Source organism: Lutjanus erythropterus, chromosome 13, assembly GCF_056507025.1.
Source record: "Lutjanus erythropterus isolate fLutEry1 chromosome 13, fLutEry1.hap2, whole genome shotgun sequence".
Lineage (NCBI taxonomy): Eukaryota > Metazoa > Chordata > Actinopteri > Lutjaniformes > Lutjanidae > Lutjanus > Lutjanus erythropterus.
The window spans coordinates 26,928,444-26,980,062 of NC_139329.1; the positions used below are offsets into that span (position 1 = coordinate 26,928,444).

At 39.5% G+C, this 51,619-nt stretch overlaps 1 protein-coding gene and 1 long non-coding RNA gene across 2 annotated transcripts; one reads left to right on the forward strand and one right to left on the reverse strand.

Moving 5' to 3' along the window:
• Window positions 1-1,733: 1,733 nt before the first annotated feature.
• rgma (repulsive guidance molecule BMP co-receptor a) lies at window positions 1,734-16,546 on the reverse strand. The gene is made up of 4 exons (XM_084733886.1): window positions 16,007-16,546; window positions 10,739-10,854; window positions 7,713-8,230; window positions 1,734-4,201 (listed from the first exon to the last, which is right to left on the reverse strand). The coding sequence occupies exons 1-4, from the start codon at window positions 16,018-16,020 to the stop codon at window positions 3,515-3,517; spliced, it is 1,335 nt and encodes a 444-aa protein (XP_084590012.1). The 5' UTR covers window positions 16,021-16,546; the 3' UTR covers window positions 1,734-3,514.
• LOC146316742 (uncharacterized) lies at window positions 10,820-46,305 on the forward strand. The gene is made up of 3 exons (XR_014771742.1): window positions 10,820-11,233; window positions 41,655-41,709; window positions 46,219-46,305. It is a non-coding gene; the product is annotated as an uncharacterized LOC146316742 (long non-coding RNA).
• The last annotated feature ends 5,314 nt before the right edge of the window (window positions 46,306-51,619 follow it).

The following is a 51,619-nucleotide window of genomic DNA, read 5'->3' on the forward strand; positions in this document are numbered from 1 at the left end:
GACAGAAAGTAGTTCCTACATTAAACTGCTTACAACAAGGTCTATTGAGTTTTTAAATTATTTATTTATTTATTTATCTGTGCTTTGATCAACACAAGCAGAGTGCCATCTGGTTTCATTATATTTGAAGAAGGCAGGCATCTCCATGACCAATATATTCAAAACTTTTTGTGTGAATTGTGCCTTTAATTCATTAAAAATGTTAAGAAGGCTCTTATTCATACAGTTAATTAAAAGTGCCATTCATAAATGTCCCTAAGTGAGAAGTCCTTTGTCAGCAGCGATCGGGACAGGCATCAGCTTTACTCTCTACCCTCAAACTAGAGTCTTAGATCCCTTTGAAATTTTAAAATTTTTAGTATCTGATGTTTTTTATGATTCTTGTAACAGTTTTCATGAACTCCTTGTTGTTTCTGTTTGCCAGTTGTGTCTTTGTCAATGTTTCTTGCTCTTGAAAATATTTCTTATTTGCAGTGAGACTGAATGATTAAATAGATTAAATCAAAACAATTTAGAAATCATTAAAAAAAATATTATCTGAGCTGTTTAATACTGGAACTGATATTTGTGAAAGACAATAACAAAACGAACAGAGGTTTAACTCAACTTTTCCAAACATAGCCTATACAGTGACCCCTGAGTTCTCCCTTATAGAAAAACAAAAACAAATGTGTGTGAAAAACACGTTTCCACAGCTGGTTCTCACTGACACTATGTCCCTCCTTAAAGATGTTTATAACATCTCAAACTATATGTTTGAAACTGCCAACATAATTGTAGGGGAATTGTCTTATATATACATTTTCCTCTTACATGCTACAATTTACTGAAGCATATATAATCTTAATCATGACAAAGTATACACAGAGCCGTAAAGACGACACCTTTAGGAGCCAGCCTGCCATTGGCTGATTCAGTGCTTGAACAAGGACACTGTGGTTAGACATGACTGTAGTCACAACATTTGTCTGTTATAGAATCAAACTTCTACGATGTAAAAGTCACTTCTAACTAAAATGTCAAGTATTTTTGCCTCTCAAGCTCAGGATCATTCTTGAGACGTCTCACCACAAAACATCTGCTGATGTTCATCACCACATCTGTACAGCAGGGGGCAGTCAAACACTGCAAACTGTGGTGACAAAACAAGGTGCGTTTCAAAAAAAAAAAAAAAAAAGCTCTCACAGCAACAGCAAATGAGACGAGGGGACTCATCGTTAACAAGACATTTTCTTTTATTCAATAAATAATTTACATTATAAACAGCTGGCGTGTGGCACAACATTTGCTTTACATACAAACACAGTTTGATCTTTCTGGCATTTCCCATTCAGCTATTTTTTATTTCCAATCTTTTGAACCAGTACAAGTCTGACAGAATTTCAAACCTAATAAGAGCTAAATGAAAAAAAAGAAAACATAAAGTGCTTTAAACTCAAAAACATGAACACCCCACAACACAATCCTACATTCCCTTTCTAGATAAGGTGAGCTGGATTTAGTGTGTTTACACCGGTATAGGATGAAGTAACCATTTTATTAGTGAGTATAGTGTAATAGTGAAGAAGTTTTTGTTGTGTGGTGTTCATGTTTTTGCAAAAAAATAAAAAAAAAATCCCTTTTCAAACAAAAAAAGGTTCACATTCACCAAAACATCTGATGTACAAAAACTGGAGTGATAAATTCAAAACACAACTGGTAATATACAAATTTAAACTCACAAAACATATGTACAATCTCACATTTAAACGTGTAGAACCATATACTGCAAAACTCACAATACAAATTACATCTATTAACACAAGATTCAACATTACAATCATTTGTTTGTATGATTTTTTTTTCTCTTGTTGTTGCACCAATACATGTTCCAAATAGCAGTAGTAAGGCCTGCCGAATACTTCAGTGTAAAGGATAAATGACGGTAAAACTGTGCCCGAGCAGTAACAGTATCTACAGGGATGACTTACACATTACCAGATACTGCAGCCTGGAAACCTCTTGTAGCGAGGATCGTGAAACACAAGAAAAGCAAAGGTGAGACTGCAAAAAAACAGAAACAAACGCTGCTTTTATAGTGTGTCGCTGTTAATTTTTCTGCTAATTCACCCACGAACACGAGTTATATACAGTTAAGACTCCCCCTAATGTAAGTTGTTCAAGACTGAAAGATGAAGATTCAGTTGTTGGGGAAATGTTGGCACAAGGGCTTGTTCTTTGGCAATGACTTAAGCCATGAAATCTTGTCTACAGACATATGCTTATCATTTACGCACGACGCCACAGTCAGGTCAGCACACTCGTAGCCTATAAAATGCTAAAACTGACTAGAGGTGACGTGTTTAGAGCTAGTACTAACAGCATCTACACCACTGCTGCTGGAGGCTTGAAATGGAGAGTTAAAATGCACAAAATGCCATCAAAGAGGTGCTGCAGTTTGATTGGTTGATCTAAATTCTGTAAACACTTTGAGTGCCCTTAACCAAGGTTGTTCTTTTGCTTTCTTGTTAGCTACATTCACATTACAGACTTAAAAAACACAAACACTGTCTGATCAACATGTCAGCTCGAACAATGGAAGAGAAAGGCTGAAAATGACATACAGATGAAAAAGAGATTATTTTTATCGCTTCCCTTTGTGGATTCGCTACTTGGCTGATAAGAGTTCATTTTAACAGACTGCACAGCGCCTCGTCTTTTCCGTTTCTGAAATTTTGGGTGCAACATAAAGACATGGGAAAAGATTTCTCCCACTGGAGGTTTATTATCTCATTTCTGGGAACTCCTGCACCCACAAACACACAAAATTAACCACAGACGCTGAATTCTGCACACATATTGTACTCTACACACACACACACACACACACACGCACACACACAACCTAACAATATGACCCATTAATCTCCACAGCAGACAACTGGAGACGCTGCTCTGACATCCTTTTGGCTGAGTGCTTCCTCCAAAAAGGCTCAGGCTTTTCCAAAGCTGGAAACTAATCAAACATAGAGCTGCTTCTGGCCTTAGGTTAACAAAAGCCCCTGTCAGGTCCTCTCGCTTCGCCACATGAGCCACGGAGAGCTTCACTGGCTTGGCACCAATGAGGGGGATCAGGGGAGGGGAGGATCAGCAAACTCCTCTTTCTGCAAAAGATCATCTTGTCCGGCTTCCCATAGGCATGCAGCCCTGGTGAGAATGTGGGATTTAATCCCAGGTGGATATCCTGAGCTGTGGAGTCGCTGGGCTCTCTCACCGCTGCTCTCTTCAAAGACCGGTCCCATGAAGCAGCTAAATACATGTGATGAGAGGTGGTGAAACTCGCCTTGTCATTAGACTAAAGTCAAGACACGACAATACGACCAAAATGAGACTTGGGGCTGGGATGACCCTACTGGCAAGCCACCGGTCACATCATGGGACCAGAGCAGAGGACAGCAGCCAATGTACGACACAGCGATGGTACTCTAACACTCACTGACAGATACAACATGAGGATACTGTTGTAATAAAGGAACTATAGATGAACTGTGCAACACTCAATCCACAATAAAATTGCAAGGAGGTTGAGGAGGAAGAGTGAAAGTAAACCGTTGCCCCTCTGTGCTGCGCTGCCTGGAATAGCATCCTTTTCAAAAATGTGGTATCTCTTGCTGTTTGAGTGGAGCATTTTTACATCCTCAAAGGCGTAGTAGGCTGCCATGGTGAAGTTTATGTCTCCAGAGGAGAGGAGATCAAACACGCAGGACTGAAAGTAAAGGTCCTCTACCGGGAGACGCTCTTTGCACTTGGCCTTGGCAGACTGGTAGGTAAAGCTGCCGCTCCTGCTCCTGCCTGCGCCGTCGGCCGCTCGAGCCCTGAAGTTCCTGAAGTCGATGCGCTGGTTGGCGGGGCAGCCGTGAAGACACAGGTACAAGTCCTGGTTGTCGCCTTCCTCCACAGAGTTCACAACTTCCTCCGGCATCCGCACGGCGAAGGTCAGGTAGCGGCCGACCTGCCGGACCACTATGGTTGTTCCGATGTACCTTGCCTGAATCTCCACGTGCTGCCCGGGAACCTTCTCCACCACGCGCAGAGTGTTTGCTCCATGCCGATCCCCTCCGTTCTTAGAGCCGTCTGCAAATGCAGCCGGCAGCTCATCTGTCTCTGCGTGGTACATCTTCTGGTCCACACATTCCTGGAAATTCTTAAAGATGATTGTCAGCTGCAGGAAGACAGAAAAAACAAGCGAAATCTCATTAATGTTCAGCAGAAACGATCATGTGTACCTTTAAATGAACAATGTAAGTTCTGCCACTAGGAGCAGGGCCCAAAATTTATAACTTCTGTCTAAACTGAACTTCTTTTTTTCATTTTGACATTTTGTGGGCCGAGGGAAAATTCAGAATTGATATGTTTAGTTATACAGGTTCCTGGGCAAATGTCAAAACAACACAGGTACGCAAGTAAATGACCATAAATGACTGAATGAGCTAGCAGTCATTTACATTTGCGTGTTTTCCTAAAAGTTATAGCAACTAGCTAACAAAGGCTACCAGGAAACGCACCATTACACCAAAAAATAAGTATATTTCTGCATTTGACTATTTTGGAAAAATTGTGATATTCCAAATACACAATTCAACAAAATATATAACATATGTCCAATGTTTTTGGTACAGCGGAGTGTGAGGTGGTGTTGCTTTGTTTTGCGTTTGTACTCCACACTACATTGTGTGGTCTAGAGTAATAAAACAAAACTGAAACTGTTGAAGCCAGAATCGCAAATTGAGCTAACTGAAACAAGCAGCTCATAGTTTATTTCCACAGATGAGAGAAAATATATGCCTCTAACTATGAGCACACATCACTTTATGTTCACCATATTAAATAAAATGGACATGTTTGTTAAGATAAAATACCTCGATAGTGGCGCGTTAACAGGAATTTCTATTATGTGTTAGCATTAAGCTAAGAGACTAAGCACTAGTTAATTATATAAAGAAAAAAATCAATTCAGCAATCTAAATCTATGTTTGAAATGTTACATATTATAGCTTTAAGACTCTCACAAATGCAAGCGTGCGGTCATGAGTGGCTGTATGTTTCTGGTCACATACAGAATCCTTGTAAACTGCAGTAAACGATTTTAAAAAGGGAAGTGCTCATACTTTTGCATTAAGAACAAGTTAGTGCAATATGTGCCATCTACCCCACCACCCCACTTAAGTGTCACATTTCAGCACTGGCTCAACATGGGGGAGGCCAAGGTAAACGCCCTCAAAAAACATGAGTCTCGGCCATGTAAAATCAGGCCTCAGTTTGCAGACACAAAGACGATCCATTCATAGCGCTGAAAAACCTGCCTGTGAACCCCAGAACTATGCTCCAGGGAGTGGCGTCGGGCCAGGACAGAGCGATATACTCTGCAGCTAATTAAGTGAGACTGGTCAGGACTCTGCAAGCTTGGTTTCATCAGGACACCAATGAGCCATTGTCAGAGCGGCGATACCAGGACAGCCTAGGGACTCTGATGTCTGCTGGCTTGGGACAGAAGACAGGGGGAGCCTACAGAATACTCTATTAGCTCGACAATTCATCTGTTGCACCAGTTCTGTCTCAATTCCCCCTCCCGTCGGCTAACATTTCCCACCTACATTAACTTCTGTTTTTGTCCTGCTTTATTTCTTAAGCCTTTAATGAAAACAAACACAAAAAAAGAAATGCCTCTATTATCCCTGCCTCAGAATGAAGATGGAAATAACCAGACAGTTTTATTTGCTCGAGCGAGAGCAATGTACCAAACACAGAGCTCTGCTAATGCAGATCTTTTACCAGAGGGGCCTTGTTTGCACAGGTGGCATTGGCTGCTGCCTTGTTTTCCCTTTGTCCAGAATCAAGATCTTAAAAAAACTGTCTCATTTGCTTCCAAGAACAGCAACATAAAAATGTCATTACTTTAAAAGCTAAAAAAAAAACCCACAAATGCTTAATAGAGTATCATTAAGAAACCTTGATTGCAGTAAATTATACTTTCTACCAATGTGATTAAGGACAAAGTCCTCTTATACCTCAGTCTAAATACTTCAGTTATGATACTTTACTAAATTTGGACCAACTCTACATGAATTTGCCAAATACAAATGCTCCAGCTTCTTTGTTTTTGACCTCAACTTCTACTGAAAGACATCAAATCTACCCAATGTACCCTTACACAAAACAGCAACCAGGAGGAATGCACTGTTGATAAATCTATGAAATAAGATATCTTATAATATAAAGGCAATATCTACAGTTTTTTTTTATTTAATATGCTCAGTATGTGGACTACACTCTAAGTAGGCCAAACATCAGCCAGAGCTGTCCACTGTGAAAAGTGAAAATGGAGCCTCATGTTAACATCTGACGCAGCACTGCTGTTATAACACTAACATATCATTTATAAAGCTTATCAAGATCTTTGCAAGTGAGCTGGGTTTGGCTTCTCTATCTGTTATTATGGAACTCATCCAAACACTAACCAGAGTCCACAGTTTGACAGAAGCAGCCCCACAGCAGCTCTCACAATCAGACCACATGAAAGAAGAGACGCACACACAGAAATAAATGAACAGCGAGATGTTCTGATGCAGCATTGACATTTAGGTAACATCAATAGAGCAAGAGGTAACTAATAATTATCTTAATTACGGATTCATTTGTTGATAATTGTACTAATTGTTCAGTCTGTAAAATGAAATTCTTGCCCTACAGTTGCTTTCTTTTGTTTGATCAGCGATTAAGTGATTATTATCTAAATAGTTTTCTGTTGACCGTGGTGCTAAAACAATCAGCCAATCAACTGACTAGAAGTTATTTGTCAAGGTTTTTGGTAATTAATCGTTTAAGTTGTATTTTAAGTAAAAATGCTAAATTTAATTGTTTCTGCATCTCAAACGTGAGCATTTGCTGCTTTTCTTTGTTTTATCTGACAGGAAATTGTAGGGCTGCAACTAATGATTATTTTAATTGTTGATAATTATTTTCTTGATTGGTTGTTTGGTTTATAAAATATCAGAAAATGGTGAAAATGTCAATTACAGTTTCTCAAAATGCATGATGACGACCACAAATATATATATTTAGTCTACTGTCACAGAAGAGTAAAGACACCAGAAAATATTCACAATTAAGGAGCTGGAATCAGAGAATTTTGACTAAAAAATTACTTGATTAATCAATTATCAAGATAGTTGGCTATTAATTTAATAGTTGAAAACTAATAGATTTATTGATTAATTGCTGCAGCTCTAAAATTTTGCACAATGTCTCGCCTTTCAGTTGCTTTTTGTCTGATCAATCATGAACTGTTTAGGCCTATAATCTGAATAATTTGCCACCACTGCATCTGAAATCATATATTATCCACTACCCAAAAATGTGTAAGTACAGTTCACCATACTTTGTGTACATAAACAGCAGAATGTGTGTGTGTTTGTGTGTATATATATGTATGTATATGTAATATGCCGAGCCAAGTGGAATCTCACATTTAGCATGATAGACATTACGCTGCAGCTGCCTTGGTTGCTATCCGCCTTTGTCTGTTATGTTGCTGCTACTGCATTGCATTGTGGGACATTAATGCTACTGTAGCGTCCAAAGCTTGCAGACTGTAGTATTTCCCCCGGAAATACTGTGTACACACACACAGTGTATATTAACATGCATACGTGATGAACGGAAAGGATCCTCACCTTGCTTGTGGCGGTGGCCAAAGAACCTGGCACTACAGGAGTGTTGGTCACCTGGACAGACAGGTATTTGTTGTGGATGAGCGGCCAGGCTCCTTCCACTTTACACGTCTGGAAGTCGTCACCAAAGGTTCGGAGGTGCGGGTCTCCAAAGAAGCCACAGTGGGTGTAGTTAGGCGGCGCTGTGTTGCGTGGAAGACTGCGCTCATAGTGGCACACTTCCGGGCCATCGGAGCGTTCCTGACTGTCGGGCAGGAGCGGTGGGGGTGGAGGCGGAAGCGGGGTGCGGGCGCGCGGTTGGGATGTCGGCCCCTCCCTGGAGCAGTTGTGTTGGGTCATTAGATCCTCTATGCCATGCTGGGCAGAGTGGTACGCCAGGTCACCCCTGCAGGTACGTGCAGTCCGGCGTACACAGCTGTTGTATGCTCGCAGCGCCGTGCAAAACTCCTCCTCCGGTCCAGAGTTCGAGGTGGAGGCCCAAAATTCAGAGTTACACTTGAGGATCTTGCACTGCAGACTCACTGTCAGGGAGAAACAGGATACGGTTTAAACAAAAGGAGCAAACCAGAGGCTGCCACGTCATTTAGAAACATGATACTGACACAGATAAAACGATGATTACACTTTGGCTCTTACTGATGATCGTTTAAAACCACAGATTTGCACAATATTGACTCTAAAACAAGAATAATCAAGAACTTTTCCAACTAATCATGAATGCCAACTAATGTCTAATCCAGCCATTGTTGTTATGCTGAAGTGCCAAATGTAGTTCACTTTTCTTCATAAACCAAATTATATGTATTTTAATAATAAAGCAGGAAGTCATATCTTCTGCTACATACTTGGTATTCTCTATTATGAAGTTGGTATTTGGTCAACATTTTAAAAAGCACTCTTGTGTGTTGCTGCTGTGTTCTGTTTAAGTGCCACGAAAAAATGGCAAGTAACACCCATATCAATAAAAATAAACACATTTTTATGTGTGGTATATTGTATTTTTGGGCAAATAGTGAAGAAAACCTCATCAGGAAAAGCAAAACGCTGGTCTAAACATCCCTCAGGTCAACCTGGATATAACAGAATGTCACTGTTTATTCAAGAGAAGTTAACTTCCATTTCACACCCAGTGGCTTTTGGTTTATGTACAAGTAAAAATACCATTCGGGATCCTAATCTACACCTTTGATGATAATAAACGCTGCTTGGCCGTAGATTGTTGTCTGCGGCTTTATTGCCACATCCGGCAAACTCTTTACACAAATGTTCTTCAAACATTTCTCAGGATGCCCTGTTGCGACACTGTGTTTGACTAGTATTACCTTTGACTAATAAAGCATTTATTTGAATGGGCTGTGAGAAGTTTCACCCAGTGTCTCGAGCGGGTGGGAAGTCATATCAACACTTTGAAGTCACACTTTAAACAATATCCCTCCTGAAAGCTTCACCAAAAGCTCTCTCCAACCAACCAACCCCCACATCACCTCTCTGTTTACCACCCGTTTGACAGATGGCAATAAACTAATCTTGATCTCGGCTATCAGTGCATTATCACCTTGTTGTTGGACGGTAAGTGACTTAAGAGGGAAACCGATAAGGGCTTGGCAAACGTGCAAGGTGAGCTGAATGAGGTGTCCCCGCTGCAAAAAGTGACCCGCTGCAATCATCCTACTGTCAAATAGCAAGGATTTTGCCAGTTCAAATGCAAAAATGTGGGTTTCTTATACAGTATTACACTGCTATTGTTGTGCTACATTTTATGGGAATGCTGTTCACTGGAACTTTTGAAAAATATTCTCAAATATAGCTGTTTGATAGGATTTAAACCACTCTTAAAAATGCACATTAAAAACAATCTCTACACCAAAAAAAGTTATCTGAATTTCAAGGCAGTGGGCAAAACTTTTGCCTTATGGCTGCTGAATTAGAGCTACAATGATTAATCGATTAGTTGTCAACTATTAAATTAATTGCCCACTAATTTATTTATTTATTTATTTTTTTTTATGACAAAATAGTTCAATTTCTCTGATTCTAGCTTCTTAAATGTGAATATTTCCAGATTTCTTTGGTCCTTTGTGTTGTGGACTAAACAGGACATCTTAAGTTCTGGCAAACACAGATTGACATTTTTCACAACTTTATAACATGTTATAGACCAAACAACTAATCGATTGAGAAAATTTCTTGTCAGATTGACCGACAATGAAAATAACTGTTAGCTGCAAACTTATAGTTGGGCTTTTTGGCTGATGAGCAAAGCAAATCTACCAGCAACTTATTTTACCAGCATTTGTCTGGTGAGTGTGCCAACTTCGTGGCCTGTTTCAAGGTCAGCAATTAAAACATTTCAACATACAACTCCTTACTTAATCAATAACTAAGCTTCAGGTTTAAGTCTTCAAAACTGGACTATTGGGAGCTAATGTGAAATACTAAGGCATGCCCCATCCCCCAAACAAAACATGTGTTGAGGGGCTGCAGTGGCTCCATAAGGACCTCTCACTTCGTTTTGTCTTTTCTCTAAAAACATAAAACAAACTAAAACCAGTCAAATTCGGTGCTGTAATGGCGAGGTCGTTCAGTTTCAAGCCTGTTGTAATATTTTCCAAACCGTCAACCTTTTCCAGACGTCTGCGCGTCAGCACGTAGCCTTAAATCTCTGTAAGCCAGGACAATTGGATCATTTCTGAATTGAGTTTGGTGGGATTCAAACTGATTTGTAACGGCACTTTATAAATATTTAACTAGTTTTATTAAAAAAATTAAAAAATACGGACTTCAGCAAAAAAAAATAGTTGTACAAGTAATTCGAGTTCAACTATAATATCACTAAAATGTTTCGGCTAATAAATAAAGACTGAACCTGGCAACTTTGTTGGCCAAGGTGATGAAGAAGTTGCTGAAGACTCGCACCGTTGTGATGATTTATCAAGTCCAACATGCTCACGTTACGTTAACCGCGTTGGTATAAAACATGGCAGCTGTTTTAACACTTATTTGAAAAGTTAAAAAAGTTGCAACCTTACCGGCGGGGAAGAGTGAGAGAAACACGGCGAGGACTCTGCACACGTCAAGCGCCGAGGGTCTTCCTCTTTTCCCCATAACCATCCATCCAGCTCGGGGTCGCACTTCACTCCTCTCCCTGGTCAAACCGGATTAAGGAAGGACAGAGAGGAAGAGTTAGAGCCGCCGAGTCCCCGTCGGGAAAACACATAAAAGTTCCATAAAAGAGGTTTGAAGTCGGTCCCGTCTTTTCATCACTATATGGGAAGAAGAAGTTATTATTTTGTTGCCTTCCTCGGTGCAACAGTAAGTGCGGAATAAACGGCAGAAAGCAGCCAGGAAATCTCTCTTCCTTTTAGGGAGTGTCGAGAAGGTGCAGCCCCTGAGGCCCGGCGGACACGCTCAACCAATCACAGCTGCCCGTCCTGCCCTTAAACCCCCCTCACAAAGCTTCAAATTACTCCTCAATGTGCAGAGTTGTTCGACGAAGAGCGAAGTCTTCACGACCCCACAATGCGGTGAGTTAGCCCACAACGCCATGAAAGAAAGGTCACAACAGTAACCTGACTGTGGAGGGAAAAAACCTGAGGAGGAAAACGGTGTCATACCTCCACAGAGAGTGTGTGAGTAGATCAATGCGGAGGAAAGTGGGGGGAAAACCAACAATATAAACAAACACCGGGTTTATCCTCAAGAGAGCTGCAAACGATCTGCTTTTCTCCTGCACATCACCACTCGCCACTAGGGCCGCACAATTAACTGCAATGGACAAATGCAATAAGGCACAAACAACCAAATGGCATTTTTTTTTTTTGACAAAGGAAAAATGTATGAGAAAACAGTATTATTATGAGGTGCTGTAATGCTGCAGAGATGCCTTGGCCTAAAAAGCATGTTTTCCAGATTAAAAACTCATTTGCTTGGTAGACCTAAATAAATATCACATAATCATTTTAATAGTTTTAGCAATTTCAGTCAAAAGAATCACATGGTTTAACCTACTTTGTAATAGTGCACATTAGGGATGGGTACTGAGAACTGGTTAAGGTACTAAACCAAACTAGACTAATGCCGGTTCCTAGTATCGAAATATCAATAAAGTCCTGGACAAGTACTTCCTTCTGTATTGATGTAACATTACATAAACAGTAGACAGAGCTGAACATTCAAAAATGTGGCTCACTTTACAAAATTGAATGAAAATGCAGCTAAATGCAATAGCTCTACAATTTAACTTACCTTACCTTAATTTAACTAACTTAGTACTACTACAATTTAACTTATTTCTGCCAAAAGTAAAAGTAAAATAACTGTTGAATCTTATACTATGACTGCAACTGATGATTGTGTTCATCATTGATTGATCTGTCGATTCTTTTCTCGGTTAATCGATTAGTTGTTTTGTCCATAAAATGTCAGAAAATGGTGAAAATTTTTGATCAATGTTTCTCAAAGTCTAAGATGACATCTACAAGTGCCTTGTTCTGCCCACAGACAAAATTCACATTTAATAACCTGGATCAAAGAATTTTGACTTTTTTTTTTCCCTCAAAAAATAAAATAAATAAATAAAATTGTGGCTACAGGCCAAGCTAAGCTTTTCTATATTAGTACAAAGTCAAGCAGCCGAACAAATCCACATAACTTTAATTTTATATTCCAGAGGAGGCCCCAAATTTGTTTGGACTGGATGTTGGATAAATGTGTACAAAATGATGCACAAGACATAAAGAATATTTCTATTTAATGAAATTATGCAGCCATAAAAACAAGTCTTGGGTTTAAATATTTCCCCCTACGGCTGCAATGAACGATCACTTTCATTGACGATTAAACTGTCGATTACTTTCATGATTAATCGTTCAGTCTATAAAATGTTAAAAGAAAAAAAAGTCTGTGAGAAAAGATCATCAGTGTCCCAGAGCCAAAAGCCTTCAAATTTCCTCATTTGTCCAACCAGCAGTCCAAACCAAAACACTCTTCATTTACTGTCATAAATTACAAAGAAACACAGCATTTAAGAAGCTGGGACCAGCAAATGTTTGACATTCTTACTTGAAAAATGTTGATTACTGAAATGATTAATCAATTGTCAAAATAGTTAGCAACTAATTTTCTTTCCATCAACTAATTGATTAATCGACTTAATATTTCAGCTCTGTTTCACTCAGTGTGATGTAGAATTAGAACAAGCTGTTACAGAATAAAGGGCTGCATCAAACAGTTATTTTCTTGATTACTTGTTTTGTTTATAAAATGTCAGAACATAGTAAATATTCCATATCACAGTTTGATCCAGTTGGTTCTTTTATTCAACCAACAGTCCAGAACCTGAAGATTTCTGCTTTGATGTCATAAATGACAGAGAAAAGCATCAAATCCCATGTCTGACATGGTGTAAGTAGCAAATATTTGGTGCTTGTCCTTAAAAAATGTCTTAAATGATTAGCCAGTTATCAAAGTAATTATGAAATAGTTGAAAATTTTCTGTTGATTGAGAAATTGACTAATCACCTATAGTTTCACTGCCGTTAGACATACTGTCAGCTAGGAGAAAAGGGCGGATTTTTAAGGGTTATGAGGGAATTTAACCACCAAAACATAACCTATCAATTCAAAGTGAATATCACAGGGTGCAAGTGCAAGCAAAGAAAGCACACAGAATCAATATTTAAAAACCCACTTTGTGTAATGTGCCTGTAATTATATGACCATGAACTCATCTTCAGGATGTTAAATGACCAAAATTCCCAGGAGAAACACTGAGAACATGAGCTGGGTGTTCTCAATGACACCTATAGCGCTGGACGGAAGTATTGATCAGAAAATAACAAACCATGAGCTCATTAAACACGAGGCCTCGCTTTAGGGTAAACCACCCAACAATACATGAAGTAATCAAAGTCAAAACCAAAGTACATGCTCACTGGTTAAAGAGAAAAGGAGCACAAGTAGTGCTTCGACTTTTGAGTCGTAAGTGCATTTTCCTGAGAATACTTGTATGCTTGCGCAAAACCAAGAACATAGAACATTAGAAGAGCAGACAGTCACCTCTAAAAGACATAATAGCACCTACTGGTGTCTTTTAAACCAAAATGCATCCAGACAGATGGCTGCTTACTCAGGTTATGGCTGGCTGTACAGTATTTTTCCATAGCAGGGTGCACGTCTTTGTGATTGCTGTCCCTCTCGTGGATGATGGATATGTTCGTGTACAATGAGGTCTGAGCCTACACATGTTTTCAACAAGGGTGGCCCTGTGCAGACTCATTTCCAGCTCTAATATACCAGGCATTCACATGTGAAATGAATGACTGCAGCTGAAAGGTATAAGCGGCTCAGCGACACGTTTGGGTGAACTGTGTAACATTTTTGGATTTTTGGCAGCGTCATTGAGGATATGAAGGCAAAACTGTCCCATGACACATAAGGGCTTTGATACAGATATATTTTTTTTTTTTACTGTGACTGATGTCGACTGTTGGTTAGACAAATCCCAGAATCCTTGTTTCTGTGCATCACATATGAGAAATAGATGGTGCAGATTAAAATCCTCACCTGTTGCAGTGACTTTGCAGAAAGGTGCAACATGTTTGTGCATTATTTACTATCAAGATGTTAATTGACAACAATGCCAGTCAATTAACTAGTGACTGCAGTCTTGACTGACAAAGAAATCTATAGCTGATTACTCATTTTTGATGAAAAATATGCTACTAGTTATTAAAGGATTGAAAGGTAGCCAAATTTCTGGCATCACAATCATCCCAAATGCCAGATGTTGTTTTGTTCACCGACCAATGACATTCAGTTTACTCTCGTAAAGGGAGCAGAGAAACAAGAAAATATTCAGATTTGTGAGGCTGAAAACAGAGAATTTGGACTTGTTTTTTTTATTTCAAAAATTGTCTCACAATATGTAATGTTTCAAAATAGCTGTCGATTAATTTAATAATTGATTAATCGCTGCAGTTCTGATTAAGAGACACTGGTGTGTGAGTGTATTCATCTGCAACATAACGGTGATACTGTAAAAACTGATTGTTTTACATTTTCTGCATATGAAATAATTAGTTTCTAATTAGTGTGTAAACGATTAGTCAATAATTTGTAGACATGGCCCTGAGCTCAGCTTAGCCTTTTACCATTTTCTGACATTTTATAGAGTTGACAATTAATCCATAGTGACAATGATCATTAGCTGCTAATCACAAAGGCTCATTTTATCAGTTTGACTGCACCACCAATCAAAATTAGATTACAGGATCTCTTCAGCTGCCTCTTCTCATCAAGCTTTTCAGCTGTATTTTGGCTTTTAGATAACAGATAAAATAGATAGTTTGATTGGTTTTAATTGAATGAGTTTTGTGTTTTCATGTCATGAAATTACAAATCATCTATTAAGTTTGAAATATCGGGCAGATCACTTGCTGTGACAGGTAAAGATGACATAATACAGTAATAAAACATCTCCATAAATGCACTCGGTCTAATCCAATCACGTTTTATGGTGTGCCACTTTAAACCTCTGATATCACCTGTCCAACCTGTCACAAAAGGACTTACAGCAGTCACAGTTTTGACATTCTCACATCCCACAGTAAATATGCTATAATTCAAATAGCGCAATTGTTCAGCCTCTGCGTGTGCGCTGTCACATCGTGTGCGCCAGCCTGCATTTCTCCTGCGCGTCCTGTCAGGGGACTGATCCTCTTTTCCAACAGATGGCGCCTGTTATGAGCTCTGATATGAAACCTCAAATCATGACACAAACGCACATGGCATTATGAGGACAACCAAACCTGTCATTAAACGTGAGCTTTATGGACAGCTCGGTTATTGGTCTAATTACAGCTGTCATGCAATTAGGATTTTTTTAAAAAGCTGGAAATGCAGCCAGCGGGCGCGTTTGTCCTGTTGCACCGACTCTGGAGAGGATCATCCTTTTTACTCCATGTATGTCAGATATAAGTGCCTCAGCGGTGTAATAAAAGCTGACAATAGAATGAATAAAATATCGCCGCACGGTGTTGCTGTCTAATTCAATATTCAAAAAGGCACCAGCCAAGTGGATAGAGTTTTTATGATCAATTGCATTTGTAAATGTCCGGATCAAGTTGTTAATATTGCAGAAATCCAGCAGCACAGATGGTTGAAAAACAGGCACACAGAGATACAATTTGAAACCCCAGAGAGCGAAGCGCAAACTGACAAGCCCCCCTGTATGAAATAAACTCTGATAATGTGGGTTAAAATTCAGAATAAGTCTCCAACTAAACAGAGGAACCGACCTTGGCGACTGCATGAGCTCTCCGCGACTCTGGAGTCCTGCAGGAACCCGAACAGGAGCAAGAGGAAGCAGACTCCTTAAAAAATTCTCCCCCCCTTTCTTTTTTTTTAGAAGAACTCGTCCTGTGTTGTCTCAGTAATCCCAAAATCAAACGCACCCAGCGGCTTTCTGTGCCTAAAACCCGCCGATGTGTACATGATGTCCACCGATCTGCTTCTTCTCAGGGAAATCAAAGTGCTTTTTTCTTGTGAGTTCATTTAAACAAGCCGCTTCTTCTCGCACCCGGAGGAGATTGAGGGGGGGACTCAGATCTCTTCAGCCATTGCCTAACTCATTTAACTATCTAGTCGATCGGGAAGGAGACATTATGATAGATTAAGTCCAGTAATTGCCCTCATCCGCGCGGTGAATCCAAATTGTTAGTTATGGTCGACGTCGCGGAGGAAAAAAAAAAGCCCTGAGGGTAAAGCTGCTGCTGCTGCCGCTGCTGCTGCTCTGAACGGCCCGATCCGCTGTCTGGATGTTGTGAAATGGCTAGTTAGAAAGTGTGAGAGAGACAATGATCGGCTCTGCATGACGCCGCTGGGAGCCCCACATCTCAGCTGTGATTGTGAACCCCCTCTTCTGTGTTTTTTTTCCCCCCAACTTCTCTCAGACGCTTTGGGAGACAGGAATCCTCCGATTAGGTCGCAGCTGCATTGAAAAACACGCCAAAAAACACGAGCTGTGCAGTGGTATTTTCTGTTAAAACAAGTGAAACTAAACACATGCATTGTCATATGTCAGTCTCATGATAGTTAGTGAGGATATCAGCCCTATTTTAATAGATAAGAGTTGTCCTTTCTGCAGGATCTGGGTATATTTCTGCACAGCAGAAATAAGAGTTTAAACCTCCATGCACACATTACTTTATTTCAGAATATGGACTGTGATTTATGCAGGCTTTGGGTAGCTTTTTGGATCTTAAGAGTTTAAACCTTCATACACACATTACTTTTATTAATTTGTGAGATGGATTTCTAACCCACACCTCACCAGATAACAGTCCTTCATCTTTGCAAATCACAGCGTGCCCTATTTTCTGCCTCATTTCAGAAGATAGACTGTCATTTCTGCAGAATTTCGATACGTTTCTGCACCCAACAGATACCTCCATTGTCAAATCTACACCCCTACTTGATACCCTCTAAAATCATCTTTTTAAATCACAGGTTGGAAAAATACAAATCCATAATATGGCCTATCTGTTCTGCAGGATTTGGATAGGTTTCATTACCTTTGACAACAGAAATAAGAGTTTAAACCTCCAGATACACATTGTTTTATGAATTTGTGACACTGATTTCCAACAAATAGCTCCATTTTCAGAACCGCACCCTCACGAGATAACCTTAAGCAGTCCCTCGTATTTGCAAATCACAGGTTAGAAAAAGACAAATCCATAATAATCAGGATTTAATGGAGGATCAGATGGACAAACACTTTGCAGCCCGGGAGGGAGGGAGGAGGGGTGGGGTGGGGTGGTATGCTCAAAGGCAGAGAGAGCACTGCATGGAGGCTGCACCTGTGTTTTAGGATCAGACTGCATGCAGGAAAATACCACCACAAACCTCCACCTCCCCCAACCCTCCACCCCCACCCCCTTTCCTCTTCAGCTTTTTTGAGCCTCCACTCCTGCCTTTAACTGGTTCTCTCTGCTCCAGCCCCCCTCTCCCACCCCAACAAAATCTGGAAACTCCACCACACCGGGGAGGGCAGGGACTCACAGTGTCTAACTGAAGCAGCACAATTACCAGTTCAGTGTTCTTACTGTGTGGTAATTTGCCTGCACAGTCCAGCAGAAATACAGAGCCGATACAGTTAAAACCTTTTGTAACGAGCCTGCGATTTCACCTTCTATTAAGGCTGATGCAGAAGTTATTTGCATGCGGCTGCTGGACCAGCGCTGTCACATTACATCACCCCTTTGTGCATCCAGCAAGAAACTGACCCCTGTAATCCACTCGTTTACAATCACAGCTCAGACCTGCCCTCCCCAGATGGCCACTGAGAGGCAGCATATTTTACATTGATGTAACATAAGAACATGAAAGAGTGACACCCCAGTGTGAAAAGAATGGTTTTAGAGGTGCCGGATGCCGGCCCCATCTCAAACACAGCTGGTGCACGCGCTGCCTTGCTGAGATATTATGGCCAGTTAACACAACAGATCTGCTTTACATATCATTGGATTAATAAAACACTTTGATTTTTTTTTTTTTTGTTTGTCGCCGTTCAGTTTCTGCTTCATTTTACAGAACAAATCAGTGATAGCCAGTCATGTAACTACTGTATTATAGGGCCAAATGAAAGACGCATTCAATAATGCCTACCCTCGGGGCTCTCTGTGATTTCCTTTAGTAGCCTGTGATTTAGTCCATTATAAAAAATCTGTTAAGCTCAGCTTGCCTCACCAAATAAATCACAAGCTGTATAGAGATAGAAACTGATGAAAAAAGCTGCCAGAGAGCAGTAAATTCCTGCGAGACCAATGTAAAAAAGATTACAAGCTACTTGATCCTGGCACAGACATTTATTTTTCAAACCTTGTGATATAGGAAGTGTATACCCAGAAAGGAGTAGCTTACTGATTGACTCAAACTCTCCTGACACACAGCGCTATAGGAAATGTGTGCAAGATAAATCAAAAACCACATACTGTAATGCAGGAGAGACATTCAAATTAGAGCCCAACCAATATGGGATCTTTGAGACTGATTTCAGTTTTCTGGGGGGTAAAATCTACAGACTACTGATATGGTGGCATTTCTAATAAAAATCTGGAATTCTAATACAGACTGTTTCTGTGTGGACTGTGTACGATTTTGCACCAGTATGACTATACAAGGGTAACCAGAAGGCAGTTTTCTTGAACAAATAACTTTGTCAAAAAATATTTAAATAAAATTTTATATAAGTTAAAATTATTCACTTCTAGAAATTAACACAGAAATTAGAGAAATAAACATAAATAACTAAATAAATGTCAGTGCTGTTCAGTATCAGCCAATATATTTTTTTTATTTTAAGGATATAAAAACATATTTTTCTTTTGGCCTTAAGTGCTGTTTATCCATCTAGATTGTTTTGGTGTGAGTTGCGGAGTTTTGGAGATATCGGCCATAGAGATGTCTGCCTTTTCTCGGATATAACAGATGGAACTCAGCTTGTGGTGCTCAGAGCGCCAAGAGAATAAAAAATAAATTAAAAATATACATTTGAAAAATTCAACACCAGTGTCTCTTTTGAGACATTATGGAGTTACTCAAGATATTCCACAGACCTTGTTGTGAGCAGTTGGATGTAAGAACTTCTTTCTTTCTACCAGAAAGTAGATTCTACCGCAAGACAATGGTTCTGCTTATGGTTGGGCAGTGTCTACAGAACTGGCATGGCAACAGTGAAACATCGTGATGGACAATGATATCGTTGCTGGGTTTAAAATAATCTTTTTCTCAGCACCACATGTACGTAACTTAGTTGTGTTTAAAAAGAAAATCATAAACACAACATGGAGATGTAGTGCAGTGAGCAGCAGCAACAGCTTCTTTTTATTTTCTCTGCCACATGACAAAATTTGAACTTAAGCAACAAATCTATGGCAACTCTGAAGGGACACACAACCTCAAACACAGAAGGCTTTTAAATCAAGAATGTCACGATCGACTCAGTGGACGATGACCATTGCAACTGACATTTCCATCTTCTCAACCCTAATTCTGGAAGATTCTACTGTAAAAAGAGAATAGTTCCTACATGAAACTCCTCACTGCAGGGTCTGTGGATTATCTTGAGTAATTAGGTCATGATTTCCATTGCTGTTAAGTATTTGACATATATTTTTTTGGCACTTTCAGCACCCTAAGAGAGGACCGACTAGCTCGATTATATTCAAGAGAAGGCAGACATCTCTGTGACCAAAACAATCTAGATGGATGAACTGCACTACAGGTAAGAGGAAAAAAATTGTGTTCATTTTTGGGTGAACTGTCCCTTTAATCATGCCAGTCACTTCAGGGCGGGCTGTAAGACAAGAAGCGGAGCTTCTCGGAATTTAGACCTTCAAGGGAGTTCATCTTGTCCTCATTGTGCTAAATATAAGTCACCCCAAGCATTTTCTGTATTATATGTTATGTAAAAAAAAAAGTTCTCTTATCTTTGAATATCAGTAACATATACACAGACACAGATATGGATGTGATAATGTTCTATTAGGCCCCTATCGGCCGATAATGTAGGCTAACATATATATCGGCCTGGCTGTAATTCAAATCTCGCTTCATTTTCTGGTACTTTCTTCAGATCATCACATGCTGTACTTTCCCAGTGGAGGGTCAAAAGTTCACTGTTGTCTTCTTGTTGAAGGACGCACGCATTCAGATGCTGATGAAAAAGCTCATCATTTTGTTTATCAAACTGCAGCCAACTTCAGTACTTGTCTGTTGTTATTCTCGATCACATTTTAATCCTTAATCAAGATCATTTCAGGTGAATGATTACGCACGACTTGATTTTTATTTCCTCTGGACACATGCATTCATGAGAAGCGCCCGTCAGCAGCTGACCACATGTTGGGAGTGGACATTATTATGAAAGATGTGCAGGAAACTAGTCAGCGCTTGCAGAATTTCTGACTCAGACATGGATTAGTAAACATAGTATGCTCTTACTGACCTTCCAGTTGCCTTTTGAACTCCTGCAGCATAACAATTAGCTTGTCTCAGTGTCTGTACCTCTCTGACGTGTCACACTGCATCGTGTCTCAGGCACTTCACACAGATTTGACAGGAGCTGTTTGAAATGTACAGGCACATCCTCCTGTGATCATTGTGTCACCTGAAAGAAATATGTCATTTTTTTCTATAAATTGTACACCATTAAAAAAAAAAACTCTTATTATGTGTAAATGATTAAAAAAACATAAACTAAACCTGTAATAGAGCTGAAGAGTTTAGCTGATAAATTGATAATGGCAGTCATTTTCTGTAATTCCATCTTCTCAGTTGAGAGGATTTGTGGCTTGTCTTTGCCTTATGGGCCTTATAGGTTTTGGACTTCTGGTCGCACAAAACAAGATATTTGTTACAGTGGACTTTAAGAAGTTCAAATTGGACATTCTCCACAATTTTTAATAATTATAGGCCAAAAAATTCAATCCATTAATTGAGAAAATAATTGTTAGTTGCAGCCGTGATCTGAAATAATAACAAGTGATTGCATTTGAAATGGAACAAACCTCGACATAAATTAGTTTTCTTCAGAATTATAAGAACAAAACAAGTTGTTTAGCTTTAAAGGGATATTTCACACTTTTAAGAAATCTATTGTGTTGTTTAATTTTAGAGATTATTTTCTTAACAATGCTGCCAGATTAATGAGGTGAAACTATTTTTAGATTTAAAATACAGCAGGAAAGGCTTTAATATATTCTCAGCATATATGCACTTAATTGTATCATATAGCTTATGTACTGCTTTGAATAAAATTTATTAGAGAAACTGTCATGTTGACATAAAACAGGATTGCTAGCAAGTGTAGCTAATGCTAATGTCTGTCTGCTGTTGTCTGAAATGATGCAGGCCTTTTAGTGTATTCTCCGCACATCATAGTAGCTGAGCTCAGTGTGAAATAATACCCATTTATATATAAGTCACACAGACACTATATATTCATATATCCCTCAGGGTTGACTATTGTGATGCTGACATGGTGTTTTGAACTGAAACACGTCTTGTAGACCTCGCTGAGTGTATCTAACGTGACTGAAGAGCAGTGTTTAGTGTTAAAATGACCTTCTGTTACTGCCGTAGGTTTCTCTTCTTCTAAAGGCTGTTAAATGAGGAAAATGTCGCCCAGTTAACCAGTGAGAGTACATTTATATTCAGTGATTCACACAAATAGACTAAGATGTATGTTGCATGTACATGATAGGCAGTTAAAAGGAGGGGGTGGTTCATTCTGCAGCACTGTCTTTGGTAATAAGGTGTGAGCATGAATGCAAAAAATTCTATTAAGAGGTGATATGTGGGGCTCAGACACAGTGTGGAATTATAGTCAGTAACAATATGAATGCAGGAAGCTTGCAAATTGGCCCGTTCGTGCACACAGAGGAATGGGCTTGAATGTGCAAAGCCTCATTACAGAATCTCCTCTCTCATTTTAAGCAGAAGAGGTGAGATTCTTCTTTTTTCCCCCCCAGTTTTTCTTTCTTTCTAAAGCCAGACGGCAATCCGGCGAGAATTATGCACACTGTTTAATTCCAGACATGGACAGAAGTAGACAGAGTGTGTACAGACTGAGAGACAAATAATTAGCTCCACCACTAAACAGAACAGACCTCAATGGAAGACACAACGCATCAAGCCAAATTTTAGGGAGACACATTAGTGAATGAATAACTGTTTTAGACCATGAATGATCATCGCAATTTTGCACCTGACAGGGTTTAAAACACACATGTTGGTGAGCAGCCATGACTCCATTAGCATGCAAGATGCCATAAATGCATGCAAGAAGACTGCGGCTTATCTCAATAAAACAGCTGCCTTTTTAATTTCCTGCCTCTGAAATTCTGTGCAAAAAAGTGAAAGACTATCTAAATATTCAGTTTATGAATATAAAATTAGATAAGGTTTTTCTCCACACGTGTGTGAAATGTCTTTCCAGCATTTTAATTTACAGTAATTCACAACTAATCAGTCTTAGAAATAACAGGTCTTTTTTGGCTTTATGCCTTTGTTTGTCTGTCCTGTCAGAAAAACAATCATTTCATATTTTGATTTGCATTTTGCACAGAGGATGGAATTAGGTGCATCCATTTTGAGTCTAAATAAACTAAAACTAAATCCTGAAATTGTGTGAATCACATTTATTCCTCAGACTGCATGGATGAAAATAGAGGTAATAAAGGTAGAATCATTAGGAAAATGTTGCATATTATGCCTTTAATCTAACACATTTATATTAGGCAAGGTGAGTTTATTTATAAGGCACAGCCAGAAACAATTCAAAGTGCTTTACATAAGCCACACTCTCACCACTGTGCTAGCAAATATTGCATCTCTGTGCTGCAAAGATTCAACACAAGACAACTCTTTCTCTCTGCGAATATCCTCCCAAAAGAACCAATATTTTCCCTCCATCTAAACTCTGGTTATCCATCCTTGACCTGTGTAAATGCAGAGTGATGGAACACTCACAGCCATACAGACAAAATGTCGACTTTTATCAAGGTGACTGCTGCCAATGTTTGGTTGTTGGAAAAGAAGCAACAAGCCTGAATTCTTCACAGCTCTTATGTCTTGGCTGCTTTTGCTTGGTTGTTGAACTTTACTAGTGTTCTGCAGTGTTGTCCTGTATGCACAGCTGCAGAGGCTACGTCCAGCCCTTCCTTTTGTCCCATCTTGCCACAATGGCTGCAGCGAAAAGCTCGAGTTTTTGCAGGTGCAAGCAAATTATCCACAGCACAAAATCACTTTGCAGCTTTCATGGTCTGCCGATAGTGAGAAACAGGAATCAGGCTGATTCTTTAAGCAGCTTGGGGGAATCTGATGCATGTTTGCTGTTGCCTCCTACAAACAAACACATATGAATCAAGCCACATTTTGCTTTTAGAAAACATCACAAGACTGAAATCCAATAAGATGCAATCTAAAATTAATTCCTAACCAGTCTAGCCATTAAATCTTCCACATTATGGCACAGTTGGCTCACAAGTTTTTCATTGTTCCCCCTCTAGCTCTCTCTCTTTATTACTTTGACCACACACATTGACTTTAAAGTTCCCCAGCCAGGGTAGCTGCTCCTACAAATCCCACAACTCGCTCCATTTCACATTTTAATACTCCTAATTTCTTTCAAATTGTCATTATTTCAAGCAAATATGAGCCATTATTGGATGTTTGGAAGTTTGGGGTCATTCCTTCGAGTATCTGTGCAATAAAGTAGATTTCATTTGCAATATAAATTGGCAGCCCTATTTAAGTTTGAAGCCATTATCACGGGTCAGTTGCTCGATAAAATTTTAGAGCAATCCGTCCAACAGCAGTAATTTTATCCTTAGTCGGTGAAGGGAAATGAATTTGCGATTCTAGGGCAGTAGAAGAAGATAATTTCCATGCTGAAATATTTATAGTCTCCTTAAAACTGTTGAAGAGTGGAATTCAGTGGCGGCTGAACGAACAGATTAGTTTGAAACTCATTAAGATGTATGCTATCACCTCAGCCGGCCAAAAGACGAGCTATTTCCCATTAGATGCTCCCAAACATTTGGAAAAGCTTCCCGCATTGTTACTGAAGACAGCAGGGCCTCAGCCACTATATGTCATCCATGTTCATATCCCCATGCTGCCTTGTAGTCCACTCCATCTTTGTGAAGTGTGCTGTTGTTCATTAATGAGCTGTGTGGAAATGTCAGCGCTTTGGGTTCAGATTAATTGAAGAGAACCACGGACATCTAATTACAGGAAAAAGACTTACAGATATCCCCAGCCCTCTGAGACAGTAGACCTTTCCCCTGGGCCAAATGATGCTGTTATTGATCGTTATATGTAAAATGATACTGTAATTTCTCTGTCTCGCCTGTTGCAATAGAAGCAGGTTAATTGGATCAGACCCTAAAAGGGAAAAAATGGAAAAACACTGGTGCTGAACAAGCTATAAAGGTTTGATTCGTTATGCCTTAGCTCGAGGATTGTGCTTAATATGCAATGAGGTTAATTAACAGCGAGTGAGTGGGGTTTTTGGAGCTCCACAGTCTTGGCCCTGCCCTCGTAGCTCATGGAGGTGACGGTGTCTTTCTTGTGTTTGGTCAGGTGTTTGCTGAACAGTGGAATGACGACGGAGGCTGTTGATGTTTTACTGACGGCTCTTTTCGTGGCAGGCGCCTCACACAGCGTGACTCTCCTGAAAAGTTGTGAAACAGGAGGAGACTCGGGGCCCCCCCTCAGAAAAAAAAAAATACCAACGCCAGAGCCAAAATAACATCAGTGAGTCATAGTTGCCTTCAGGCCACGTTGACTTTATCTCCTCTGTCTCAACACGCAGGCTGGTCCTCTCACCAGTAACTTTAATTAAAGCTGGAGTAGGAGTCGCCACATATTTAAACTTATTGTAATATATCTGTAAAACTGTTTGATTTCAAAAGTCTTCCACTTCTTTTGAGATCTATGGCCAGTTTGCCCAGATTGTTTAGAGTTATAAGTCATGATTTATGTGTCTCTTAAAAGTAAATTCAGATAAGCTGCCACAAATGTGTAATACAGATGAAAGTATATTGGCAAATGATTTGCAACCACTCCTTGTTGATTTTGTAGTGAAACGTGAATGGTGGTTTTCATGACTAATATAGGAAAAGTCTGGTTCAGTCTTTGTGCCTCTACTTGCCCACATATTGTCTACATTTCCTCTCATTTGTGCCAATCAAAGCAAGGGAGAAACATAACTTCAATGATATGACAAATGACATATTAGCTAAAATAGGTTACCGTTTATGAGGAGCTATCACGTGTCCTGACAGACCTTTACTGTAACTGTCGGGGCATGTAAATCATCTCAACCTTTGGCTGCAAACAGAAAGAAGAAAGCAGAAGAATCTCAATGAAAAGCCCTTTAATACCTGCTTTAAATCAGTTGTTCAGAAGAGGGTGATATACTGTAGAAAGAGCAACACTGGTATAGATATGCACTATCAAACAAAAAAAAAGCTCTGTGCAGTTTTTAAATAGCATGCACTGTTCATGACCTGTGCAACCACTGAGATACAGAGCTGCCAAATTAGCTTTGAGGGTAGAAAAGAGTCCAAAAAGGCATGTAGGCACAGTAACTGAGAATATCCATGACAGGAAACTGTGATATCACAGGCCTTGCACCATCAGTTAAAGGCGCACACTGCTTGAACATAGCAGCCCAGAGATATTAAATGGTGTTTATGTCACTAGTAGGAAAAACATGTCCAATTAAACGGTTGTTTTTTTAAAAGATCAAGTGCACAGATTCCAAAGGCCTGATCAAGGAAGTAGAATTCTCCCTGAAGTCGCAGTTGACAGGTCTTTGCCAGTGGGTGAGCCAAAGGCTGTGCTGCTGCTGCCTCTTGTTAGTTGACTAGAAGCACCCAGCCGTCCACTTAGCACATGGCTATTATGTCCAGCACCCTGATAGGAGCTGGAGCTGCCACTTCAGCTTTACTGAAGGTGTGAGGAGCCAGGGAGAGCCTGAAAATTACTTCTTTGTACTTCTGAGCTGCCCATTTGGAGGCAGGCAAGTTGTTTTCTGTGCACTAGCCGAACAAGAACATGAAAACAAGCATCCTTTTCATTTCCGAATGTGGTTGAATAGCTTAGTTTTAGGAGTCAGTAGTGAGACTAGGGAGATGTTGCATTAATAATCTGAGCTGGAGATATAATTTGTGTGCTTTTGAGGGTGGTGAGGGTTTCCTTGGCGCAAACTAGCAGCAGAGAGGTGAGGGAGACCTCAAGTTCCTGAGTTGGTGGCATATTGGACTACATTCCTGCGAAGGAGGAAAATACACGGCCTCCCTGCTTCCCCTGAATATCAAACCACACCTGGATGAGCTGAAGGGCCAGTCCAAGTATAACTGGTTTCCACAGCCTCAGGGCCCTGTTCACTCCGACAGTAACTCTGTAGTGGAAAACGCTGGCTTCTTCATTCATTTTAATGAGACCACTGGGTTGACACAACGGGGGTTCATGTTGAAGAAGCCCTAGGCAAGAAAACACAAGATGGGACAGCTAAAAAGTTGATTCTGGCTCAACTTTTTTTGTAGAGGAGGGCAGAGTCATCGTATACTGACCTGTCAAATACCAGAAAGCCAAAACTCATGACCTCATGGTGAAATTTTTGGCCTATAAACCCCTCTGCAATGTCTTAGCTTTTTGATAAACTTTTAATGTTGACTCGTGGGTCTGCATTTCAGTTCCAACACCAGTGCAGCACCTTGAGTTGTTTTGCTGTGGTGAAAGTCTCATTACAGATAAAGTGAGCATTCGACCTCAGTCATCTGAAATAAATGGTTGTCAACAGCAGCCTGCAGACCTCGTCTGAAGAGTGACTTTTAATGCTGCACTCACACAGTCGGCACTTTAAGACCAGGAAAATGGTCTCCCCAGTGCCAACCTTCTTTTTCTCTGTTACATAATTGCAGCAAGTCATTTCACAAGTAAAACCAGATGCAAACAAAGAATATTAAGCTCCTTCTTTCAAATCAGCTCAATTGGTTGTGATAATGTTGGGTGTTATTTAGAGGTAACTGTGTGTAAAAGAGAGTTTACAGCCATGTTGCCAGGGTTTGTTGGCATTTCTGTAGTTTCTTCCTCCAAGTGGGAGATGTAGTAGGGACTGTAGTTTATTGCTTTTGTTCCTGTTGCAGGAATTACAACTTGGAGGCTGATGTGAATGGTTCCTCCCTCTTGGACGCTTGTGAGTCAGGACAATTTAGCATGAATGCAGCAGAAACCTATTAAAATAGGCTGTCCGAGTCTCTCTGGAGAATGGTGATTTTGGTCATGGCCAGGCAGTCGGTCCAGGTGAAAAGTTAGAAGCTGTAGCCATCCTGTGCTGGACAAACATCAAACATTATCATATCTAGGTCGCTTCTGTGTCTAGCTAGTGTTGGTGTGTGAGACATGCCTTTAGATAGGAGCTATTTGTTGGATGGTCTAATGGTAACTGTTTCTAACCAGATTTTGAGTAATCGGCAAATTGCGATTATTAGGAGTTGGTTCTGGAGAAGAAGAAGTAATGCAGTACTTCAAAATGCGCGTAAATAATGCCTGCATCCAACAGTTTCAACTTTCTTTAGAACGATAATCCATCAAGCAATCCCCAGTTAAGATAACAAGCGGCCAGATGTGTGGAAATATGAAAGTAAGCAGGTTTCGAACTTTGAACTATTTCAAGCTTTCTTTTTTCACACAACTGCAACACAATGAATGCCTTGGAGGAGACGGTCTGAAAGTGTACGTGCCCCACCTGGAGAGAGCATTCAACCTCAAATCATCTCCTGACCGAAACTAATGGTTGCCACACAAGATGTCAGCAGCCCACGCACCACATCTAAGGCATCTTAAGATTTAGCTGTTCGTGGTTGTGCTCAGGGGAGAGCCTGGCCTGGACAAACACACATTAGCTTTACTAGCTAGTTCACCTAACCTGCCAAATTTAGCTAACTGCTTTTGACCTTAACAGCAGCAGGTGCAGCTCACATGTTTGGACTGCAGAACAATCAAAGTGCAGCGGAGTCTGTAGGAGATGTTTTTAGCTCATGGACATCGAATGTGGGATTGGGCATGTTGTAAGTCTGCTGAATGTGAGAGCTCATGTGTAAGAGACTTCAGGGAGTGCTAAAGCCCAAATTTGTTGTATCTGACTAAAAAGGAACTACAGTTTTCTGCTTCATCCGCAGTGGAAAGAGGGGGAACAAGTCTTTTCACAAAGTAAAATGACTCCTTTGTCTCTGCACAGAGGATGCATAGTGTTTTGGGCGACTTTTCCAGATGGCTGACACATGCTCATTTGCTTTCCAGCTGCTATCAGTCTCTTTTTCACAGTAAGGTGATCTGCACTCATGATCCCAGCTGTATCTCTGCAGCAAATTCCAGGGTATCAGCAGTCAAACGCTCAGCGTCTCTCGTCTGAGACACAAGTTTACCCCATTTGTAAAACACTATACAAATGGGGCGGAGATGAGACAAAATGCAAAGATAGATTTCATTTGATTTTGTTATTTTTATTCATTTATTCATTGGTTTATTTGATAAAGACATTACACTTTCATAAGAATTACTTTGAATGTGCCAGAGTTAGCTAAGAGGCTGTTTTTATCTGTACTGCCTGGAGAGATGGTACAAAATCAACCTAAAAAACAGAATGTAAGATTAATATTACAAAGTTATTTGTTATTTACCATTAATAAGCAAAAGAAGAGAAAATATTAATGTTAATGGAAGCATCATCTAGGACACCCTTATACTATGTTGCACTGTATATTGTAAGTACTATTTAATATGTGCAACACAGACTCATAAAACAACACATGCAAAGGAAATAAATGAGGGCTGTAATGTTAATAGAAACTGACACATTAAAACAACAATTAAAGACATGCGTGCAGGCACATGAGGGAAGAGTCACAGTAGTAAAATACCTATGGATTACTGGTAGTACTATTCAAAAAAACAGCATAATTTTCTGTTTAGACTGTGTGGGCGTGGCAGATTATTTTTTGATCTCTCAGGAATCCCAACATGGAAGCTGAGTATAGCTGCTACAGATGGGGACAGCAGCAAAACATATTTCAGCCACCTGAAAAAACAGACAATGTAAAAGAAAATTAACAACAGTTCAAGTGTACTTTATATTTGGAACATTTTCACTGCTTTACTTTGCCCTCAGAAAGATTTTCTGACAGGGAACTGAAGCTGCCATCTATGGTCTCTTCAAAGCTACCAAGACTCCTTTTACAAAATCAGTAACTCGCAGGGGACGGGAGTCGCTAAGGTACCGCTACCTTGATCGGTTAGTTTGTTTGTGTTGTTGTGTGACTTGTGTGACTAACATTAATTGCTGTGGATTGAGGCAGTGGTAATCCAGCAAGCCTGTGTCCTGCGAGGAAAAATTACAAATTATAAAATTATAAATATATGTGCATATATAAATATATACAATTAATTTCTGCAAGGTAAAATGACTACTTTTCTCAACACAGTCTTGAGTGATAGACTTAGAGGCAGACTGAGCCAGCGGGGGCAGAGAAGCTTTGCAAGACTCATTTGAGTGGGACAACTCAGCAACTGACGTGGATTTCTTATGACTGGTTTGTGCAATTAATTGCGTAATTGTCATAAGAAATGTACAAGCTCAACCACTCCCAATTCAAACCCAACACAGGAAAGTGAACAAAAATTTGAATTAAAACTGAATTCTAGTACTTTTAGATGCTTACTATTATATACAGTGGACCTTAAATTATATGATTAGGCAGCTTTTATGTATTTGAGTTTTCTGGGGCTTTAAATATAGCCCACTTCAGACTGTGTTTATGACACATTTGTGTTACCATCAGTATGTGGAGCGCTGGAAAGAACTCGGTCAAAGCAGCCTACGCAGAGGAAATCTGACATCACTCTGCCATTTTAGATAAGAAACTCAATTTCTGTCAGATCCCAGAGCCAAGAATTCTGCCGCGTGAAACCCAGAGAATCTGCCTGTACTTGTCCTCTGTTGCATTTTAAGAGTATTGATTGATGGTATTGACTGCTTTTCCAAGTAGATTTAAAGCAGTCATACTAAGAGTTTTCCATCAGTGATTTCTAAAAATCTTAGGCCTACATGCAATTATGCACAGCCACAGCACGTGTATTATTTTTCTAACCTTGGTATTTTAATTCCTCCTGCTTTCCTCTTTCTTCTGCATGTGCATTCACATACCTTTCCCACAATATTTTTCTATTCATTTAGAGTCCTTCTTTTTGCACCTGCGAATCTTCTGTCACAATGCAGCAGGCTGACAAAGAACTGAAGCCCTGGTTTCACAGAGGCAACTGTCAGACAGTATAGTTTTAACACAATGGGAAGGAAGAAAAAAAACTCTTCTAAGGCATCCAATTGGAACCACACAGGCAAAAGCAGGCAGAGAAGACTTAGACAGACACAGAAAGCATGAAGTGTATATGAAAAGGGAGCTGGAGGATCCAGAGATGAGCATAGACAGGCCTCACAGCAATCTACAGTGCTGCTGACATCCATGCAGCTGGATTCCTGCTTTTATCAACACCAACTGAAAGCAAAGCAAATACATCGGAGAGAAAGGTTTATTTGGCATCGACATTAAAAATCATCCATTATATTGACAGCCATGCATGCAGTGGCAACGTCAGTCTTTATTCTTGCTTAGTCAGTGCTTTCATTCAGTGTTTAACTCTTTTTTTGCTCAAGCTTTTCTTGCAAGCACACATCAGAGATTGAAATACAGTCAAGCAGAGAGTGATGCATCCTTCATTAAACTGTGAGAACAATTGCAAACAGTTTATTTAGTGAACAAATAAAGGCTTTGAGAAAGCAAAGCCGCCATTTAGTTCCAAAAGATGATTGGATTATGGACAAAGAAGGTTTAGTCTAACAGTTTAACCCATTTCTACAGTATATTTCTTACTATTTCACCATGTTTCAGAGGCCATTAATCCCTTCCTGCTGCTCCCAGTCTGGCGCTCTGAACCTCTGAAATACTGTAAGAGTGCAACACTAATTGGACTTGATGGCTCGTGCTGTTCTTTAGTTAAAAAACAGTTAGAAACAACTGGACGTCCTTTGTGCTGTGCTGCGAGCTCAGCAATAAAACCCTTAATTTGTCAGGCTAGTTAACTTATTTTCTGACACTCCACTTTGTTTGCAAATAACACTCCGGATTATCAGTTTAACCGTTTTCCCCTCATGGCAACTCGCTAATTCTATGCACTGCAGTTCGATTTCACTTTTTAAACCCTGGCATCACGGTCTGCTGCAGATAGATTCACTGCTCCACCTGGAACAATCCCGTGACATATTCTCAGGAATTTAGCAGACGTTTCAAAAGTGAGGCTATGTGAGAAAACGGAAGCAGCAAATTTGAATGTGTCTCTCTGTGGCTGCAGCGTATCTGCTCTCCTAATCTTCGACACAAAGCCTGGATGAGCAGCACTTTGTGTGTGTCAGAATGGCAGGCTTAAGAAACAGGCCCCGGCATGCACGGCTCCTCGCGCAGCAGCAACACAGTGGAAACTTAGCTGACACCGAAAACATCCACAGAGATATGGTGGAATAATGTTGGCAGGGATGAGAACACATCCATAGGCACACAAAAATAGACGCCCACAAGACCGTCTGTTTACTGCTGCGAATGTTTTTGTGCATCTTCTCCGGCAGAATCTTGCAGGTATCTGCTGACTTAATTTGACCGCAAACATTGATCAAATTCAGCGCAGACACTGAGCTTGGAATTAATGTTTGGGCTGGTAGAAACTGACAGAAAAAGAGAGATTCATAATAAGTTTTGACAGGCTGTGGATGTGTTTATTCCTGCATGAAATGGCGAGCGAGGGTGAAAATTGCATCACGTTTGGGAGGAAAATATGAATTTAGAATTTAGTGTGGCAGCAGTGGCCGAAAGTAAACTGACACACATTTTCTCAGGCTCTGCACTTTATAGGTTTTTGTGCTTACCGGAGTATTTCAGCTTTCTACGACTTACTACAAATACATCTGCGTAACGACATTTTCTTTTATTATACACCAGGGTTGTAATAAAATATTGAGTCTCATGATTATATTACATTTTGTGATATTGTATTGATTCACAAAACACAGTATTGTTATATTGTGATGCATGCAGATTTGTGTCAGCGGTTAATTTTGTGTTGTGTTAATGAATAAAAGTAGCAATACAACAGTGTATAAATACTCTGTTACAAGTAAAAGTACTTCATTAAAAATCTTACATAAATAAATGTACAAAACTATGAGCATTAGCACTGCAATGACTAATCAATTATGAGTTGTTTATTAAATTAATAGCCAGCTATTTTGATAATCAATTGATTGGTTGTAGTATTTTTTTAATATAGAAAACAAGTCAAAATTCTTTGATTTCAGTTTCTTAAATGTGGATGTTTTCTGGTTCCTTTACTCCTCCATGACAGTAAACGGAATATCTTTGAGTTGCGGACAAAACAAGACAAAGATCAACATTTTTCAGCATTTAATGGTATTTTATTGACCAAATGACAAATCACTTGATTGAGAAAATAATCAACAGATTAGTCAACAATGAAAATAATCATTAATTGGAGCCCCAATTACCATCAAAATCTGCTTAAAGTACCAAAAAAGTACAAAAAAGTAAATTGCTGGATAGCTTCACCTATCATATTAAATCATAAATTATTGACTATGACTACATATAATCTAAGTCTGCAAATTAATTAGTAATTTAAGTTATCAAATACATGTAGTAAAACGTTCATTATTTGCATCAAAATGTAATGGAGTAGAAAAGTAGCATCAAATAGAAATACTCGATTTAGGTACAAGTAAAATTACAACACAATACTTGAGCAAAAGTACATATTTACATTCCATCACTGCTCCCAACATTTTTGTCTTGTGAGCCCTTTAGAAAAAAGCTGCTCTGCCCCCCGGTCACGTTTCCACCAAAAGAGTGATTTTTCCTCTAAATGTCTTAGACTGTTTCATTTAAATAACAGTTTGAGGGCAGCATTTTCCAATATTTCATAAAGAGGCAAAGATTTGAGTCCAATGAATACAAATTTGCAGAACTCTTTCTTTTTTTATGCCCTATTAATCATCTCATGTCCCCTCAGTTTATTTTGTGCTTTCTTCTATTTGTTTGTTAGGAATTGCCAGACTAAACTATCAAAATGAAAAGATTAAACTAGCTCCACCTCAACTGATTACAACAGTTCTGCTTATGCGTTGATTGATCAGTATGAACAATCTGCTAACAATAATAATAATAATAGTAATACTAATAGCACTACTTAATAACCCATCAGTCAGAGGGGCCACGTCTTGTTTGCTGAAAATACACATGTACTTTTTGAGGAAAAGACTTGTGATGGAGTAATTTTATATTACTGTACTGTTACTATTTAAGTAAAGGATCTGAGTACCTCTTCCAGCACTCGGATACAGGGAGCGTTTTGCTGCGTACATTTTTGATAGCTGATGCTTCGTTGAAGAAAGACTTTCATACAACGTAGGCTGTCCCGCAGACACCTTTGAAAAACCTGTCCTGAAGAGAAAAGAGGCATGTTCTTTGCATGGTTCAGCGCTCACACAGAGACCCCAAAAACAAACAGAGGACATCAGTTTGTAGCAAAAATAAGTCTACAAATCATAACGATACTCAGTTAATGCATTACTCATGATGAGTTAATGCAGGATGTGCCATTAATTCCTGTTGTTCCCCATAAACAAATGTTTCAGTTGCTGTGACTTTATGTGATTAGTTCACACTTGACAGATCATCAGTTGAAGGATATTTAAGGATATAAACTCAGTTATTTCATACATTCAAATGTGACCAAATTAACTGGATTCCAGTTGCAAAAAAGTGTATTTGCCTCTGACATGTTCTCATATGTAACTGAAACTGAACAGCTTATTTAGTCACATACCGATGAATGTTCGTAGTAACTGTGATTAACATTCATTAACTGATTATCTGTTAAGTGTGAACTAATCACATTAAGTCATAGTGACTTGATAATCTGTTCATGGTGAGCAACAGGAATTCAGCCTCATACATCCTGCATTAATTCATGCATTAAATCATTATGAGTCATAAATAAGTTAAGCATCGCTTAAATATATGATTTGTACCCTTATTATAAAGTGTTACCCAAAAAATCTCAGTGCTCCACTGCTGAATGTTTAATTTTCAGTGACAGAGCAACACTTTCTGGTAAAAATCTGATTTAATCATCTCCAAACATCAAAGTGAGTCTAATATATACGTCTAGAACTTTATCTATAACATTAATCGATAGCATATTCAGAAGTACATCACAGGCAAAACTGTACGCAGGTGTCAGAGACCACAGTTAAGAGTTGGAGACTTTAACTAAACACTGTGTGAAGAAAAACTCTCAAAATATTTCCACACATTAACCGGATAAAAATACCTTCCACTTGTACTATTCATGAATTTCTATTTCAGGTACTGTCAGACTCCATTTTTTTTTTAAAACTACCCTAACCTTGGGATGTGCTGTTGTGGAGCGTAACACATTTAGATGCTGCCATTTTCATTAACACTGTCATGTTTCTGTGGAGCTCCCAAAGGCAAAGTCATTTTGGCAGCCTGGCGTAGGATCAGGCCAACCACCTGTCATCTTATTTCTGCACATGGCCTCTTCTGTCAAACACTCCCTCACATTCCTCCCTGTGCTCCACACAACACCTGCGATTGGCTCGCCTATTGCCATCACAGCTGTCAGGCTCACCCTCAGCATTAATTAAAGTGATAGACCTCCCAAAAAGCTGTTTATTCCAACAGCTTGGTGCTTTTTTGGCCGAACCCTTCACGGCAAAAATGTAAAGTGTGAGGATACCAAATGAACCAAAGGAATATTATATGGTGCGTTTAAGTGTATATGCAGCTCCAGTAAATAACTATTCACATACAGTGTGTTCTCAGTGGACAGAAATACATTGAAGTCTGTGATTTATCATATTCACTATTGATTAATCTGTCAGTCATTTTCTCAATTAATTGATTTGTTGTTTGATTGATAACATGTCAGAAAAAGGTGAAAGATATTCATCACAGTTTCCCAAAGCCCCGGGTGATGTCCTCAAATGTCTTCATCACTTTAATGTCATAGAGGACTAAAGAAGGCACAAATATTCACTCTGAAATCAGAAAATTTGAACATTTCTCCTGAAGAATGGCCAAAATGTACAGTTTTTAGCTGAAGTAAGTGGCCAGTCAATCAATTAGTTGACAGACAGAAGCTATTTTGTTGATCAATCAGTTGTTTCAGCCATTGATCAAACTCAAGTACCAAACACTCATTAGCTTCAACTCCCCAAATGTGCAGATTTGATGCTTTTCCTCATTGATACGGGGTAATTAAGTGAACATTATTTGATTTTTTTTTACTTTATACATGTCACTTTGGACCCCTTGAAAGCTCAAATTGCTTAAAATAATCATTAGTTGAAGCCCTAACAGAATGGCTGCAACAGTTATTTTCATTAGCGATTAATCTGTCGTTTTCTTGATTAATTGATTAGTCTGGTCCATAAAATATGAAATGTCTCCGAAAGTCCAAGATGACGTCCTCACATATCTTGTTTTGTTCACAACCCAGATATTCAGTTTATTGTCAAAGAGAACTAAAGGAACCAGAAAATATTCACATTTGTGAAGCTGAAATTGATAATTTTACACTTTTTACTCAAAACAATTAATTGATCATCAAAATAGTTGGCAATTGATTTAATAGATGACCAACTGACTAATCTTTGCTACTCTAAATAACTCAATTGTGAAGGTACATGTGAGTTAAAACGAGTAGTCCATTATTCAGTTGACTGACAGAAGCTATTTTGACAATCATTCAGTGGTTTCTGCCATTTTTTAATCACAAATGCCAAACACTCATTAGTTCTAGCTTCTCAAATGTGCCGATTGGATGCTTTTCTTTGCCATATATGCAAATTAAGTGAATACTTTTCGGTTTTGGACTTTAAACACGTTGCTTTGGAAACCCTGGAAACAACCAGCTGATTATATGATACCGAAAATAATAGTTAGTCGAAGCAGAATTTTATTTTTGGATGGAGAAAAGGACTCGGTCATTTCACACGCTTTCCTTTCAGAGCTTATATGACATTACTCCAACATGTTGACGCTCCAGTCGTACAGACACAAATCAGCCACAGCAGACTGAATGAAACACAAATGTGCAACGTCCCTGCAAGATTGGATTTGTGTCAACAACCATCTCTGGGGACTTTTGTTCCCAGAAAGCCGTAATATTCAGCACAATGATACAATGTCAGTTAGAACGCATTGATCCAATTCATCCAGGCACTAGAGGCTCATTTGGAAGTAAACACAAGCACATATTTTTGTAGATCGTTTTCAAAATCATTTGCTGCACTCTCCAGTAGATGTCTGGGCAGCCAGGCAGTAAAATAAAGGTTTGTGTGGTGTGATTTGTCTGAATATTTCTTAAATTAAAGAGAATTAAACTATTTAGCAGAAAATAAAAATAGCTGCATTGCTAATTTCCAACATCAGCAACATTAATATGTAAAGTCTGTGGGCGGTTATGCAACCGGGTTACTGAAAGCCTCCCTGCCATCACTGACTAAGCCTGAACGGTGTCATTAGAAGTCTTTTAAGTTTGGTGCAGAACAAAATTGAGCAAACGCCAGCAGGAACTGTCGGCAGAAAGAGTCTGGAACAAACAAGAGAGCCAAGATAGAGTTTGTATTCAAAGCCAGCCTCCTGCGGCCATCCGTATCTGTGCATTAGTCGACATTATGGATGGTTTTTACAACAATGTTATCGGATTCACCTCATTATGCTGCACCGGCAATGCCTCTGCAAATATCATCCTTTGATCCATTTCCTAGTGCTAATTCCACACAGAGAATACAATCAGTGTGTCAGCAGAAAATATGTCTTACGAATGTGTGCAGCTTTTTTAGCAGAACTGTATGTAGACTCCAATAGCAGCAAACAGTTGTTCAATTGTTCATGGAAATGTGTGCAAATCACATGCAGAGAGAACGCATGTGAGAGATTTATATGATAAAATATGTTCAGGAATAGAAAAAAAATCCCATAAATGATTGTGTTTTAAAATTAGAGGGACAAATTAACCCCTGAATGCGATGCATTATTCATGTCTGTGACAGTTGAACTGGTCCTCATGAAAGCCAATTTGATGTTAAGTTTAAAGGGACTTCTAGATTTTTTTTTCTCTTCTCTGTCCCTTTTTTCTGTGATTCAACTCCAACAGCGAGCGACTTTGATGTTTTCAGAAAGTGTAAATGGGAGCAGAGTTGAATGAAGCGGCTGGGTATCACTGTGTGACTGACTTCTCTTTTCATTTCTGAGCACCAGTAGCTAAGCAGAGCCTCAGCCATGGATAAAGCATCTGATCTGTGGCCTCAAAACATTGTCCGGTCTCTAACATATTTACTGGATAGGGTTGTTACAATTATTATCCTGATATGACAAAACAGAAACGACAAAGGCTTTAAATGAAACTCAATCAAATTAGCCGGTAATGAAGCTTTATTTTTCCCTGAATGGCAGCAGTGTTTTGTTCGGCTGACAGAGAACGAAGCCTGTTGCTGAAGGAGTTCCTGAAAAAACGTCCGGTTTTTCAAATGCCCCCCATTCAGGCCAAAGGAAGGGATTTTTTTCCCAAGCCCAGTGTTCTCACACTTGTGCTTGCATCTCAAATAAACCTCCTATGGATTCCTAACTTCAACAGAATGGCAGCGGGGGGAGGGGAGTCAGGGGGAGATGGTGTTAGCAGGAGGGAGGAGGGAGGAGGGGGACTGTGTGCCAAAAAAGAACGTTTTATAGAGATGCTGATTTCTTATTCACTGGCCCTCTGTAAGAACAGAAACCCAGAGGAATGCACATTGAAAGCTACGATTCTCATTCAGAGGCTATAATGCATCCATCGTATATGAGCTGAAAAAAAGAGTTTCCCTGGTGGGAAAATAGTGACCCCCCGAACCCAGTGAAAAGATAGCTGCTGTGCAAAGGGGGCTCGTGCTGCAGAGGTGCATTGTGGAGCGAGCTCTGCTTCTTCTCACCTGCACAGAAAGAGAGCGAAAGCCCTTTCTAGGTGTTTACACCAAGCCCTGCTCTGCCTTCCCAGTGGAGCGAAGGAATAACAACATAAGTCCTGGACGAAAGTGCGGAAATGCGCTGTTGCTAGATCTTAATCAAGCCATTCATGAGAGGCATGGATGACATATTGTTCTGTGTTCTCACTTATTTTGCAGATATGTTCCCTTTCATCCCTTTTTTTTTTCTTGTGGGTCTGCGGTAGATTACACTGAAGACATTATGAAGCATGAAGATAGTCACGACAAAGTGCAGTCACACCTGATAAGCATCATAAAAACACCAACCAAATCCAACACGTTAGATGGAGAATACAGGCTGAGCAAACACAATGAGCAGATAAGAGGTTTTAAATGTGTTGAGTGGTTCTACACTCATGGAAATAAAGGTGCTAACTAGAACCAGAAAGAGTTCTTCAGCTTGTTCCCTTTTTGATTCCTGGTAGAACCTTTTTAAAAAGGTTTCGCTTTGATCCCTTTCAGAGAGTTCTACCAAGAACCCAACATAAAGGGTTACACTCACGACCACCTGTGAAAGTTTTAACCAGAACCCCGCTGAGAGGTTCTACAGAGAACCCCTCCATGATGAAACGGTTCCACCCAGAACCCTCTTTGGGAGTTCTATCCAGAACCTTTGCATCTTTTAAGGGTGCTGACTAGAACTCACTGAGAACCTTTTTATATTAAAACCATTTCATTTAGAACTCACCAAGGTTGGTTCCACCAACAAACTTTTTATATTTCAAAGGTTTAAAATAGAATCCACCTAGGGGGTTCTACAAAGAGCCCTTATATATTATGGCTGAGAGAACCCTTGACAAATCCTTGATGAAAGTACTTGTTTTTTGGCACCTGGTAGAACCTTTTAGGGTTTCACTTGGAACCTTTCATATTGTCCAACCTAGAACTCAACAACAGGTGTTATACCTACCTCTCTCAGTTTCATCTAGAACCCACCCAAGGGATTTACCGAGAACCCTTATATATTCCAAAGGTTTTATCTATCATAATATTAAAAGGGTTCCTAGTAGAACCCCCGTGGTGGTTCTAACAACCCTTGAAGAACTCTGTTTTCCAAAAATTTTGCTGTTTAATCACATGTTCAGGTTAATTTCAAAGCATGTTCAGGTAAGAGACTTTAAATGTAAATGAAGGTGCTAACTAGAACTGTAAAATATTTTTCAGCTTGTCCCCATAAGAGAACTCTTTTTGTTTCTTGGTAGAACCTGATATAAATGTTTCACTTGGAGCCCTTTCACAGAGTTCAACATAAAGGGTTATACCTAGAATGATCTGTGAAAGGGTTCACCCAGAACCTCCAATAAGAGGTTCTACAGAGAATCCTTCTATGGTGTAATGGTTACACCCAGAACCCTATGTTGGGGTTCTATCCAGAATCTTAACACATTCTGTGGTTACTATCAAGAACCCACCCAGGGGGTTCTACTGAGAACTCTTTTATATTCCAAGGGTTTTATATAGAACCCACCTAGGGGCTCTACCAAGAGCCCTTTTATATTATGGTAGAAAGAACCACTGAGAGAGAGAGTTCTTCATGGATCTCAAAAACCCTTAGAGAGGTCTTTTCTTCCAAAGGGTTCTTTGGATTAAAAGGGTTCTTACTGGAACCCTCAGTCTTTAGCCCTTCAGGAAGAAATCTTTTGGAAAACCTTATTTCAAAGAGTGTAGCAGCCGTTTCTACAACATCTGAAGAAACTAACAGCCTGGTGGCTTCAAAACAACAAAAAAAAGGATCTAACCTAAAGAGTAAAAATTTCAGCCAATAAATTAAAAATGAGCTGTTTATATTTTTGTGGTACTGCAGGCGCAGTGATACTGTAAAATTCAGATAGGACGAACTGAATGCATAAATAAGAGCCAGTTGCACTTAATCTATATCCTGGCAGAGCTGCTTGGATGTGCATTTATTTTCTTATATTCCCTGACTCGGAGCCAGCATTATGCGCGACTCGTGCCACGTTTGGAAGAATTAGAGATTATCCACTGTTCCAGCTGACAGGACTGCTAAACAGATGTTGAATTGGAGACAGATATCCTCAGCAGAGTGGAGCCAAGAATACCAACTGGATTTACAAACTGCACTGATGGACACATGACACTCGGGTTGCATTTGTGTGTGTGTGTGTTTGACAAAGAGAGAGAGAATACAGAGTACATGTTTTACATATGAACAAGGCACCTAAACAACAAGGCCGTGAATGCAGCAGGCTCATCCTGTAGTCTGGCTGAAGAGTAATGACAGCTCATTGGCAGCTGCACACAGAGTCAGTTTCCTGGGTGATATTAGTATTTGCGGTGAGTTGTGCATGGCGGTCACATTAGAGATGCTCTTTATATAAAACCTCTGAAGAACCTCAGTTCAATGGGTCCACAGTCTGGGGAATGCTTTGTAGACAGCCAAAGGTCAGGGCTTTTCTTCCACCCCCCTCTTCTCAAACTGCGTGGTTTGTTGCTGAGGCCATATGGTACATTTGCACTTAGTAGACCTCCACATTGTTAATGTGTTAAATGCTATTAACACACACGTAGGTGCATTTCTAGAATGCAATCCTATATTGTTGAAGGAAAATCAATACAGATGGCTAAAGCAATGTTTCTCAGTCATAAACAAATGCATGTAACCAGCAATTTTAAGTATGTAAAGTAGACATAGAGATAGTTGTGTATAAAATCCTGTACTGATTCATCTTCTTTACTCAAGTGAAAATGAAAATACAGAAATACTTCTATAAGTAAAAGAGTAAAAAGCATCCCTCTGAAGGACATTTCTATGTGCTGTTTAAGTGCAACTGAACTGAACCTCGCCTTTTCTCCATGCTTGAATCTCTTTCTCTTGTCTGTTTCATCTTTCTCTGTCTTGTACATCGTTTTCATCTTGATACGTCTGTCTTGCATTGATATGCATTGAATTTATTAAAACTAAAGTAACAATCCTGTTGTGAAAATTTAGGCAGTATCAAGCACAGACATTTGTGTTAAAATGTAGGGAGTAAAAGTAAATGCTCAAGATAAGTACATAAAGCAATAAAACTATGATGAATGACTGAAAAGTTGGGTTTATAATGTAAAATGCAAGGCTAAGATGGTACCTTTTTTGACTGATAAATTAATACCTAATGGTTATGATGAGTGGCTGGAAGTTTATTGTTGATTTATCACTGTCTTTAAATTAACACCACATCCTCTGCATGTTTCAGATTGTGGGCGTTGAACCTCTAAAAGCAAGTCCAAGAGGTGGAGCATCCCATGAAGGTGAGAGTGAAAGCAAAGGATTTCGCAGGGTTGCATCAAATCTATCAGTACAAGTGAGGTACAATCCAAGCCACAGTAGATCAAGCAGAAGCCACTGAGACCAAGTGGCCTGATGCTCTGCTTCTGACACAAGTGACACAAGTTTGCAGGTCTGTGAAACAAGACATGGTGACATCATAACAAAAATAGATCCTCTCATGTCCATATTATTATTTTGAACAGATATGTATAGTGAAAAGGTCTGGTGTTTAACAGTTTATGAGGGTTTGGACTCCCCAGATCGGTTCAGACAACACTTTAATTCAATTTACAACATTAACATGCAACCCTGCCTCCTAGAAATTCTGCTTGTACATTACTAAATTGTTTTCATAATTAAGTTGTAGTGACAATTCCTGGCTGGATTATGTTCACAGGCAACATTTCTTTGCAACAACACATTTAAATAACATGCTGTATTCACAAGGAGGTGGTTGGAGTGGACGGTGTGCATACAAAGTGCAGGACTTTAACACCGCAGCCTGGAGTTTACGTGCATACTGCTGCAACAAAAGTGCTTTGGTTAAAGCAGGGATATATCAAGATATTGGGCAGTTTTAGTCATTAGAAGCACAGCAGTTAAACTAATTAGTATTCCAGTTTTGCAGTGAGAGCATGGCAACTTAACATTAAAGGGACGGGGTGTGAAGTTAGCACCAGCCATCAGCCAAATATGAAAGTGGCTGGTAGATGTCAGACACCAAATAAAGATTTACTATTAAGTGGTTGGTGCATTTGAACATTTATCTGTCAGTGGCCGGTAGATATTCACATTTTAAAAAGTCAACTTTCCATCCTGCAAGTAGCTGTGGTATTGTTGAGAATCATAGTCTTAAAATATAGTGTAACAGTGTTTACATTCATCATGAATTTTGAACTCAGAAACCAAAATCTTTCAACGAATCAGCAAATCAAGCCTGGAAACAGTTTGAAAACATGTTGAAAACATTCATATATCTTGTAGCAGCTCAAGTTGAGCAGGCTTCAGGTGGCGTTTTGCAATAATTTATGCTGAAACCAAAAAAAAAGTGTGATTTTGTCATAGAGTGTTGACTGTGTGGGTGGTCTGCTTGCACCATAAACACTTGTTGCAGGAGACCACAAGTGTTGTTGATGTGTTTTGAACAGTCCAGCTGTCTTCAGCTCACTGATGTAACCATCTCCAGTTGACTTCAGTCATCGCCATTTTATTTTTGGTAGTTTCTGTTGCTGTTATTTTGTACGTGCATTGATTTATCGGAGTTAGCAGACTTTGGGATGTTATGTGAGCCAGATGATGTGAAAAAAATATATAATTTCTCCTCTCTGTTCAATTACTAGCAGCTTTGACAAAGATACTGTTGTAGCAGAGCCCAGAATGGATTTAAAAGTAATTCTTGACTACATTACATGAGAATACAAACATTTCAAGTTGTACCCACATCTGGATAACTTTCTGTATTCAGCAAATGAAGGTAAGACCAGCCAAGCTGTTCAAAGGCAGATTTAGAGGTAACTTAAAAAGGGAGAAATAAAAATAAAAGACCTTGTAAAAATAATAGTTCTGCCAATAAGATGTGAGCAGCTGAAGTTTTCATGTGACAACAACATCAGCAGTAAAACAGAGCCTGATATCGACACACTGGATGGTTGTTCCGATAGAAAAAGCCTGCGTTATTTGCGGACGACCAATTAATCAATTCGGAGACAACCACGGAGAATTAAAGTATTTAGAGTCCCGGGATGACGTGCCAGAGAGCTGCTAATGATTTCAGTGCACATGGCAGTGCTTGGCAACTGAGTCCCCAAAACACAGAGCAGAAAATAAGCCCTCGGGGCCGTCTCAGACCTCTAATTGGGCTCTCACCAGTGACAGCCTTGACTAATACTGAGCACTGGTCACATACAAATACGGAGGGGAGAGAGAAAGTTTATTATTCTTAGAAAAGACTGGGGAGAATGAAAGGTAGCCTCTTTCTGGAGGTAACTCGATGGGAATTCGTGAAGTGTAACTGCAAAGATACATCCGTTCCCAGCAGAGGCGCATGGCTGACAGTCAAACTGACGACAGCACTCATTGTCAACACATTCCAGTGCTTTTGGCGTTATTGTTTTCTCAGGCGCTCTGCTTTATTATCTAATAAACTTAGAACAAAAACATAATTAAAACAATATGTCCTTCTTGGAATATTAAAGAATAAATAAAAACAGATATTGGCGACGTACCTTCAGATCTTGGACCAGTATTGTTCTGTTTTTTCGTGCGTTTGTCAGTTAATAGACACTGCCGATGTGATGTCATGTTTTCTAAGAAGCTGCAGTAGAATTTAACAGGAAAAAGAAAAAAAACTGTGAACACTTAATATTATCCCCATAATAATGTAAGAATTTCACACAAACCAAAAGTAATAACGTGACTTCATTATTCAGTCAATAATGTTGTTATGATGTAACTTTATAAAATTCAAGAATTGCCACAATGTTTTATTGCAGAGCAGAGCCATTACACCCGAAACAACAATCTTGGCTAACCTCCTAAAAAACAAATAACTGTCTCTAAATATACCATCAAGATTTAGCACACAAGTACTATTTCATATATTGAAAGGTGCTATATTTAACATTGCTGTTATATTACGCTTTGCTATTGTTAGCTGCCATCTACTAATTAAGTTTATCATAATGTGAAACATGCATATGCTAAAGTGAGCATGTTTTACAATTAATCAGTGAAGAAAAAAGTATAGTGAAAGCATAACATCTTCTAGAACTACTTCTACTACTTCTACTATAATCTAAAAATACTTCACCCTGTAGTACTGGATCATATCATATGAGCATATCATGTGTTTTTATGTAAAAAGTAATTTGTAAACATCAGCGTAAAGTGAATGTTGTGGAGAAAAAGGTACAATGTTTACCTCTGATAAGGTAATATAAATCAGAAATAGCGAAGTACAAGTATGTCAACATTATACCTAACCACAGTATTTGAGTAAATGTGCTTAGTTACTTAGTAACTGTGTATTTCTGTGAACGTATACTTGCAGTTGTTTGCACTGACAAATGGCTGAGTGTGAATGCTGCAGGTATTTTAGGACACTGAGTGTAGATAATTTGCCAAGTTTCGTCTCTGTCACTCACTGTAGTTTAAAGCCAAAAAAGCTGAACCAGAAAGTGGGGGAAAGTGAGTGATTAGGTATTTATTTTTCCACCCTCAAAAACTTCAAACAAGTGAAACCACGCTGATGAAATATTTTATGATTAACAGTGAAGGAGGAAAAATATACAACTACTGGTTCCAGTCTTTGAGAAAATCTTCACGCAGTTCAAGCTAAATATCTCAAATATACGCCACAGATTTATGTGTTTCAAAAGTTCATGTGTTTCTCTGAGTTATTGCGAACTCATACGTAACTGATGAGGCAAGTTGAAGGAAACAAAAAGCTGAACATTACAGCTTGAAGGCATGTGGAGTGTGTCCACAGTTGTGTTTTTCCTTGAATCCACTTGTTTTCTCTGTGTATGCTGGTGGTCAGCCCTCACAGGCGCAGACGAGTCCCCTGTTAAACCTGCACAGTTTTGGAGGTAAAACACCAGTAAGAGAGCGCGACAGATGGTCTAATACGATACCTGTCAGCAGGCATGAAGGAGAGCAGGAAGCCCCGCTGTGGAGCGACTGAGCGCGCTCAGACCTCCCACATTTGTTGGAGGGGTGAAGTCATTGACAAAGACTGTTTGTGCTGTTTTTGCAAAGTGGCAAATTCACCCATATGAGACACTGACAGGTGCTCAAAAGGATGATTCAAAAGGTTGAGGTTATTGGTTTGTTTCACAGGATATTTGTTTATATTCTTGTGTGTCAGTGACACACATTAATGTATGAACTTATTTAACATGAGGCAGGTCTGTACGTGTTCGGTCTTCTTGCTGGTTTAAAGTAGGTGGATCTACGTTGGAAAAAAGATGTCATGCGTTTTTATGCAATGAGAATTGAACAATATAGGAATCTAAATCATAATTAGATGGCAGCTGTAGGGTTGTCTGTTTATGTTGGCAGAGAGATAACTCTGTCAGTCAAATTTAATAAAATCACACCCACACATTAGTTCATTGTGCAACATCATCACCTCTGCCAAGGAGGTCATGTTTTTGGTGCCGTCTGTTTGTCAGCAGGATTAGAGAAAAACTACTGGGCTGATTTTCATGAATCTTGATGGAAGAGTGTAGCTTTGGCCAAGCAAGAACCTATTAAATTTTGATGCATATCTGAGTCACAGGGCGGATACACAAATTATGTTTCACTTTTGTGAGATAGGGCATTTGGCCTTGGCTGAGGGTATCAGGTTTCTTTACTAACTTTGACAGTGATTGTTTCTTATTTCATTACAAATATTTCATATTATACGTACAGATACAGATTGGAAACAAAGTTTTGAAGTCATTGGGAAATGTTCTCAACTCAGTATTTAATTACTTTTCTTTTCACAGAGCTTTGGACCATGAGACGACACTCAGACGAGTTCCTGTTGCCAAAGAATGACCCGAAATGCCATCAAAATCTCAGTGAAGCCAAGTAAGTGAAAGCTGACTTTTGAATATTTTACCACAGATCAGGGATGAAATGGTGAGCATTTTCATAAAATTCTAGATGGTTGGTATTACCTATTCCACATCGATGACACAAAACAAGACATACCACAACACCAACACACTACTCAACATAAACGCACAAGCTAAACATCTGTATGTTCATATCTGAGCAACAGAAAATATGTTGCAGTGTGGGTTTGTTCTGCGTCAGTGAAAACATTGACCTTACAAAGGAAATGATGCCTTTTCAAATCACTGAGACTGAAGAGGTTAAACGTTTTCGGTGTGTGCATTGGTACTTCTTGAACATTTTCTGATAACTGTGATCGTTTTGGTCACTATAATCTGAAACTGATGTGTTCTTAAGATGAAGAATAAAGCTCAACCTTTCAAGTATATTAAAGCGTTTATGAAAATGCATGAATCTGAAGGAGGAAGTCATAAAATAAAAAATCTTTGCTGCCAAAGACAATTGTGATTTTGTCCAATCCAGACTACTACAATTGCCTATAATATCTAATAATTACTGTATCCCAGTAATATGGGAGTGGAAGCAGAGACATTCTTCCAGGGTCGATGATTAGCACTTACACAGACAGGAAATTATGCTGAAGTCTCAAACATGGTTCAACATTTCTCCTCCAAAGCCAATTCAGCACCCACGGCTTCAAGTCCTCCTCAGTGAAGCTGTTCAAATAACTTTCTTGCAAATAACCAGCAGCTCACAGATGTACAGCACATACAGATCAGAGATGTGATAAAGGACATGCAGCTGCAAAATATCACACAACACCTGTTGCTTTTACTGTGACAGGTATTGATAAAAAAATTGTAAAAATACATGGTATTTTCTATCCTGAGCTCCTCTCCAAGTAGGGAAGTGCTTCAACCATCTGCCTGGAATTCATCATGCTTACGTGTTGTGCTAGCTGAACAGGCTGGGTGAGATTACACAGAGATGTGAAAAATAGTGCAAATGTCTAATCAAACCCAACATCAACAGCTTCATATAACGTTTGGTTCACGGAGCTCTGACTGTCACATACCTGACATTACTCTGATGAGACACGAGTAGGTTTTTTTTTTTTTTTTTTTTTTTTAAAGCGTCTGGTCTCTCACAGCTTGTGTCAGTCTCATGAGTTGATGGATGAAACAAAGGCAGGCGAGAAGGTGGTGGTCCAGAGGCGCAGGCCTCAGGTGTGAACAGGTGTGTGGGTTCACTGCCATGCTGGAATGGGAGCAGTTCCAGGTGCACAGCTGCAGGGTGTGGCTCACAATCATATATACACCCAGCCTCCTGGCCTGTGTTGAAATACTGAGTCCCTGGGAAGGAGGGAGAGGCGGGTTGGGTGGGGTTTGTGCGTAAATTTAATCTCACACTGCCATAACTTTGAACGAGGAAGAAAAGACTGCATGTGTGGAGAAAGATAGAAGGGAAATCAAGAGAAAAGGAAGGGAAAGCACAGTTTTTTTTTTGGGGGGGGGGTTGACATTTTTTGAAGTTTGGCCCCTCTGTGTGTTTCTTTGTGTGTTTCTATCACACTTGTCAACCTTAAGACCTCAGAAATAGGGAGGATAAGTATTTATAAGTATAGGTGTTGGGTGAGTTTCATAGATATTTTGTGTCTCACATTCTGGAGACTTTTAAAGAATGAAATTTAGGTAATAATAAGCACACATTTCTTTGCAAACAGATGCAAACAGATGACCATAACTGACACGTATTAGCTAGAAAATACAATGGGAACACAACATTTTGCCTTACCCAGCTCACATTTAAATATAATTTATCAACAACTAAGAAAATTAATATTTTACAAATGTATTTCTTTCTCTTTGTGCTCTCAGTTTCTTTCTTTGAGGAGGACGAGGTACAAGCATGGATGTATTTAAAGCTACTATAAGGGACATTCATATTGTATTGATTTTGGAGGCCCCTATGGACAAAAGCAGGAGTGTTTCCACTGTAATAACCACAAAATATATCGTCAAAAATAAAGTTATCTACATAAAATGTAAACACAGATTTGTGTCATATAATTTCAAGGAGAATCGGACCTGGTGGTGGGTTAAGAATAACTATATAGAAAAAGCCAATCTTCTCGTGGACAATCTTGTTTTCTTATGTAACTCATACAGAAGCATCATCATTTTATAACCACTTAAAAACTCCTTGTATTAGCTTTAAGGAGGCAAAGGTCATAAATCAGGACAAATGCTGGAGAACTGTGATTCACAGAGGAAACCAGGAGAGGGCAAAGTAAAACAGGAGTCTCCCAGGAACATCGGGAAGGTTGGCAAGTATGGTTGGTTACTGTGTGTGTAGGCGTGAGTGATCTGTGTATATTTAAGAAACGGTAGGGCCATAAGCAAACAGAATGACAAAGAATGACGTTTGGGAGGTTGCATGACTGGGAGTGAAATGTGTGGTAGTCTGGTCTCCTGGGAAACTATTGTTCTTATCAAGCCGTGATTAAACAACTTTGGTAATTTGCAATCCTGCTGCAACACATCCTGGTGAATTTCTGTTGAGAGAACATGTCTGCGTTGAACTTCTCTAAGCCATGGATGGCATCACTCTCAGCCTCAGGACAGATTAGGTTGGAGACCAAGCTCCCTGTCTGCAGGCTACATGATCTCTAAGTCTTCTTTATCAAAGGTCAGAGCAGCCGTGTGAAGACGAGCATCGGGGCGTTGCATGGCTGGTAAATTTGAAATAAGAAATGGGTCAGCGGCTGCTTGTGCAAGCCCACACATGCTGTCAAGGGACATATATATGTGGACACTGATGCAAGGAAGCCATCACAGATTGGGTGTATGGATTTGGAGCTTGCCATTCTGCAGCTTTAATCCCCGCTTTTTCTTGTACAATGTAGTCCCACCAGTCCCATTGACTGCGAGACAGTGTGCCAGACGAGCAGTCTGACCTTTCCTGTCCTTGGAACAGTTGATGCTGTGTAATGTATTCTGCAGTTGATTCCTTTTTTCGTCCTATGAATTTTAACAACTTTTTTTTTTCTCCTCCTCTCTGCAGAAGCACTGTCTTTCACTCCGTGTCTCTGCACTGCAGGATATTATTCCTCCTATTACCTTTCAGAACTCCAATTGCCTCATGTCCTGTGGTGAAACAAAGCTGCAAGACACAAGGCAAAGATGGAAGCAGCAGCAGGAATGTCAATTTCCTCCAATCAGCTCAGAGGAGGGTTTTTCTTCCTGCAGGTGAAGATTGGGCTGATGTCAAATCTGAGACCCAATGAGCTAAAATATGCAGAGCAAAACCTGTGCTCAGTGACAATGACTGAGGTAGGAGTGAGGATCAGAATGTGCTGAATTTACCACGAGACAGCTGTTTTAAAATTGATGTCAACCAATTCTAATTCTCCCACAATCCCATGATGGGAATACATTTGTCAGCCGCAGCTGCCATTGAGATTCCTCTTAGTATGAAATCAGTCGACGATAAGTCAGAGGATGCTAAGAGTGTCCATCAGAATCCATTAGTCGTCTGTTACTAATTACCAGTGACTCCGGGGTTGATTAAAAGAAATCACCAAGCAGCAGCACACACCATTATGCTAATGAAAACTCATTTGGAGAGGAAGAGCGGGGGCGCCGGCAAGTATTTGGACGACTTTGCTGTACAGCAGGGCTGGCTGGAGCAAATGGCTTCTTGGACAGTATATCATTACAGGGCTGCAAGAGAAAGAAGTCAATGATGATGATGATGATGATGTTAAATGTCGATGATGATGATGATGGTGGTGGCAGAATTGTAATCATGTTTATTTTGTCCGCAGTCTACACTGATGGATTTATTCTGACAGTGACTTTGTTTCCCTCCCTGCTTCTCATTAGCATTTTATATTTTTTGCCTGCTATTGCCCCGTGGCACAAACTACCAAATAACTTGCTGGCAAGTGAAGATAAGACATGTTTGGTGTGTTCTAGTCATAATTGATTTTCTCATCTAATTAGAAATCCTTCAGGGAAAAGAACCAGGCACTAAAACCCAAACACGCCAAGCAGCTGATTGCTTCTGTGCCAATGAGTTTCGATACAAAGATGTCAGAAGAAGCCGTGCTGCACATGACAGCATGTTACAGACATGTGCTCCCTGAAAGACATTGATCATTCATTACACAAGCAATGTAAAGATCAATACTGCCATCAGTGAGCACAATACCACCATTAAACCCACCATCAGCTCTCGGTGAGCCACATGGAGCATAAAAACAAACCAAAATGCTACATCTGCCTTTAGAAAGCAAATTAATGGATCAGAATACCTCATTTAGGGCTGTAGCTGACAACTTTTGTCAATATTCAACTATTCAGTCCTTTTTTAAATATCTGTAGCCTCTCAAACTGGATCCGCGTTCACACGACTGAACTGGATACACAAGCTCTCACCCAAGCAGCGCAGCTACAGCAAAGAAATTATGTTCCTCTTCTATGTCGAATGCTTGACTAAATATGAGCATTTCGTCACTAAAAACACGCCTTCAAGCGGCTGCAAACTCTGCTGTGCTGGGCTGCAGCACCGAGTCAAACTGAGCCAAGTAGCATGTGTGGATAAAGGAACAGTTTTGTCAGAGTTTTGTCATTTTATTTTGCTAGTTTAATGGTCTGCACAGTGAGAGACACTGCTTGGCGACACACACAGAACGCACCGACTGAGCCGGAGGACAAGTGTGAGGAAAACAGCCTATAGAGCCAGAATATTTTCACATTTAACTCGGTAGATAAAGAATTTATTTCAACCAAAGAGATGGGGATTGTTGGATCAGTGGAAAGACTGACGAATTTGGATTTGGCGAGTCTTATTTTGTTTGGCTGGTGAGATTGAATGAAGTGTGAGTTAATATGGCAAGTTCATGAGAAGAAAAAAACTTGAATTCAGAGGGTGTGAAGGTGTGGTTATATTCTTCTTTTTAATAAGAAAAAATAATGCAAGAATATTAACTTCCTTGACACTTTGTGAGTTATTACATTGCATATGTAGAAAACAAACTCACTGCTCTATCTGTCTGTCTATCTACCTAAAAGCATTACTCGGTGAAATGTAGTGAATTAGAAGTATATCATTAAATTAAAAGTCCCTCAACACTGAATTCAGTTTTTATTGTTTCATCTTGAAACATTATTTTTCTTCATTATTTTCAACATCCAATGAGAAATCCAGTGGATTTTGTAGCAACTGGCCTAATCCCCCGTTTCCTTTGTTTCATGAAAAAATAGCCCGGGGCTTTCCAGAGGTTCATCCTGGTGCAGTTCAGCTCCAGATCCACCAACCAGCCCC

What these genes read in the sequence shown, in the direction of transcription:
- rgma (XM_084733886.1), bottom strand. An exon ending in TCTCTCACTCTTCCCCGCCG is followed by an intron (nt 8,231 to 10,738) that starts GTAAGGTTGCAA and finishes TCTCCCTGACAG; the next exon opens with TGAGTCTGCAGTGCAAGATC. An exon ending in TGGCCACCGCCACAAGCAAG is followed by an intron (nt 4,202 to 7,712) that starts GTGAGGATCCTT and finishes GTCTTCCTGCAG; the next exon opens with CTGACAATCATCTTTAAGAA.